Source organism: Macaca mulatta, chromosome 12, assembly GCF_049350105.2.
Source record: "Macaca mulatta isolate MMU2019108-1 chromosome 12, T2T-MMU8v2.0, whole genome shotgun sequence".
NCBI lineage: Eukaryota > Metazoa > Chordata > Mammalia > Primates > Cercopithecidae > Macaca > Macaca mulatta.
In genome coordinates, this window is record NC_133417.1 from 10,605,597 (window position 1) to 10,677,010 (window position 71,414).

The 71,414-nt window shown below is 48.2% G+C and overlaps 1 protein-coding gene and 1 non-coding gene across 2 annotated transcripts; one reads left to right on the plus strand and one right to left on the minus strand.

Moving 5' to 3' along the window:
• Nucleotides 1-3,091: 3,091 nt before the first annotated feature.
• LOC114671548 (U6 spliceosomal RNA) lies at nt 3,092-3,198 on the plus strand. The gene has a single exon (XR_003721590.2). It is a non-coding gene; the product is annotated as a U6 spliceosomal RNA (small nuclear RNA).
• Nucleotides 3,199-9,357: 6,159 nt separating this feature from the next.
• Nucleotides 9,358-54,016, minus strand: GYPC (glycophorin C (Gerbich blood group)). Its single transcript, XM_077956541.1, has 5 exons — nt 53,866-54,016; nt 19,518-19,625; nt 15,785-15,841; nt 12,228-12,284; nt 9,358-10,080 (listed from the first exon to the last, which is right to left on the minus strand). Exons 1-5 carry the CDS (start codon nt 53,912-53,914, stop codon nt 9,884-9,886), a joined length of 468 nt encoding a protein of 155 aa, XP_077812667.1. The 5' UTR covers nt 53,915-54,016; the 3' UTR covers nt 9,358-9,883.
• Nucleotides 54,017-71,414: the final 17,398 nt, after the last annotated feature.

Sequence of the window (71,414 nt, forward strand, 5' to 3'; positions counted from 1 at the left end):
TTTTGGATGAAAGAATACGAACATTTACGAGATTCTTGGCTCACTACCAAATGTACTGTCAGCGAGGTCATGCTCACGTTTCTATTCACCAGCCAGTGCGAGCCTAGTGACTTTGGGTGATTCTTCTAAATGATCTCTGCCCTAATTAATACTTTAAAATGCAATACACACATGTACACTCATATTTACTACACATATATATGCACATACGTGTATACATATATATAAGTGTATACATATATATCTACCTATCTTTATCTATATCTAAATCTATTCTATCTATCTATAGCTACGCCTCTGTAAAGTTGACCCTGGAACAATGTGAGGGTTGGGGGTGCCACCCCCATCCCTACACAGTCAGAAATACATGAATAAGTCTTTTGACTTCCCCAAAACTTAACTACTGATAGACTACTCTTGAGTAGAAGCCTTACCTATAACCTTAATCAATTGTTATATGTATCATAGTATATTCTCATAATAAAGTAAGCTAGAGAAAAGAAAACATTACTAAGAAAATCATAAGGACTGGATGAGGTCCTTAGTGCTTGCGCTTGTAATCCCAGCAACTTGGGAGGCTGAGGTGGGAGGGTGGCTTGAGCCCAGGAGTCCAAGGCTGCAGTGAGGTATGATTCTACAGCCTGGGCAACAGAGAGAGACTATGTCTCAAGAAAATTATAAAGAAAAAAAGAAAATCATAAGGAAGAGAAAATATATTTGATATATTTATCATTCATTAAGTGCAAGTAAATCGTCAGAAAGATCTTCATCTTCACGTTGAGTAGGCTGAGGAGGAGGAGGGGTTGGTCTTGCTTTCTCAGGGGTCTCAGGGGTGGCAGAGTGCAAGAAAATCTGCATATGAGTGCACCTGCGCAGTTCAAATCCGTGTTGTTCAAGGGTCCGCGCTGTATATATACATGTATATACAAATATACATGTATATATTTGTATTTTTTGATCGGTAATGCAGCTGTACATTTTTTTCCTGTTAGAATCATTTTTCAATGGCAGGTGATTAATAGTGGGTGGAATAAACAAGCTACACAACTTCCTTCTACCTCCCTGGGGGGTAGCTGCAGTTAGCTGCCAAGAATTCCAATTCAGCTTTGCTATTTACAATCTCCAGCCTTGTTTTAAAAATCAAACATGTCTGTGAGGGGAAAATCTCTCTCCATATAAACAAACAAACAAAATCTTTCTGATAGTACATTTCAACAGGGTATTGAAAGGAATGAAAAATACTCATGGTAAAGAGCTTTCTTTACTTTTAGGCACCTCTGCATCTCACTACATTGGCTAATTATAAGTTTAAGGAAGAAGAAAGGAACAAGGTTTATCACCCCACCCCCCGGCCTTTTTTGTGTGCTTTTTTTTTTTTTTTTTTTTTGACAGAGTCTCACTGTGTCACTCAGGGTGGAGTGCAATGGCCCAATATTGGCTCCCTGTAACCTCTGCCTACTGGGTTCAAGCAATTCTCCTGCCTCAGCCTCCTGAGTAGCTGGGATTACAGACACGTGCCACCACACCTGGCTAATTTTTGTATTTTTAGTAGAGACAGAGTTTCACTATGTTGGCCAGTTTAGCCTCCAAATTCTGGCCTCAAGTGATCCCCCCACCTTGGCCTCCCAAAGTGCTGGGATTACAGGTGTGAGCCACTGCGCCCGGCCTATCACCCCTTTTTTACTAGTGAGGAACAAAGCTCCAAGAGGAGAGCCACCTGACTCTGCTCCATGTCATCTCCCAGGAGCTTCCTTGTCTTATTCACCTAGTGACTATCAACTGCAAGACACCAACAGATTCATTCAACTGTCAGTGCACATGTGGTGTCCAGTAATTGCACAGGTACCCAGTATTGAATGGATGCCTAGTATTGCTCTGGTATCTAGTATTGCACAAATATCCAGTATTACACAGGTGCCAGTATTGATCAGATGCTGGTATTGCACAACTTTACCCAGTATTACACAGGTACATGTTGCCCAGGTGCAGCCATGCTAATGTTGGACAGCTGTCCGGTATTGCACGGGTACCAGTATTGCTCAGGTGCCCAGTATAGAATAGGTGCTCAGTATTGCAGAGGGGCCAGTACTGCACAGGTATTCTGCATGGCACACGTGTTGATATTGCTCAGATGTTGGTGGTACACAGCTGTCCAGTACTGCTTAGACGCTAGTATTGCACAGGTGCCAGTATTGCCCAGGTGGCTAGTATTCCACAGCTAGTCGGCATTGCACAGGTGCTCAGTATGGAACAGATATTAGCATCGCACAGGTATCCGGTACTTACAACTTACGTGAAGCCTGCTCCCTCTGGCATCTCCATGACCTCATTTCTTAGGAAAATGAGAAAGTGGGACACAAGTCCCATAGTGGATTTTGTGACCTTGTCTGAAACCCTCCTGGGTATTTTGCCTGACTTCTAGCACAGCCTTTTTTTTGGTCTCATGTTCTCGCATGGGCGCAGGATGGCATTCCGAACCGAGAAGGGTGTGTCAGAGCTGAGCTGGGGAAGAGTAGTGGGCTTGGAATCCTCTATGTTTTCTTCCCTCCTGTGTCCCTCCCACCACACACTCCACACACATGCCTCGGCATCCCTTTCTGCTCTCCTGTCTCCAGATGAAGAGGGAAGGTGGTGGACCTTCTCACTATTCTCCCTGCTTCCTCTCCGCCTGGAGGGACGTACTTGGCGGAGAGCTTTCTAATACTCATCCCAAAGAAGAAAACTTGCAGGGTAGAATTTCTGACTCAGGTCAAAAGCCTGGGTGGAATAGCCTTCCCCTGGCCTCCCAGAGGCATAGAGGCCAGGCCTCATGGGGTAGCCCTTCTGAATCCTTTGCTTTCCTTTTCTCTCTGGGATCCTAGTTAGGTATCTTTTGTTGTGGAGGAGCTGCAGATGTGTCTCTGTGATACTTAAAAACTTGGTTTATTCCGTAGAGATTTTAGTTACAAAGGCAGATGGACGGTCTTCATCCACCAACCGAACAGGTCTAGTTTGATCTTTTGCTCTAGGGGCTATTGTGTTCTGTACACAAGGTGTTTCATAACCAATTCAGGGTCATATCAATTCACAATTGCGTTAAAAGAGGATTTTGGTGCTCACTTAGGCAGCACATATGCTAAAATTGGAATGCTACAGAGAAGATTAGCACGGCCCCTGTGCACGGATAACATGCACATTCATGAAGCATTCCATATTTTTATATATATATATATATATATATATATATATATATATATATATATAAAGAGGATTTTGTCTCCATCCTGAGAGATCTCTCATAAGGTGCTTTTCCCTATTCAGGCCTCAGTAATTTCTAGGCTGTCTTTGTCCCCAGAGTACAACTTCTAATTCCTCTCAACATTGGATGCAACGTGATTTGCAAATCTGACCATATCTCCTCCCACTTTCCTCCTGTAAAGGGCTCTTACTACCTTCAGTTACAGCACAGTGGCCAGCCCCCTCATTACCTGGTTCTTTACGGTCTCTGGGTCTGGAGTCATCCTCGGTTACTTCCATACATGCCTGAAGCTGCAGGAAGAACTGCATACTTGCAGGTTCCAATATCACCTCGATTTCTCTGCATTTGTCATCTGCTCACCTAGATAGCTCCTTCAAAACCCGTCTCAGAATTCTCCCTCCAACAATCCTCCCCTGACTTCTCCTCAGTCCATTTGGTCCTCCATGATGGACCCCTTGCAGCTTGAACTATTTTAACACATCTCTTATTGCAGCCAGTATCCTCCAGGGAGCCAGCAAGGCCTTGCTCAGCTCCAAGTCTCTGGCATTGCACCTCCTGTAGTGTCAATGCAGAGAACATTTGTGTCCTGAATGAAAGAATTAGCGGTGTTATCTCTGCCTGGGAGCTGAGGTCTGGATGTCTACCATCCTTTCACCGTAACACCTCCATTTGTTACCTTAAGAAGACAATGTCCATGTACTGTAGCTATGAACGAGATGGTCCTTCCCGGGCCAGGCGCGGTGGCTCACGCCTGTAATCCCAGAACTTTGGGAGGATGAGCTGGGCAAATCACCTGAGGTCAGGAGTTCAAGGCCAGCCTGGCCAACATGGTGAAACCCCTTCTCTACTAAAAATACAAAAAAATTAGCTGGGTGTGGTGGTGGGTGCCTGTAATCCCAGCTACTTGGGAAGCTGAGGCAGGAGAATTGCTTGAATCTGGGAGGCGGAGGTTGCCGTGAACCAAGGTTGCATCATTGCACTCCAGCCTGGGCAATGAGAGCAAAACTCCATCTCAAAAAAAAAAAAAGGTCCTTCCCTAGAGAAAGGAGTGACCTGACTCTGACTTAGGGCATCTTGGTAAGCCCACAGGATGCTTTATCTTGAGAGAGCTGTATATAGAACTTGTTTCTAAGTACTTTTTGAGAGAGAAAAAATGATAATAATTTCAGCTACTTAAAAAATAAAAGGTGGCTAACGTAATGTATTTGGTTCTAAAACGACTAGGAGATCTGCATATCTTAACATCAGCTTTGGAGGTCTATAATGTTGGCAAGAGACCTCTTGATTACAGGATGATCTTAGAATAGAGGCTGGCGAACTCCACCCAACCTTCTTGCCAGGGCTCTAGATTTATGGATCCACCCATGAACCAAGACATGTTCACAGCTGTATGCCTCTATGTGTTCCTGTCATAGCAAACCAATAAAAAATACAAGCCTGCAGTGAGATCTCTCATACACTGGCCAGAGGATGGAGAAGAAAAGTTTTCTACTTTTTTTTTTTTTGAGACGGAGTCTCGTTCTGTCGCCCAGGCTGGAGTGCAGTGGCACAATCTCAACTCACTATGAGCCCTGTTATTTAGTGCATTGCGTTGTTCATTCAACATGTATTTATTGAGTACTCACAGGTACCAGGCATGATGTTAGGCAGTGCCTACCTTGTTAGGAGACAATTCTCCAAGGGTCTCTTGCATTTTTCACGTCTGTTGAGTGAGGCAGGAACTGCACTGTGTTCTCGACTACATTTTCCAGGCTGTTTGTGTATTAAACAGACTCGGAAGACCAAGTAGTAGCTCCATCCAGCGCAAAAGGCAGGCATTTTACTGCCCATTATGAGATTCTGATTTTCTTGGTTCAAGATTTCTCTTCTGGAACTCAACCCACCATATGGATAAACGTCCTCTGAGATCACCCACATCTCCCACGTGTAACTTGGAGATGAGGAGATGTCATTCAAATATGCTGATGTCATACTGCTTGCTGGGCTGTACGTGCCCTTGTCTCTGACCCAGGAATCTCATCTATGTCAGCATCTATGAAACTGGTGTAGGCCAAATTGCTCACTTAAAAGCAGGGCAAAACCTCAGACCCTTCACAGTTCTTGGCAAGCTTATATCCTCATTTAAATTACTATTCAAAACATGAAAATGCGAATATTTTGGCCATCATGTTACTGGTAAGGATCCTGGAGCACGGAAAATTAAGTAACTCTTCCTAGGTCACACAGAGCTAGTTAGTGTCTGAGATAAGATTTTTGTCCAAGTCTGTGCAATTCCAGAGCCACTCTCTTTTCATAACATCGTGCTGACATGCTAAATTGCAAACATTAAAATGCCTGTAGTTCCACTTGTGGCACTGGGCCAGTTAAAATCCTTTTGGCCCCTAAATCATTCCCGTTGCTACGATGATAAAAATATTTAGGTAAGGAATGAAAACAATTGAGCAGCTTCTCTCCAGGGAGGACAAAAAGATAAAATCATGAAGGGGAGTTCCTTCCATTAAAAAAGAAGAGAAAATTCTCTTTAATATTTACGTAACAGTTGGCTCAAAGCCTTGACCTCCTGCTGCCTCTTCTGGGGAATGGATGAGATCCATCTCTCTCCAGGCAGGATGGGCCGAGTCATGTGAAACTCAGACTAAACAATGGGGCAGCTGGAGCAGCGGGTGAGCCCCGGGGTGGGGAGGCCTCCAGCTCTGCGGGCAGGGTCTGAGCCTTGCTAGACCTTTTGAAGCCCCTTTGTGAATTTCCATGGTGCATTTTTAATCTTTTGTCTTGTTTAATTTGATCATTATCTTATCCATATGATAGAGACTGACCTATTCCTTCAGTGACTCTTTATTACCTATGCAACAGAGTCCAAATTTCTTAGCTTGGGACCAAAGCTGCTCTATGGTCAAGCCCTTATATACTGTGTAACTGGCCCAAGCCTCCCTTCCTCTCTAAAGCCTTTCCTAAGTCCATCTCACTCTCCTTAGTGTTTTAGATTGATTTGTATCACTACTCTCTCAGCATCCATAATACTTTAGGGCTTATATACATTTACATGTTTATCTTCTCCCCTAAGCCATGGACCCCTGAAGGCAGAGGCTGCTATATTCAGCTATGTAATTCCAACACTTACATGGTACCTAATAAATGTTTGTGGATTACAGCAGTATACTCAGACACACACACATATATATTACCTATCTGTCTCTGGATCTGAAATTTAATCACTAAATACTCTTAGTTTGGGAACGAGCACTTTGAAGAAGCACAAATCATCTAAGGTTAGTAGGGAAGCTTTGGCTTGATGTAATCTGGATGATCACTTTCCTTTTCATAAGAGTGGCCCGGGTGCAAGTGTCCTGGGTACTGGAAGTGTGGATGAGGAGTGACCGGGCTGGCAGCACTTGCTAGCTCTATAAGCTAATCGTCCCACCAAAAGCAGGTAGGCTCCACTGCATCATCTCTCCCCAGCACGAGGAGGGACCTCTCAACCAGGCCAGCTCTGACTGGGGATGGGGATGCTGGCAGAGGTGCCTGGGCCATCACTGTTCGGGGCCACTGGGTGGCAGAGACCTGGCTGAGGATTCTCTGATCCCAGCACTGGTGAGTCATGCCAGCATTCATGAGTCTTGATGCCACCTGATCTGCTCCTTGGGGAGCTCCTGCTGACTTATCTCAACCTGCTGAAGGGAGGCCAGACAGGCCTGAGTTAAATGGCTCCTCTGCCATTAGCAGCTGTGAGACCTCCAGCAAAGCTCATTGACCCTTCTGAGCCTCAATTTCTACAGATCTAAAGGGAGGATAAGGATATCCACTTGCCAGGATTATTTCGAGGATTAAAGGAGGCTTATGTGCAAAGAAGCTGGGATTTTCTACAGACAGAGCTCTGTGCCTTTCCCTCTTCTTCCAGCCCTTCTCTGCCCCATCCCCTCTCTTCCTTTCCTCTCTTCTTTCTTCCTTCTTAAGTTTTTTTTGACTCTTTGGTATGTGCAAATTTGTGCATTATTTAGCGCAACTAACATTGGTTGCAGGCATGCTGCAGAATGACTTAGTGCATTGCTGGAGGAAGGATCAAAGATTTAAAAACCTGGTCCCTAATCTAAGAGAGCATTATTAATTGCCCACCAGTGTCCACCAGCGTGCACTCTCTGTGTGTATGTGTGTGTGTGTGTGTGTGTGTGTGTGTGCATTATCTCTTGAAGTGGCCCTGCTCTCTGGTGTGGCCATCTGGCCTCTGCAGTTAGCCTGTGACAGCTCCCTCCTTGTGGCATCTGAGCTAGGCCACCTGGGACAACCCAGCTCTGCAACTTCTGTGTCATCACTACTGCTACTGAGCCTGATTCTGGCTGGGTCTGGGGACCCAGTGGACTGGGAATAGACTGTGTTTCAATTGTTTTCCAGGACACTGTGCAGGCAAAAGAGTGAGGATAAAAGGAGGTGAGGAAGGGGAGGTGAGTGGCCAGGGAGTCAAGCTTAGGGTAGACAGCTCCTGGGCCCAGTGAGGGAGAAAGGAATGAGTTACCGTCATCCTTCCCCCACATAGGCACCCGCTGTCTAGGAGGCCTGGAGAGCCCCGGGTTCATCCTCTTCTAGAGACTTTTCACCCCAACGCATGTCTATGTGTAGGTTCTGGTGCCTCCTCTGTGCTCCCCGGACAGTGATCTGTGCTCCCAAACCTGGAAGATACGGGTGCTCAAAAACCTGAAATGGCATTGCCACAGGAAGGGATGTTAGAAACCGTTTACCTGAGTGTTTCCAAAATGTGCTTCGAGGACCACTTGGTCCATGAGCTCCTAGCAGGTATCCTGTGGGCAAATGGGGTCTTTGGGTCAACATGCCTGGGAAAGGTTGTGTGCACTGCTCCCCTCCCACCAGAGCCAGCATCCACACTGGGCCAGTGAAGACGCTGAGGAACCTGCACTGCTTTCACTTTGCACGATACATCGTTTTCTAAACTGACTTGCGCATATTTGTTGGGACTGTTTATTGCCATCTTTGCCACGCTGCTGTTCTGAAGATCATTGTTGGCCATGCAGATACAGTCAAGCCCTTTGTTTCATAGATGAAGGCCTGCGAGCTTGGGTCACCAGGGAAAGTTCTCACTTTTGGACCAGGCTTCTGCCGTCACTGCTTCTGTGAGCTCCCAGCTCATCTCCCCCACCACGGCCCCAGGACTGCCAGCTCCTCTGGCAGGTGGACCTCCCACTGAGCTCACATTCCCCATAATCTTCCCAGGGAGATCTTTGAGAACTTTCTGCCAACCCCCAGGTGGAGATGGTACAGCCTCAAGAAGCCGCAGCCCCAGGGAGTACCTAGGTGACCCCAGCACCTGGCGTGCAGTCTTTAACCTCACAGCTGCTGGTCCTTGGAGTGACAGCTGAGCTGTTGGAAATCTTGGAAAAACTCGCCTGGAAGGGAATGGTTAACCAGTTCATCTCTTTCTGTTACTCTGTTATTTTGAATTATGGCTACTCCTCAGGAAGTGTGCAGAAGTAGTGCAACGTGGAATGTTTGTTTACCGCTGCACGCAGTTGACACTGGAAGAGAGGGAGGTCTGAGCACTTGACCCTCAACGCTTGGAGTCAGGCACAACAGAGGTGCCATTATCAGCAACATTTCCACATAAGGGAGGAGAACACGGAGGCCAGAGGGGTCAACCAAGTTGTTCAAGGTCCTGGGACCAGGAAAGGGGAGCTGGGACCCAAAGCCAGGGAATAGAGCTCTGCACCACGGGGTATCATGGTCACTGTGACTGGAAGGACGAGATTCACTCATATTTTTGGATCAGGTCCATTTGTTCTCATACTGCACCTTGGAAAATCAACACTTCAGCCGGTGCCCTGGCTGCTGGGACAGGCTATTTCTAGAGGGACATTTCACCCTTCCTTTTGTTTCATGCAGCTGGTGCTCCTGTAGGGAAAGGAAAGCTGGTCACTGTCCTTCCTCCCTTGGCAGGCTTGGAGGCCGCCTGTACTGGCTGTGCTTTCTGAGAGCTGGCCCCAACAGGAGCCAGAAATGAACTGTCCAGGCCCCGTCAGAGAACATAACATTGCACAGGTGAAAAGCAAGCCCTGGGTGGTGTTTATCTTTCCCCAGACAACTATAGTAATACTGTTGGACTCTGAATGCTCGGTTACATTTCAAATTTATTTCCAATCGTTTTGAGCTGGATCAATGGGAGACAAAGGTACCTTTTAGCTCCGGCACCTGCTGTTCCCCCCAAATGTCAAGGACTGACATTTGATGCCATTATCCCCAGTCAGCACACAGATGACTTATTTCCTTGCTTCCCCAGCCCCCGGGTACCCCGGCACCCCCTCTCCCTCAACAAGGACTTTCTTGCCAGTGAGCTGATACCGTCCTGCACTACCCAGGGGGCCCCATGTGCCCAGATTTTCTCCCACCTCCGCGAAGCAAAGGGTGACCTCTGGGGTGGCCACCGCCTCCCTGGGTCCCTGGGAGAGGCCTCTTGCAGCGCGAGTCCTCCTCCATTCCTCCCTGGGCAGGTACCTAGTGTTTCCAGGTGCCTATCTCGGGAAGGAGCAAGTGCTGTCTGTCTCTGCCTGGTGGTATCAGTAGGGGTGCTGCTGGGCGATGGGGTATGTTTTTCCCGATGGAGCTGGAGGAGGCATTCAGGGAAGTGAAGTCTGTTGTCCCTCAAATAAAGTACTCCTTTCTGCTATTGTCACCAGCATCTTGGAGGGCAGGGTCGCCCTGCAGGGCTGCATCTGCACTCTCAGCAAACTCCGTGCCCTTGGCCTCATTGGTGTGGTACGTGCCCTTGTGCCGGTACATGTAGTGCAGCAAGACGAAGAGGAGGCAGACTAGGACGATGACCACAACAGCAATCACGACTGCAGGTGGGAAGAGGTGCAAGGGTCAGTCTGAGGCAGAAGCCCTGGGATCTGGGATGGGGGTCAAGACCCACAGGGGTTGTGTGAGGACAGATATGCTGCCACAACCAAAACAGGTGCTCCTTGATTTATGATGGGGGCCAGGTTCCTGTAAGCCCATAATAAGTTAAAAATACTGTAAACGAAAATTACATTTAATACTCCAAACCTACTGAGCATCAAAGCCTGGCCTAGCCTACCTTAAGCAGACTCAGAACACTTACATTAATCTAAAGTTGTGCAAAATCATCTGACCCATATTTTATAATGTAGTGCATCATACTATATATTGCCAGCCTGGGAAATGGTCTAAGTTCAAAATTCAAAGTATGGTTCCTACTGAATGCGTTTGCGTTCATGCCATTGCAAACTCAAGAACTCATAAGTTGAACGATTGTACATCGGAGACAACTGTGCCAAAGCCAGACAGGCCAGTTCATTCCTTCCCCATGCTTCACCAGCCTGTTGTGTGCTGGCCCTGTAACCTGTGCCTTCCTAAAATGATCCTCCTCTCCCCTTCTCTCATCTCCTTCCTTCCCTCCCTCCTCTTTTTCTTCCCCACAATTCTGCTACTAAGCATTCTGCAGACAGTCTAGAATCATACCCCAGGACTGAACTTTGTTTGGATATTTTTAATTATAAAACCAGGAAAGTCCCAGAAAACAGGGCAGAGTTGGTTGCTCTATGTACACTATACAGGGGGAAAAAAGATGAGGCTATTAACTGTGCTTGGGACAGGTTGTGTGGTTTGTGTTTTTCAATGGCCTGATGGCTGCTCCTCACCCTACCCTGCTCCCATTCCCTCCTGGGGAGTGAGGACTGCAGCGAATCTGCAGGAGGAGCAGGACTTGGCCACACAAAGGACTGAAGTGGGAGAGGGTAACGCAGAGGATGGCAAGGTGCTGGCTATGTGTGGGTGGGGGAGCAGTCACCCCTCACTTCTGCTGGGACTCCAGAGGGATGGGGAAGTACAGTGTGAGGCGACTGAGGAGGGGTCAGATCACTCAGGGCCTTGAGAGTGATAGAGCAGCAGTCTCATGGGGCCGGGCTGTTTTGAGTTTGGGCATTTACTTTGAAGCTGCAGAACAGTTCTCTGACTTTTCTTAGAATGCAGGTTTCTTTGGAGGCCTTGGGGAGGGACTGCTGAAGAATATGGAAAGTCTGAAACTGCTCCCAAGTCCCACCTTTATAGAACAATTTCCTAAACTTCCTACTGCCTTCAGGGGTACAATTCTGTCTGCATAATGTTAATAATACCATCTAATTAGCCGGGTGTGGTGGCGGGCACCTGTAGTCCCAGCTACTCAGGAGGCTGAGGCAGGAGAATGGCGTGAATCCAGGAGGCGGAGCTTGCAGTGAGCTGAGATAGCACCACTGCACTCCAGCCTGGGTGACAGACCGAGACTTCATCTCAAGAAAAAAAAAAAAAAGCTCAGTGGTGCAATGAGTTGGAGAATGCCAGGGTACACAGAGTCCAACGGGTGTCTTTGACTGCTTGCTGCTGCTGCTTTTTCTTTCTTTTTAAATTGTAGATGTTTCCTGAGTTATTAATAAGCTGCTGAGAAGTGTGGATCTCAAAGAAGGTCACAGAGCACACAGCACCTCCCAAACTTGGTTGTTCTTGAAACATGGTTTGCAGTCACAGCCATGACCCACGGGGATCCACTTGCTCATGGTTCAAAGCAAGGCAATGGCAGACTCAAGTTTCCTTGAGGATGGAGGGTTGGGGTACATGGACCCAGGGCAGAAAATGATGTGGGATGAGGGAGATGGTGGAGAAGTGTAAGTAGCCTGGTCAGTCTACCCTCATCCCACCTCCACCCTCAACCTCCCTCACCAAAACTGCTGTCTCTCCAGCCCCTGAGTTCCTGTGAGTCAATAGCCCTGAGGAAGGCTGATAAAATATATATACAGATATGTACCATGTACGTATGTATGTATATTTACCCAGGACTAGACTCCTCCATTTCACATACAAAACCACCTCTGAAGGAGAGAAAAAATGGCCACAGCCACCCCTGCCCAAGTCCTTAGGTCAGTTCTACCTGGATGTTTTCACCAAGGCCCCCCACCCTGGCTGCTTGAAGGGCTCTGTGACAACAGCTCACCTGCAATGATGGCAATGTCCGTTGTGGTGAGGGCGTGGGTCACCCCTGGATAAGGCCCTGTGAACAGAGGACAAGAATCTGAGGTCAGACAGGAAGATTCTCCATGCCTAGCAGCACCTTGTCCCAAGCTGCATCCTTTGCTCAGGTGTGAGCAGCTCTGTGAATGGGCCCAAGTAGACAGGAGCAGTGTGGTGCACCCACCGAATCCTAGCAGGGGTGCACAGACCAGGAACCAGGTTCTGCCTGGTCTGGGATGGAACTCAGGGTACTCCAGGCCCATTCGAGTTCTCTGCTGTATGCCTGCACTGAGGGTGGTGCCTCCACCTGGTAGATGCTCAACAGTTATCTGTGGTGTGTATGAAGGCAGGGACTCTTGTTATGTTTACGACAGAATGTTTGTGGAGTATCTGATGCTTACACCAGGGGTCTCAGTCCACTTTGTGTTGCTATAGCGGAATACTTGGGTAATTTATAAAGAAGAGAGGTTTATTTGGCTCACAGTTCTAGTGGCTGGGAAGTCCAAATTGAGCAGCTGCATCTGGTAAGCGCCTCATACTGCTTCTACTCGTGGCAAAAAGCAGAAGGGGAGCAGACATTTGCAAAGGGACCACAGGTGATACAGAAAGCAAGAGAGTTTAAAAAGCTGAATTTGCTTTTATAACAACCTGATCTCAGGTAACTAATCCAGTCTCATGACAGAAAGAACTCCCTTCCTTCCTCAAGGGAGTATAATCTATGCATGAGGGATCTGTCCCTATGACTCAAATATCTCCCACCAGGTCCCACCTCCCATCACTGCCACATTGGGAATCAAATTTCAACGTGAGGCTTTTGCAGGGTCAAACCACATCCAAACCATAGCACCAGGTGTTGCTTTAGTTGTCTTCTATCTACTGTATCATGCAGTCTTCACAGCCATCCTATGAGGTGCCTGGTGTTGTTGGCCCATGTCACAGGAAGAACACCAAGGCTCAGAGATGTGATGTGCCCATGATCACACAGCTCATCCAGTGTCAGGTCAGGACTTAGCCAGTGCTCTTGCCTCTGGAGTACACGTTCTGTCTTGGAGAAGCCCTTCCCAGAGCTCCTGTCTGAGGAGTCGTTCCTGAAGCCCCCTCATAGGTCTTTCTATTGACTCTCCTGTGGGAAGGACCACTGTATGACACTATCCAAGTTACTGTGTGCGTTTTTTCACGGCTTAATGGCCTGGCCAAAGAGGGCTGGGATGTGTAGGACATCGGAGACCTGCATGTTTCCTAGAGCTGCTGCACAGAATGCCGTATGTCTTCTGGGAGATGACTGTGAAGAAGGATTTATTGGATCACAGAAATATCAGTGTTAACATAGGAAATCCCATGTTCCCATTACAATGGCTCTGCATAATAAAACAGAGAAGGATGCTTCATAATAGTCATTTCCACTCAGAAAATCACTTTAATTATAGGGCTGTGAGGTCATTCTCCCCAGTGCAGCTGCCAGATGCCTCTTTCTTATAAGAAACCAGCTGCTGGTGTCAGGAGTCATAGTGGGTGAGGGGAGAACAGACTCCTTGCTAGGGGTCCACAGCAGGAAGCAGGTAGACCTAGGTAGGTGTGAAAGTGGGGAGGAAGGTAAAACAAGGCATCGAGTCAGCAAAGGGACCCAGTGAACACACCAGGAGTCAGGGCCTGGGGAGCCAGGAACCAGGTAGGATGGAGGGTCCCGCATTCAAAGTGCTTCTCAGGAGTAAAACCTGAAGCAGGACCATAGCAACTTCAAGTGGGTGCTGGACTCTATTATACAGTGTAAACAAGTGCAGCCTCCAATTTAGTATCTAGCACCTAGTAGGTACTCAATAAATGTTCACTGAATGCATGAGTAAATGCATGCATATATAAATAAATGGAATTAGTGGTGGGCTTCTAGACTTTTCTAATCACCAAGTACCTCAAAGTTCAGAAAGAAAGAATAACACCTTGCTTAAGTAGGCATAGATGGTTATTGAAGGTCAAATATCCAGAACTGCCCTCAGAAATTTTCCAGCATGTCTTTTGACAGTTTGTCCAACAGAAACAGGGTTAGAAGCGACTGTTACTTCCTCTTCCTTTAAAACAACTAATAATTGCTTACTAGGTGCCAGGTGCTGGTCTCAACATTTAATGCATTTTAACTCAGTCCTTGCAACAGTTGCCAGAACCTTGCTCTGAGCTCCTCCATTCTAAAACCAGGAAAGCTCCAGAAAACAGGGCAGAGCTGGTTGCTCTGTGTACACTATACAGGGGGAAAAGATGAGGCCATTAACTGTGCTTGGGACAGGTTGTGTGGTTTGTGTTTTTCAATGGCCTGATGGCTGCTCCTCACCCTACCCTGCTCCCATTCCCTCCTGGGGAGTGAGGACTGCAGCGAATCTGCAGGAGGAGCAGGACTTGGCCACACAAAGGACTGAAGTGGGAGAGGGTAACGCAGAGGATGGCAAGGTGCTGGCTATGTGTGGGTGGGGGAGCAGTCACCCCTCACTTCTGCTGGGACTCCAGAGGGATGGGGAAGTACAGTGTGAGGCGACTGAGGAGGGGTCAGATCACTCAGGGCCTTGAGAGTGATAGAGCAGCAGTCTCATGGGGCCGGGCTGTTTTGAGTTTGGGCATTTACTTTGAAGCTGCAGAACAAGCCTCTGTCTCTTCTTAGAATGCAGGTTTCTTTGGAGGCCTTGGGGAGGGACTGCTGAAGAATATGGAAAGTCTGAAACTGCTCCCAAGTCCCACCTTTATAGAACAATTTCCTAAACTTCCTACAGCCTTCAGGGGAACACTTGTGTCTGCATAATGTTAATAATACCACCTAAGAAGAAAAATGCTCAGCAGTGCAATGAGTTGGAGAATGCCAGGGTACACAGAGTCCAACAGGTGTCTTTGGTTACTTGCTGCGGCTGCTTTTTCTTTCTTTTTAAATTGTAGATGTTTCCTAGTTATTAATAAGCTGCTGAGAAGTGTGGATCTCAAAGAAGGTCACAGAGCACAGAGCACCTCCCAAACTTGGTTGTTCTCATGACACAGTTTGCAGTCACAGCCATGACCCGTGGGGATCCACTTGCTCACGGTTCAAAGCAAGGCAAAGGCAGGCTCAAGTTTCCTTGAGGATGGAGGGTTGGGGTACATGGACCCAGGGCAGAAAATGATGTGGGATGAGGGAGATGGTGGAGAAGTGTAAGTAGCCTGGTCCGTCTACCCTCATCCCACCTCCACCCTCAACCTCCCTCACCAAAACTGTTGTCTCTCCAGCCCCTGAGTTCCTGTGAGTCAGTAGCCCTGAGGAAGGCTGATAAATATATACACAGATATGTATGATGTACATATGTATGTATATTTACCCAGGGCTAGACTCCTCCATTTCACATTCAAAACCACCTCCTAAGGAGAGAAAAAATGACCACAGCCCCCCCGCCCAAGTCCTTAGGTCAGTTCTCCCTGGATGTTTTCACCAAGGTGCCCCACCCTGGCTGCTTGAAGGGGTCTGTGATGACAGCTCACCTGCAGTGATAGAAGTGTACATTGTGGTGGGGCTCTGCGATGAGACCTCACCTTCAGTGGTGGTGATGTCCATTGTGGTGGAGGCGGAGGTCACCCCTGGATAAGGCCCTGTGAACAGAGGACAAGAATCTGAGGTCAGACAGGAGGACTCTCCATGCCTAGCAGCACCTTGGCCCAAGCTGTATCCTTTGTTCTGGTGTGAGCAGCTCTGTGAATGGGCCCAAGTGGACAGGAGCAGTGTGGTGCAACCAATGACTCTTAGCAGGGGTGCACAGCCCAGGAACCAGGTTCTGGTTGGTCACTGACTGGGATGGAACTGTTTGAACCTGAAGTACCATGTCACTCCAGGCCCATTTGAGTTCTCTGCTGTATGCCTGTACTGAGGGTGGTGGCTCCACCTGGTAGATGCTCAACAGTTATCTGTGGTGTGTATGAAGGCAGGGACTCTTGTTGTGTTTGTGACAGAACATTTGTGGAGTATCTGATGCTTACACCAGGTGTCTGAGTCCATTTTGTGATGCTATATCTGAATTCTTGGGTAATTTATAAAGAAGAGAGGTTTATTTGGCTCACAGTTCTAGTGGCTGGGAAGTCCAAATTGGGCAGCTGCATCTGTTGAGGGCCTCATACTGCTCCCCCTCGTGGCAAAAAGCAGAAGGGGAGCAGACATTTGTAAAGAGACCACAGGTGATATGAAAAGCAAGAGAGTTTAAAAGGTGAATTTGCTTTTATAATAACCTGCTCTCAGGTAACCTATCCAGTCTCCTGACAGAAGGAACTCCCTCCCTCCCTCAAAGGGCTATTAGTCTATGCATGAGGGATTGGCCTCGATGACCCAAATATCTCCCACCAGGTCCCACCTCCCATCACTGCCACATTGGGAATCAAATTTCAACATGAGCTTTTGCAGGGTCAAACCACATCCAAACCATAGCATCAGGTGTTGCTTTAGTTGTCTTCTATCTACTGTATCATGCAGTCTTCACAGCCATCCTATGAGGTGCCTGGTGTTGTTGGCCCATGTCACAGGAAGAACACCAAGGCTCAGAGATGTGATGTGCCCATGATCACACAGCTCATTCAGTGTCAGGTCAGGACTTAGCCAGTGCTCTTGCCTCTGGAGTACACGTTCTCTCTTGGAGAAGCCCTTCCCGGGGCTCCTGTCTGAGGAGTCATTCCTGAAGCCCTCCCTTAGGTCTTTCCATTGACTGTCCTGTGGGAAGGACCAGTCTATGACACTATCCCAGTTACTGTGTGTGTTTTTTCACAGCTTAATGGCCTGGCCAAAGAGGGCTGGGATGTGTAGGACATCGGAGACCTGCATGTTTCCTAGAGTTGCTGCACAGAATGCCTTCTCTCCTCTGGGAGATGACTGTGAAGAAGGATTTGTTGGATCACAGGAATATCAGTGTTAACATAGGAAATCCCATGTTCCCATTACAATGGCTCTGCATAATAAAACAGAGAAGGATGCTTCATAATAGTCATTTCCACTCAGAAAATCACTTTAATTATAGTGTTTTGAGGTCATTCTCCCCAGTGCAGCTGCCTGATACCTCTTCCTTTCCTTTCCTTTCCTTTCCCTTTCCCTTTCCCTTTCCTTTCCTTCTCTCTCTCTCTCTTTCTTTCCCTTCCTTCCTTCCTTCCTTCCTTCCTTCCTTCCTTCCTTCCTTCCTTCCTTCCTTCCTTCCTTCCTGTCTTCTTTTCTTTCTTTCTTTCTTTTTTTTCACTCTCTTATAAGAAAGCAGCTGCTGGTGTCAGGAGTCATAGTGGGTGAGGGGAAAACAGACTTCCCAGCTAGGGGTCCACAGCAGGAAGCAGGTGGGCCAAGCTAGGGGTGTCTGGGACCAACAAGGAGCTTAGAGGTGGGGAAAAAGATAATATAAGGCATCAAGTCAGCATAGGGACCCAGTGAACACACCAGGAGTCAGGGCCTGGGGAGCCAGGAACCAGGTAGGGTGGAGGGTCCAGCATTCACAGTGCTTCTCAGTAGCAAGACCTAAAGCAGGACCATAGCAACTTCAAGTGGGTGCTGGACTTTGTTATACAGTGTGAACAAGTGCAGCCTCCAATTTAGTATCTAGCACCTAGTAGGTACTCAATTCAGTGAACATGAATGCATGAGTAAATGCATGCATATATAAATAAATGGATTTAGTGGTGGGCTGCTAGACTTTTCCAATCACCAAGCACCTCAAAGTTCAGAAAGAAAGAATAACAGTTTGCTTAAGTAGACATGGATGGTTATAGAAGCTCAAATACCCAGAACGGCCCTCAGAAATTTTCCGGGTGAAGACAGCATTTCTTATGACAGTTTGTCCAACAGAATCAGGGTTAGAAGAGACTGTTACTTCCTCTTCCTTTAAAACAACTAATAATTGCTTACTAGGTGCCAGGTGCTGGTCTCAACATTTAATGCATTTTAACTCAGTCCTTGCAACAGTTGCCAGAACCTTGCTCTGAGCTCCTCCATTCTAAAACCAGGAAAGCTCCAGAAAACAGGGCAGAGCTGGTTGCTCTGTGTACACTATACAGGGGGAAAAGATGAGGCCATTAACTGTGCTTGGGACAGGTTGTGTGGTTTGTGTTTTTCAATGGCCTGATGGCTGCTCCTCACCCTACCCTGCTCCCATTCCCTCCTGGGGAGTGAGGACTGCAGCAAATCTGCAGGAGGAGCAGGACTTGGCCACACAAAGGACTGAAGTGGGAGAGGGTAACGCAGAGGATGGCAAGGTGCTGGCTATGTGTGGGTGGGGGAGCAGTCACCCCTCACTTCTGCTGGGACTCCAGAGGGATGGGGAAGTACAGTGTGAGGCGACTGAGGAGGGGTCAGATCACTCAGGGCCTTGAGAGTGATAGAGCAGCAGTCTCATGGGGCCGGGCTGTTATGAGTTTGGGCATTTACTTTGAAGCTGCAGAACAAGCCTCTGTCTCTTCTTAGAATGCAGGTTTCTTTGGAGGCCTTGGGGAGGGACTGCTGAAGAATATGGAAAGTCTGAAACTGCTCCCAAGTCCCACCTTTATAGAACAATTTCCTAAACTTCCTACAGCCTTCAGGGGAACACTTGTGTCTGCATAATGTTAATAATACCACCTAAGAAGAAAAATGCTCAGCAGTGCAATGAGTTGGAGAATGCCAGGGTACACAGAGTCCAACAGGTGTCTTTGGTTACTTGCTGCGGCTGCTTTTTCTTTCTTTTTAAATTGTAGATGTTTCCTAGTTATTAATAAGCTGCTGAGAAGTGTGGATCTCAAAGAAGGTCACAGAGCACAGAGCACCTCCCAAACTTGGTTGTTCTCGTGACACAGTTTGCAGTCACAGCCATGACCCGTGGGGATCCACTTGCTCATGGTTCAAAGCAAGGCAAAGGCAGGCTCAAGTTTCCTTGAGGATGGAGAGTTGGGGTACATGGACCCAGGGCAGAAAATAATGTGGGATGAGGGAGATGGTGGAGAAGTGTAAGTAGCCTGGTCCGTCTACCCTCATCCCACCTCCACCCTCAACCTCCCTCACCAAAACTGCTGTCTCTCCAGCCCCTGAGTTCCTGTGAGTCAATAGCCCTGAGGAAGGCTGATAAATATATACACAGATATGTATGATGTACATATGTATATATATTCACCCAGGGCTAGACTCCTCCATTTCACATTCAAAACCACCTCCTAAGGAGAGGAAAAATGGCCACAGCCACCCCTGCCGAAGTCCTTAGGTCAGTTCTCCCTGGATGTTTTCACCAAGGTGCCCCACCCTGGCTGCTTGACGGGGTCTGTGATGACAGCTCACCTGCAGTGATAGAAGTGTACATTGTGGTGGGGCTGTGCGATGAGAGCTCACTGTCAATGGTGGTAATGTCCATTGTGGTGGAGGCGGAGGTCACCCCTGGATAAGGCCCTATGAACAGAGGACAAGAATCTGAGGTCAGACAGGAGGACTCTCCATGCCTAGCAGCACCTTGGCCCAAGCTGCATCCTTTGTTCAGGTGTGAGCAGCTCTGTGAATGGGTCCAAGTGGACAGGAGCAGTGTGGTGCAACCAATGACTCTTAGCAGGGGTGCACAGCCCAGGAACCAGGTTCTGGTTGGTCACTGACTGGGATGGAACTGTTTGAACCTGAAGTACCATGTCACTCCAGGCCCATTTGAGTTCTCTGCTGTATGCCTGCACTGAGGGTGGTGGCTTCACCTGGTAGATGCTCAACAGTATCTGTGGTGTGTATGAAGGCAGGGACTCTTGTTGTGTTTGTGACAGAAAGTTTGTGGAGTATCTGATGCTTACACCAGGTGTCTGAGTCCATTTTGTGATGCTATATCTGAATTCTTGGGTAATTTATAAAGAAGAGAGGTTTATTTGGCTCACAGTTCTAGTGGCTGGGAAGTCCAAATTGGGCAGCTGCATCTGTTGAGGGCCTCATACTGCTCCCCCTCGTGGCAAAAAGCAGAAGGGGAGCAGACATTTGTAAAGAGACCACAAGGTGATACAGAAAGCAAGAGAGTTTACAAAGGTGAATTTGCTTTTATAATAACTTGCTCTCAGGTAACCTATACAGTCTCGTGACAGAAGGAACTCCTTCCCTCCCTCAAAGGGCTATTAGTCTATGCATGAGGGATTGGCCTCGATGACCCAAATATCTCCCACCAGGTCCCACCTCCCATCACTGCCACATTGGGAATCAAATTTCAACATGAGCTTTTGCAGGGTCAAACCACATCCAAACCACAGCATCAGGTGTTGCTTTAGTTGTCTTCTATCTACTGTATCATGCAGTCTTCACAGCCATCCTATGAGGTGCCTGGTGTTGTTGGCCCATGTCACAGGAAGAACACCAAGGCTCAGAGATGTGATGTGCCCATGATCACACAGCTCATTCAGTGTCAGGTCAGGACTTAGCCAGTGCTCTTGCCTCTGGAGTGGACGTTCTCTCTTGGAGAATCCCTTCCCAGGGCTCCTGTCTGAGAAGTCGTTCCAGAAGCCCTCCCATAGGTCTTTCCATTGACTGTCCTGTGGGAAGGACCAGTCTATGACACTATCCAAGTTACTGAATGCGTTTTTTCACGGCTTAATGGCCTGGCCAAAGAGGGCTGGGATGTGTAGGACATCGGAGACCTGCATGTTTCCTAGAGCTGCTGCACAGAATGCCTTCTCTCCTCTGGGAGATGATTGTGAAGAAGGATTTATTGGATCACAGAAATATCAGTGTTAATATAGGAAATCCCATGTTCCCATTACAATGGCTCTGCATAATAAAACAGAGAAGGATGCTTCATAATAGTCATTTCCACTCAGAAAATCACTTTAATTATAGTGTTTTGAGGTCATTCTCCCCAGTGCAGCTGCCAGATGCCTCTTTCTTATAAGAAACGAGCTGCTGGTGTCAGGAGTCATAGTGGGTAAGGAGAAAACAGACTCCTTGCTAGGGGTCCACAGCAGGAAGCAGGTAGGCCAAGCTAGGGGTGTCCGGGGCCAGCAAGGAGCTTAGAGGTGGGGAAGAAGATAATACAAGGCATCAAGTCAGCAAAGGAACCCAGTGAACTCGCCAGGAGTCATGGCCTGGGGAGCCAGGAACCAGGTAAGGTGGAGGGTCCAGCATTCACAGTGCTTCTCAGTAGCAAGACCTGAAGCAGGACCATAGCAAGTTCAGGTGGGTGCTGGACTTTATTATACAGTGTGAACAAGTGCAGCCTCCAATTTAGTATGTAACAGGTAGTAGGTATCAGTAAATATTTACTGAATGCATGAGTAAATGTATGCATATATAAATGAATGGATTCAGTGGTGGGGTTCTAGACTTTTCCAATCACCAAGCACCTCAAAGTTCAGAAAGAAAGAATAATACCTTGCTTAAGTAGACATGGATGGTTACAGAAGCTCAAATACCCAGAACTGCCCTCAGAAATTTTCCAGGTAAAGACAGCATTTCTTATGACAGTTTGTCCAACAGAATCAGGGTTAGAAGAGACTGTTATTTCCTCTTCCTTTAAAACAAGTAATACTTTCATACTAAGTGCCAGGTTCTGCTCTCAACATTTAATGTATTTTAACTCAGTCCTTCCAACAGTTCCAATCCATAGGAGTTATTATTAGCCCCATTTTACAGATTTGGCAGCTGAGTGCCAGAAAAGTGTTATTCTCCCCGGCTTGCACAGCTACCTTGAGAGTCAGAAGTCAGTGATTTGAAGCCCTGGCAGCTTTGAGTCAGTGTGTTTTGTCTTGTAGTGCACTGCCAAGTGGAGAGCCTTGGTAAGCTGCTCTCCATTTGGCTTGAACGACTTGGGGTGCATTTCTTGGCTTGTTGTTAGGGACCTTGTACCCACATCTGTATACCGGGAGACTATACACACTTTCAGCAGGCCAGCCAGGCTGGGGGATGGGTGGGGCCTGAGACCTCTGGGACATTGCCACTTGGGCCTCCCAATGTGGGCTCCCTCCATGCTCATGCCCACTAAGAAGCATGCTGGGCAGGAAAGTCCCTCAGCTGGAACTACTCCCTCCATGCCCCATGTCCTCCAAGTGTGTGGAGCTTGATTTCCACATGTCTCCCGATGTGACAGACTCCAGGGAAGTGGCACTTCAGCCGGACCAGAGCTGCCCTATAGTAGTAGATCATCGTCAGCATAGAGAGGAAGCTCGAAGCTGTCTGGGAAGGTGCAGATGCTGTGAGACAGTGGTTCTCAAAGCGTAGTCTCTGAACACACAGCATCCTCTGGGAGCCTGTTAGAAATAGAAATTCTCAGGCCCCAGCCCAGACCTGCTGAAGGAAAGCACTAGGACTGGGTCCCAGTAATTACTATAGTAGATTCTGATGCATGCTCTAGGCTGGGAAGTGCTGGTGTAAGGAGGGCTTCCGGAAGCGGTGACATCAGGCTTGGTCCTTTAAGGACAAATAGGACTTTGCTGCACAAAGCATATAAGCCTTCCAGGCAGAGAGCTCAGCATCTAAGGCAGCTCTCCCCACTTCTCAGCTTTCTCCCCAGTGTCTGCTTGCCATCCACGGCTCCAAGGCTCCGGAAGCTTCTGGAGATGGCGGGGTGAGAGTCCCCCTCGGTGCACTCCTTTGCCCTGTGCTCATTCAGCTAGCATCAGTGATATGAGGTCTTTGGAGAAGGCTGGCTGAGTGAGCTCAGGTCCTGCCCAGAAAGTAGGTGGTTGTCTGCATCCAGCTTAAGGGGCCTGGAATGAAAGCCTGCCTCTTGCTGGAGCTGAGGGATGCTTCTGAGGTTGGGATTAGGTTCACGCTGAGCTCAGCAACTAGGATGAGGGTGATCTGCGGGCAGCCTTGGGGGTGCGTTTATGGCAGAATAAGGTGTTAATTACGGCCAAGCTTGGGTCTGGTATCAGAAATAGACAATTACCCAGCACAGCGATTGGACAGACATGAGAGGACCCATTTTTTGGAAAGACCCAAGCATCCTACTTTTTTTCTTCCGAGCCCTCCTCCAGGTTGCAAGGTCCCCTGCTGCCCCCTGCAACACCCCCGCCAGACAGGAAGCTCCACACGTTTGGGCTTGTGTTGCTCACAACTCTATACTCAGCTTTGTACTGGGTGCCTGGCACTGAATGACAACTGCTGAACGTTTGAAAGCCTTCTGGGGAACCACGAACCAACTAAACTGCAGCCTTCACTATGCTCATCTTTGTGGAGCTGGGAATGGGTTTTCATCCAGAGAATTTGCCATTGGCTGCAGTCATCCCTATCAACTCTCTATGTCCTCAGGATGTCAGCTGTCTATTCTCTGGCGGAAGGCAGCCACCCCTGGAGGCAGTGGGGCACACATGCACAACCCTGCAGTGCGGGCAGTGTGCTCTGTGCTTCAGTTGGCAGCTTGAGTGCAGCTATTGGGGTGAAGGACCTCAGCTGCAATGGATTCTTAGGGGGCAGTGGTGTTTTTCCGACGTGGATGGAGAGCAGGGGTCAGGTGCTAGCCCTGAGGATGGAAGTCATGCTCCTTTGTTGCCACCAAGAGCCTCTCTTCTCTTGCATTTTCAGATGACATTGTGCTAAAAAGTTATTTTTTTTCCCGCATGGGCTGGTCTTTACATTTCCGGGCCCAACTCCCATGGCTTCCCTCTGCCATAGGAGTTGAAGGAGTTCCCCACTTCCTGTCTTCCACTGTCCATCTGGTCCAGCAAAGAAAGAAGAATTCAGGCACAGGGTGAGGGCTTGAAGGAGGGGAGTGAGAGTGAGGATGGCTTCAGACTAGAACCCCCAAGTGTTCTGGGAGGAGGAAGATGATCTCAGCCTCAACATCATGACAGGAAATGTAGGTTTTTCATGGGGGACTTGGAGACTTCCTGCAATGACAAACCTTGTTGGTGACAGTGATGCAGCAGCAATGGCAGCGTCGACTGCTTGACAGTTGGCCAGGTGCTGTGCCAGTTACCCAGAGTGTTCAATTGAGAGGAACTTATGGGCCTGGTTAGAAAAGTCAGTTTACCAGGCTGGGTGCAGTGACTCACGCCTGTAATCCCAACTTTGGGAGGCTGAGGTGGGTGGAACACCTTAGGTCAGGAGTTCAAGGCCAGCCTGACCAACATGGTGAAACCCCGTCTCTACTAAAAATACAAAAATTAGTTGGGCATGGGCGGGTGCCTGCAATCCCAGCTACTCTGGAGTCTAAGGCAGGAGAATCACTTGAACCTGGGAGGTCGAGGTTGTAGGGAGCTGAGATCGCAACATTGCATTCCAGCCTGGTCGACAGAGTGAGAATCCCTCTCAAAAAAAAAAAAAGAAAAGTCAATTTACCAAGCACTCTGAAGCAGCAAGGCTTTGTGCAAGTCTGATTTGGGGTTCAAGAGCCGGACAGCTATGGGGGAAGGAAGAGTAACCTTTAGGGGCGTGGAAAGTGCTTCGCAGCTAGCAGTGTGGTTTTTCTTCCTGCTCTGGATTCCTCAGCATCCTTGCACGAGTGAAGTAGAAATCAGATGACAGTTGAAGTATATGAACTAACTTTTCTTTTTGGTAGGAAAGGTCAAATGCATTTACTTGCCCTTGATGGCTGGCTATTATTGCTTCCGCAAAAGATGCAGTGTACAGGCTCTAGGGTCTCAGAGTAAAGTGCCCCCAAGAAACAAATAAATAGCTTATTACCCATCCATCCATTTCTCCTAGAAGCCAGTCGGTGTTGGCTGAGCAGTTAGCATTTATTCAGCCCTAGAGTTGCAGGGAAGAGGAGAACATGGTGTGTGTCCCCAGGAAGCATATGACTTGGCTGGGGAGGTGCAAAAGTCAGATTGCCCACAGTCTCTATGTGATGAAGCATCAAAATGAGCATTGACGAGGTGGTCTGGAGACTTGTGGAGACACAACCGTGAGACTGAGCCCCAGGACTCTAGGATTCTATGGCATTGGGGGTGCTCATAATTGTGCTGGTTCATTCTTTCCTTCAGCAAACCTTTTGTAGCACCTCCTACACTCCAGCCATATGCTCTATCGTTAAGGCCAAGCCCCTGCAGTCAGGAGCACACTGTGTAACCGACAAGGACAGATGCATGTGGGTAAGTTGGGAAAAGGTTGCTCTCTGTTGGAGCCCACAGATCTTCAGTGTCCTCAGGAAAGGCTTCCCGGAAGAGGTGGCCCCAAGTCTGTCCTGAGATGGCGGGTGGGCAATGCCAGTGTGGTAGTGGGCATGGTGGTGGGAGAGATACACGAAGGGAAGGCCGTGATGATAGAGTGGTCAGTAAGTTTCTGGGTTGGGTGGAGAGTCTTCCTGGGCGCCTGACCACCATGGGCTGCAGGGACTTGCTGGATGTATGCTATGAGGTCTTCAATCTGCCTTCACTCTCAGGCATGGCCACCCTTCCTGTCTGTGCAGAAAGCACATGTGCATTCATCTGGTCTTGCAGATGGAATACACAGGTGAGGTTGATGTGAACTTGACCTGCCTGTTCAGAACGTGTCTGAAAGTCTCAAGGTCAATGTGATTGCCCTGAAGGTCCATATGGGTGACCTTACAAACAGTCCCCCAACAATCCCCAGGGCTGCCAAGGTGCTGTGCAATTTAGCTGTACTGCTTTGACACCCTATGTAAGACTATCAGCAGTGCTTTCCTCCTCCTAAACCTTATCCAGTCTTATCTGTGGCTACGGTACCAAAACACCACATGGATGACAGGATTGGACCCATGCAGGCTGCACGGCACCATCTGGATGGAAGTGTGGAGGCCTGCAAAGGTGGGTGTGGAGGAGACGTGGCCTCTCTGCCCCGGAGAAGACAGTCATTCCCATGTCAGTAAACTGGGATGAAGCAGAGGCTCAACACTCAGAAGGCAGAGTCAGCAAAGGACATCTGCTCCTTACGCACATCTTGGAGTCTTGCTGCGGAACTTTTCCTACCTAGCCATTTGCTTTTGGGATGTGCTCCCAGGAGGAGAACTGGAAAGCAAGTGAGGCTGCCGTGACTTAGAACTTGAACTGTCTGGTTCCAGGGTTTTCTCTGTATAGATTCCCTGTTATTCCCCCTGAGCCTTAAAAAAAAATTTAAACACAACCTTACTTCAACACCATAACCAATCTGTCTCAGTTGAGCTACAATATCTAAGTAAAAGGAAAGAGTGTTTTTTCTTCATTGTGAGGAGACAATATGAAAAAGCGGAACCATCGACTCCTAAGTCCAGGATGCTGACAACAGCAGAAATCAGCAAGGCACCCTGAAGGAGGAAGAATCTGGGGATAAAAGCCTGGCTGAGCAAGGTGAAGTTACCCTTGTCCACCACTGGGGAGAGGAACTTGTCAGCTGTGGATGGTGCAGCATTTGTAATTTATCAGGAAAGCAGCAAATATCCTTTTTTTTTTTTTTTTTGAGACAGAATCTCGCTCTGTCACCCAGGCTGGAGTGCAATGGCGCAACCTCCGCCCACCAGGTTCAAGTGGTGGGTTCTCCACTTGAACTCAGCCTCCCGAGTAGCTGGGATTACAGGCACCTGCCACCATGTCTGTCTAATTTTTGTATTTTCAGTAGAGATGGGTTTTTCGCCATGTTGGCCAGGCTGGTCTCAAACTCCTGACTTCACATGATCTGCCCGCCTTGGCCTCCCAAAGTGCTGGGATTACAGGCGTGAGCCACCTCACCTGGTCACAGATATCTTTCTTTACTCATGGCATAGATTGAAGGAAAGCAGAACCACAATTTCCCCAGCCTGACCCCCAGCAGACACACCCTGCTGGAAGATTTCGAGGGAAATCAAATTTGAAAGAGGCAGGAAGAGTGGGGAGGAGGCGATTCTAGTGGCTCTTATGTCTGGGAAGTTCCTGGGGCTCGGTCAGCATCTGGCTGCTGGAGATGGGTAGGGACTGGAGTGGGTGTCTGGGGTCAGCAGGCAACTGAAGAAGCTCAGGCTTAAGACAATGCCCAGATGGCTGAAAGGAGCCTGGAAGCAGAAAGCTGCCGTGAACAGCTGGTGGCTTCAGCACACTAGAAGGGCAGCCCCCGCCATGTAACCTCTGACTTGCCCCTGCATCTGCATCACGCTGAGGGATCTTCACAGCGGAAAGAGAACAGAGTCCTTAAGAGGGAACTGAAGCTGAGGGGAGAAGCGGGACATGCCGTCTGAGAGTGAGTCAGCATCCAGGCTCGCAAGAACCCCACCCTGACAAAGACGGGGACTGGGCACAGTGGAGGACTCTGAGAATCTATTCCTTCTGTCTGTCCTCTGCCTGCCCCCACGCCTGGTGCTGGGTTTGGGGATTTGGGGCCCTTGTGCCAGGGTCTGGTCCATGCATATGCCCTCCTGCTCTATAGCTCCTGAGACTGCAGTCTTTTTGGCCTTGTTGTTGGAAAATTAAGCACGTGTTCCCAGCTGATCCACCTACTAGACCACTGCTGATTGATTTAAGGATAGCTGAGCTCCAGTGAGGCAGCAGGGAAATGCTTCTCCAAAAACAGGTGTTTGGGGCACCAAAATGGCAAAGGAAATGGCTGTGTGCAGATGTTCTGAGGAGCCAGGAAGGCCCGTGTATCCCAATCAGTGTCTGCTTGACTTGCCAGCTCCAAGCTCCACCAGAGGTGGCTGGAGTGCAGAATATCCTGGACACACCAATTTTCAGCCTCAGCTCCATCCAGACACCTCCCTGAGGAGAGTGAGGGTGTGTAATCCTGCACACCGTGCTCCTGGGTTCACCCATCTGCCAGGCTCGGGGCCAGGCATCTGGCCACCCTGCTGTGAAGTCAGCACACTTGCCAGGCATGGCGCAGACAGGTGAGGGAGTGGCACCTCAGTGGCGACACTCATGGCCAGACTATTTTGAGGAATGCTATGTAGCTTTTCTTTTTCTTTCTTTCCCTTTCCCTTTCCCTTTTCCTTTTCCTTTCCTTTTTTTTTTTGGGCGAAGTTTTTGCTCTGTTGCCCAGGTTGGAGTGCAATGGCGCAATCTCATCTCACTGCAAACCACGGTTTCTTCACATGTAAAACCCGGTGGCACAACCATGTAGCCTCCTTGTAAGCTAGTTTGTGGTACACAGTGCCTGACATAGGTCAAGCTATTTGAACATTAATTATTCTGATCGTCAATATGTCAAAATGGGATTCCTAGAAACAAGTACCTTCAATACTCTGGTATACTATTTGGCATATGTATCACCCTGAGAATCAAGCGATCCACTTCTAGGAATTGATCCTAGAGAAACAATCTGGATCAGGAACAAAAGTCTGGGCTCAGGAAAGTAGATTGCAATGCAGTCTAAAATGAAAAATTAAAGAGAGAGAACAATCTAAATGTTCCATATTTGGGCATTGGTTATGTAAATTACGATACCTGCATATGACCCAGTATTATGCAGTTAGGGAAGGGGTGCACGTAAACTTAGTGACCGGAGGAAATGCTTAGGGTATGATGTTAAGTGAAGAAAACAAGATCCTCTAAATAGAAATGATGAGAAATATTCCACAAAAGTCTTAAGACAAAGGAATGAAAGGAAATACACGTCAAACGTTAAGTACTGGCTTTTAAGTAGTAGATGGGTTAGGAGTGGTTTAGTTTTCTTCTAATATATGGCTGTCTGTGTTTTCCAAAAGTCATCTACAAAAAACATGTGTTACTTTTACAGTGAAGAAATGGGGATGGATCTTCAGAACTGGTTATTGTCTTGCAGAATCGTCAAAGTCGCCGACTAGAAGGTCTGTCAAGGTCCTTTCCCGCCGCCCTGACCTGCCTGCCTTGCTCCAGGTTCCTGCTGGGTGCCTGCACCTGCTTGGCAGTGTCTCCTGCGAGCTGGCATCAGGCTGTGGTTGGATAGCAGGACCATGGCCACCTTCTCTGAATGGCCCTCTGAGTCTTGTGTCCACACATCATTTGCCTAATCTGGTCAGGACATGCTCCAAGTAGCCGTTTTCATTTCCAAGAAAGACATGCATGTTGTGGAAAAGGAGTGCATTCAGTGACCACAGCTCCTCCCACCCTTTCCCTGGGCTGCAATTGCAGGTTGAGAAATGTGGGCTGTGGCTTCAGTCCCTGGTTCACTCCCAGTCCCTTGCTTCTGCAGGTGGAAATGAAGGGAAGTTCTGACCTCTCAGGGAGCAGGTCAGAGGCTGGGCATTTGGAGTCACAGCGCTGCTGGCCACAGACTTTGCTTCTCGAGCTGCCTGAGTTTGTTATTGGTGTGCTATTCAGCTGTCCTTTCAGGGATCACCAGTGTGAACAGTTTCTTAGAGGCACTGGAAAGATTCCTCTCACTTCCTACGCTCATTGAGAGTCCCCTGCCAGGATTATCTGAGGGGAGGCTCTGGGTTTTCCCTTGGATTTTGGCCTCATGGAGGGAAACCCTACACTGAAGTGTGGAGACTCAGTTTCTCCTCTTGGCCTCATCTTTTTCCATCTCCTCTGACAATTCCTGTGGCCATCTTCAACCTCTTCATCCTTATCCACATCATTGGCTTCCTTTTCCAAGATATAATGAATCTTTCCTTCATCAACAATTTGGCTCCACCGTTTTGTTTCCGTATTTGTAAAGAAATGTGAGGTTTGGCTCCTGCACACAATGATCACTCTGGACCCCCCACTGGAGTTTTAGATGTACACTGAATGATTAATACTGTGGTTTTGGAACCTGAGTTGCATGGGGTGAAAGTGAGGAAACACCTTAAAGAGGTAAAAATCATTCTTAGCTTACCCGACTGTACAAAAACAGGCCACAGGTTGCATTTAGCCCATGGGCTGTAGTTTGCTGAACAACCTGTTCATATCACCATTAAGATGCTTTCTCTGTCTCTGCACTAATTTTTTTTTCAGATGGATTTTCACTCTTGTTGCCCAGGCTGGAGTGCAGTGGCACGATCTTGGCTCACTGCAACCTCTGCCTCCCGGATTCAAGCGATTCTCCTCCCTCAGCCTCCTGAGTAGTTGAGATCACAGGCATGCGCCACCACACCCAGCTAATTTTGTATTTTTAGAGATGGGGTTTCTCCATGTTGGTCAGGCTAGTCTCAAACACCCGACCTCAGGTGATCCACCCGCCTCAGCCTCCCAAAGCGCTGGGATTACAGGTGTCAGCCACCAGGACCGGCTGACTCTGCACTAATTTTTGAGCTCCTGTGTTTTTTTTTTTTTTTTTTTTTTTTTGCTCTAGCATCTGAATGAATGAGTGATGTTGCTTAAAATATTCTCTGACATGTCCTGGCTGATCCTTCTCTCATTTTTTTTTCTTTCTCTACACACCTGCTTCTCAGATGCCGGATAAAAAACCTCCCTAAGATTCTCTAAGTCACTCAATAGTCACTCCATAGATATACACTATGCTTCCAATGACATCAATGACATCAATGACTGTCATTTATTAAGTTCCTGGTGCAGCAGACCTTTGTATAGTCCTGGAGACACAGAGGTGAAGCTGGCATCCTCTGTGTGTGAGCCTGTGTGGGCCCGTGTGTGCTCACACATGTGATCTGGGTTCAGACCAGTTGGCCCCTGTGCAGCTTGGAGTCACATTTGGGTGCCCTTCGAGGTCCCTGCTCCCCAGAGAGATGCTGCGTGCTAATCTTTACCACTTCTCTGGAGGACTTAATTCATTTAAAAAATCACATAATTGCATTTTCAGCATAATTAGGTACTTAATTACATGACTAAATGTCCTCAATCGGGCTGCATGTGTAAACAATGATGATTTAGTTAGGTACGCTTTGTTATTGGGTTTCCAGAAGGCTCATCAGTTGGTGAACAGGATGTGGAAAGTGTTTTTCTCCTTCCTCCACCGGGTTTGACAGGCAGGAGCAGCAGAGCCCGTGTGGGGAGTGGGCAGGACCACAGGGGCGGCAGGAGGCAGGAGGGAACATTCTGCTGCCTGGAAGCTCAGTTCAAACATCCAGGAGGATTGGCTCCAAGGAGGAGGTTCGTGGCTACATCCCAAGGCAGATGGCCGCGCTTGCCCAGGAGACGTGCTCAGGAAGGGGAGGCCAAAGTGGCCCAGAGACAAGAGGACCCACGGTTTATGGGCGCAACGGGTGGAGATGGGGTGGCGAAGAATGCTGGAAGGAAGGAAAAGTGCAGGAGCAGGATGCAGGGGGCCGCTTCTCCTCATTCCCTGGAAGCCTTCTTCTCCTCTCTAGCCAGGGAGGGCTCCGTGAGAACTCAAGGCTTCAGGAAAGGCCACTGCTTTCTCCCTACTCAGGCCAGCCAGAGGCACACTGGCTCAGTGGGATGGGGAGGGAGCCTGCAGCAGAGGGCGGTGACGTGACCAGGCTTGCAGGAGAGGATGCCTGTGAAAGTCGTGGGGAGTGTATACACTGTACATCTTAGCCATTGCCGTTGGTGATGCCGTGATTTGTCTTTTATGTCAGACTCGTATTTGAAAGCCTGTTGGAAAGACGGGGGGCATTTTCTTTCTTTCTTTTTTTTTGTTTGAGACAGAGTCTTGATCGGTGGCCCAGGCTGGAGTGCAGTGGCTCCCTCTTGGCTCACTGCAAGCTCCGCCTCCCGGGTTCAAGCCATTCTCCTGCCTCAGCCTCCCGAGTAGCTGGCACTACAGGCGCCCGCCATCACGCCCGGCTAGTTTTTTTGTATTTTTGATAGAGACGGGTTTTCACTGCGTTAGCCAGGACGGTCTCCATCTCCTGACCTCATGATCCGCCCACCTTGACCTCCCAAAGTGCTGGGATTACAGGCGTGAACCACTGCACCCGGCCGACGGGGGGCATTTTCATCTGAATATTGGGCAGCTATGTTTGGGGCGGTGGTGAAGACAAATGCACACCAACAAATGGCTCTTTCCAAAACGCATCTTAAAAGTGCTTTAAGGGTGCATCCTGATAGGTGGCATAGGGAGCATGGGTTTTGGTGCCAGAGATTTGGCAGTAAGTCCTGTGCTCCGTGTTCCGACTCCAAGCACCCCTCCCAGACCCATGCGTGCTCATCCCTAGTGAAAGATTACGGCAGGTAACACACACAAATCACCGAGTGTGGCTATCGGGGCGTTGCAGGGCACATGGGAGTTATTCTGATTGTCCTCATATATTTAAGGATGAATATACACACGAACACACACATACACACTCACATACACACAGACTCACACAAAGACTCACACTCATATACGACACACTCACATACACATACACACTCAGACTCACTCACATGCTCACACACACACACATTTACTCATTCTAACACTCTAACATACACACTCTCTTACTATCACACACATTCTCACACACACACTCACACTAACACACACACTCTCACATGCACTCATACACTCATACACATACACTCTTACAACACTCTCCCACATATGCACACATATACACACATACAGACTCACACAAAGACTCACACTCATATACATACACACTCACACATACACACTCAGACTCACACACTCACATGCTCACACACACACACATTCACTCATTCTAACACTCTAACATACACACTCTCTTACTATCACACACATTCTCACACACACACTCACACTAACACACTCACACACTCTCACATGCACTCATACACTCATACACATACACTCTTACAACACTCTCCCACATATGCACACACAGGCACACACACGCACACACACGCACACACACACAGCCTCGGGGGACAGAAGCCTAGACTTGCTCTATGGGAAGGTATGGTGTGGGAGCCTGGCTTCAGGGGCCAGTTCCTGTGACTGGGGCAGGCAGGGAGCACTTTCTCTCCTGGAGCAGCTGGGTACCCTGAGCGCTTCCAGCTGTGCTGTGAACCCTCCTTTGTCCTCCAATCCTGTCTTCTGGGTATCAGGGCAGGAAAGGAGCTTCGGGAAGTTACCAGTTCAATTTCATTTTGCTTCTGAAACAGAGCCAGGAAGCCACTTGCCCTGGCTCAAGCGCCCATCCTGTCTTTTCTATGTGCTTAGGGAGAAAAAGCCATCTCCCTTCACTATCCCTGCCCCACCACCCCTCAGCCCCATCTTCCCACTGTGTTTCTAGCAGATGAAAATCCTCTAAAATACATCTCAATCCATCACCCTGGCAAGCTCTTGCTCCATCTTCCCAGCCCCCTGTCCAGGTCTTGTGATTTATATTTGCTCAACATTAATCTTTTAAAAGCAAAGAAGCCATAAACACATACATAACTCTGCCCCCTGTCAGAAGAAATCCCATGACACAAATCAACTGCCATCTAAATTAGATGTTTCTTTCATAGAAAGTGATAAATGCGCTGGAGACTAATCAAAGAAAAGTCAACTAACTTAGACTTTGTTTCACTTCAGGGTTTTGTAGGTGATGTGGTTGAAGTTGGACAATCAGTTCATGACTAATGACCAACAGGAATGCGTGAATTGGCCCAGTTCTGATGTTTTGATGCTTCCAATGTAAACAGGAGGCTTTGTTCATCATTTCTCATCAGGGTTCTTAGCACTTCAAAAGCAAGTTTGAAAGCTAACACTTAATCTTAGGAGAAGAAGGGTAAGTGCAAACACAATCTATTCTTCTGTCAGACTGGTGTGCTAATTTCCTTGATAAAGGCAAGAAGTCTTTGCTTAAGCAAACTAAGTAACAGAGTGAAAGCAGTTACCCAAAAAGACATGAGGCAGCTACAGGGGTGGATCTGTTTCTTCAATCAGGATTAGAGGCTCCTAGAGAAGCCAGGTTGTCTAATCAGGATTAGAGGCTCCTAGAGAAGCCAGGTTGTATGGAGGGCTCATGGCACAACTGCAAGAAGCCAGGTTGTATAGATTTCAAAATTGTATCATTTTCAAGTATAGATGATTTCATAATGAAACAAATGCATTAATTTTTTTTTTTACACTTTTAATGTAACTATTTCAGAGTTGTTTTGGGAAGTATAAAAGCTGTGGTTTTAGGAGGGAATAAATGAAAGAATATAAATGGCTAAACCCAGTACATATCATTAGCTTATTTTTATCTTTTTCTTTTCCCCGTCTTATTACTTCTTCCACCATCACTACTATGGTGAATATCACTAATACAATCTTATTAGTCACCTGCTTGGGTGAGGAATGAGCAATGAAGGATCCTAAAGACCAGGCTAAGAAGTCTGGGTTTTCTTGGGTAGTGACAAACAGCCACGACAGGTGATGAGGTCATAGAGGAGGGAATTCTCTAGATAGTTTTGAAGCAGGGCAGGGATGGAAAGGAGAGCCCATTGTTTAGAATAGCACTTAGAAGCTACTGAGAAAGAATCAGGATGACACAATGAGAGGCTCACAGGAGTGAATGATGGACAGAGGCAAGGGTCTGGATGTGAGGCAGGAGCTGTAGGAGAGGCTGGTGGTCTGAGAATTTGGGGTTTAGGCAGGAGTGTGAGTAGAAGCGAATGAAGGGAACGTCAGTGTGATGGGAGATGTAGGAGAGTTATGAATAATCATTTATTATTCTATGTTTCTACATGCCTGGTTATTGAATCACTTCCACAATTACAGTAAAGAATTCAAAATTAAGATGGGTCTCAGATTCCACAGTTACATACAAAATAGATTTCTGTTCATTGTGGGAGGAATCCATGAGATGGATGCAAAGGATGGGAAGGGAACCAGGGAAAGCCCCTTGGAGGATGTTTCTGATGAGAAAGGGTCCGTCCACCCTGGGCTTTGTGGCGGGGCCTGGCAGGGCTGCAGCAGGTGGGCACGCTCAGCAGGCACCCCTTGCCCTGGGTGCTCAGCTCTGGCTGCACCTTGGAATCATCTGGGACCCTTTCAGAAACACCCATGTTCAGGTCCTTTTCTATTACAGCTGCCAGACGTAATACAAGAAGCCAGTGAAATTTGACTTTCAGATAAACAATGAAAATTATCTGAATATAAGTACATCCCAAGTGTTGCATGACAGCTCCACTGCGGGTCAGGCCTTTGTTTGAACTCACCAAATGTGTTGGGGGGTTAACAGGAACAGAAGCTGAGGAGAAAAGTTAACTTCTGAAGGTAAAATGTGCTGTCTCGAACAGGGTGTGTGTGTGTGGCGGGGGTGGGATTTGGAGGGATGAACCCCTCCAGTCCCAGGAAGGAGCAAGGTGCTTGGGCTTTAGGCACCAGCAGACCTGGCTTCCAACCCGACCACACCACATTATACCTTAAAGGAACAAAACACTTAAAAAAAGCTTCCATCTTCTCTGAGGCTCAGTGCTGTCACATGGGAGCAGTAGTGTCTGCCTTACAGAGAATTCTGAGCATATGCAAAATCCTGTCACACCTGTGGGAGGCACCAGCTCCCACCACCACGTTCAGGGCCCAAGGGCCTCTCTAGTGCCCTTTCTTCACCCGTGGCCTTGCCAAGCCTGTATCCCCTCTGGTTTCCAAACAGGTCCTGTTGCCTATGGCCACCAGAAGCCTGCCTTGCTTTGGTATCTCAGAAAGTAAAGAAGTTTTCTGGGTCTCACTGCTCCCATTTCTGAGAGGTTGGGGCCTGGGGATGGGTCTGAGGGAGCAGCTGGTGAGCGGCTGGCCCAGGCCCACTTTATCAGCAGCAGGCCACCCAGCGCAGGCCCACCGGGTCCCCCTGCAGCTGCCTGATAAGAGGCTCAGTTCTGCTGCTTCTCCCGCTCGGAGGCTTATCAGAGGCAGGCTTGGGTGGAGGAGCCATTTCCATCAGCTTGAATAAGAGGAGGGAAAAACTGCCCTTGGAAGAAATGTTACAATACAATGCCCAGGCACACTCAGATGCAGCCACCGAGCTGCCTGACTGTGAGACCGGGCTCTGTGTCCTGATGTTGCAGACAGGAGGCAGGTGTCTCACTTTCTATTCAGAGACAGGTTTTCTTAGGACAAGGTGCCACAGGCATCCCTGCTCTGGAACCACTTGGGAGCCCTCAGGCCGCACAGGGTCCAAGCTTAGCAGACTCGAGGTTAAATCCAAGAGGCCGACCCTCCTAGACTGAAGAGGTGTCATTTAAGTCTCCTAACAGTGTTTCTGTGCCCATGTGCGTGTGTGTGTGTGTAAGAGTGTGTGTATGTGTGTACATGTGTGCATCTCATGGAGAGGATCTGGAGGTGCTTAAGCATGAAACCATTTGTCTGCTTAAAATTATGGTACCTAAAGCACCTGGTTGAACCGAGAAGAGGAGTTGGCACAGTCTGCCTGCCCATGAGTCTGTGGGGGACAGAGGTTGTGGAAAACACCTGAATTCTAGTTGCGGCTCTGCCATTTGCTATTGCTGTGGCTTTAGGACTGTTATTTCACACCTTTCCGATCTCATTTATTTAGGAACACTCACGATACCAAGTTGTTTTAGGACCCCAGACCTTGTCTTTTAAACAAGGGTGTAATGACACTCTTCTCCGGAGAGCACACTGGCAGCTCGCCTGGCACAGGAAGGGCTCAGTGAACGTGATCACCTTCTCCACCCCCACCCGCCACGGTCCCAGGCTGTGGTGAGGACAGAGGGATAAGAAATGTGGATGTGTTTTGGTGTGCATGAGCGATTCCAAGTGGAGACAGCAGATGCCCAGGGGCCAACTTCCAAGACGTTAGGTGAAGAGAGAAGCGCGGGAATCAGGAGTCAACAGAGCAACTGGATTCTTGTCCTGGCATCGTATTACTTGAGGACAGGAGGCACACAGAAAAAGCCCGTGTGCTTGGGTTGGAGGGGCTTCGCTCACTAGACCTCCCTGGACCGTTCATTACATTAAGCAGATGAAAAGCACCTCCCAATACCCTTCTGGGTCTTACGATCCTGACCTCGAGTGTGACTTGCCTTCTGGGTGAGTTACATTAGTCTGCACCTCTGAGGTGGGTGAGGCTAAGACTGAGGTGGTAGAATACTGGGTTCTAGCCTGAGCTGTGTGAGCCCGAGCTGCTCTCTCTGCCTCTCTGTTTTCAGAGAGGAGAAGGAGTCCATGTATCTGGGCTGTGCTTTCATTGTGCCAGGGAAGTGTGGGTGGGTCTGAGTGTGGTTCCTGGCCTTCCTCCCCCAGGTTAGGTGGCAGCTTGGACCTAGAAGCAGCGGGTCGAGACCTCCCGTATCCACATCCTTTCACGGTTCTGTTCTCTGTCCACTGCTGGGTCAGCCCTTCCACCCCAAGGGGAGAAGGTCATTGCTCTGTGCTCTCTCCCGGGCTGATGCCTCTAGGGCTTGCACTGACCCAGAGCTGCGGGTGAGGGGCCCATGCATATTCTCCCTGCTCCCTAAGGGTCCTGTGTACTCTGTGGACTGCAGGTGCTGAGGGGACAGGGGACCCACACTCACACTCACTCCCTGCAGGGCCAGGCACCCAAAAGATACAACTGACAATTTCAGACAGGCTCTGAAAACTAGCCTCTGTGTGTGTGTGTGTGTGTGTGTATGTATGTGCGTAAGCGTGTGTATGTGTGTAAGTGCATATGTGTGTCGCGTGTAAGCATGTATGTGTAAGCATGTATGTATGTGTGTAAGTATGTGTGTTTGTGTAAGCATGTATGTGCGTGTGTGTATGTAAGTGTGCGTGTATGTGTAAGCGTGTATGTGCAAGCATGTGTCTGTGTAAGTACATGTGTGTTGCATGTAAGCATACGTAAGCATGTATGCGCATGTGTGTATGTGTGCACATGTGTGTAAGCATGTATGTGCGTGTGTGTATGTGTGTAAGTGTGCGTGTATGCATAAGCGTGTGTGTAAGCATGTACATGAGTGTAAGTGTGTGTGTAAGTGTGCGTGTGTGTATGTGTAAGCGTGTATGTGTGTAAGCGTGTGTGTGTGTGTGTACACAGATGCATATGCAAATTGGGCACTCTGTGAACCCCCCATTTCAGGGACTGCAGGAGGGCTCACTATCCTCTTCCTCCTTCCCAGCTCCCACCTCATGTCACAGGTTGCCCAGGCCTTCCTCTCAGGCCCCTGTTAGAGCTCAGGTGAGATGCAGAAGGGCACCTCTTCAGAGTCACGAGACCTCTGGAGGGGGCTCGAAGGCTCCAAGACTTAGAGGGGATGGTGGACTTCTGGATGCTGTAACAGGTGCCAGGAGGTGGTCCCCTCATCTCTCTGTCACCTCACCTGTCTACCTGCCTCTCTCAGTTACCTTTTCCCTCCTTCCTCCCCCAGCCACCTGGCCCTGGATGTGTCTCGGTCAGATCAGGCCTGCAGCTGCCTCAGGACCCTCGCACTTGCTGTGCTGTGCTGTGCTGCCTGTCATGCTTCTCTCAGATGACCGCATGTCTGGATCACGCACTTTTTTCAGGGCTTTCTCAAACATTGCCCCCCTTAGTGAAGCCTTCCATGGCCACCCTATAAGATGGCACCCCTCACCTCTCACCTTCCATCTCCCTTCCCGGCTTCACTGTCCATCTGATGTACTGAACATTCTACCCACACATCCACTCCACCAGAGCGTGAGCTCCTCCTGGGATTCTGCCGGTTTGTTCACTGTCTTATTCCCAGGGCTTTGGCCGGGGCCTGACGCACGGCTGGTGCTCAGTGACCATTTGTGGCATGTGAGCTCCCAGGCCACAGGTGTGCTGGGGCAGTTGGCAGAAGTGTGGACTCCAGGGGACCACGGCTGAGCTCAGGAGCCACCAGGTTATAACTGGACGAATGTGGACACACATCGACCCTCGAGGCTCCATCTCCAAATCTGAATGACGGACTCCTGGTACGGAGAGCTTTCAATGAGGAAGCATGCAAGTGCACGGCTGACACCTGCCCATGCGTGGAGAGGTTGCTCCCCTGCGCCTGTGCCTGCGATAATGTGCTGTTGTCTGAACTTGGGTGTTAGCTGGTTGTCCCTAGCTGTGGGGCTCAGGGAAGCCTGCCTCGCACGCTTGCACCTGCTCTGGCTCTCCCTCCTGCACCTGCCCAGTGAGGTGGGGATTTTCTGCAGCGCAGATGCAAAGCCCCAAGTGCTTGTATTTCCAGAGGAGGTTGGAGGAGGGCAGGAGAGAGGGGAAGACTACGAGAGCGCCTCCTGCCTGCTGGCAGCCTGGGCAGTGGCAGGTCAGGGAACGGGAGCTGGTGCTCTTCTCGTGGGCCCAGGTGAGTGGGCCCCAGCCTGAGTGGGCCTCCCTGGCTGCTGCCTGCTCCCTGACCTCGGGGTGGATTTTTCTTCCGTGGTTTCCCATCCATTCATGGGGTTGAGGTGCAACGGGCTCAGGTGGGCCCAGGCCTAGAAGTTGTGCTATCAGAGAGTCTCTTGTTGGTTCAAGTCAGGAGTCTATAAAAGGCTGGACGGTAAATAGTTTAGGCTTGGGGGCTACCGGTCTCTATGGCAAAGATTCAATGCTGCTGTTGTAGCAGGGAAGCAGTGCGTGACACTCGGTAAATGATAGGTGCTGTTGTACCCCAAGAAAGCCTCATGTGTGCAGACGGGGGCGGCTGGATTTGGCGGTGGGTCTCAGTTTGCAGTCCTCCCGTGTACGTCTCCCTGTCCCTGAGTCTCACGGGTTCCTCGCTGGTTAACAGTTACTGAGTGTGTGCCCCGTGGTAGGCCTGGGCCGTCATCCACAGCCTCTCATGCAAGGTGCCTGTGGGGACTAAGCCACCAAGAGGCTGAGCTGTGCCTGTGGTTCAGACTGGTCCTCTCGAGGCCCGTGACCCATGCGGTATCTTGCTTCTTGTCAGAGCGCAGGCACATCCCTGCTCCCTCAGCCCCTTCTAGGGATTACAGAAGTGCCTGTGAGGACACAGGCATTGCTGGGGAAGCAGAGACCAAAGGGGATGAAACCAGTACCCCAAGGCCACCCTCACTGGCTCATGGCAGGGCCGAGACAGCAATGGGGAGGTGAGGTGGGTGGCTCTGCTGGGCTCCTTGTGCCCCTCTGTGAGTGTACTGGTTGGCAAGGCGCTGCACAGTGAGACTTCTCCAGGCAATCCTGAGCCCCAGGGTGGAATGGGGGTGTCCCAGAAAGGCCCCATGCAAGTGAGTCCTGGCTAAACTGAGGGCTTGGTCCAGGGATGCTGGAGCAGCTCTGGGCAGTGGCATGCTGCAGCACAAGACGCCCTGAGTGGGAACTGTGGTCTCAGAAGGAAATACCAAGAACTTGACAGAGAGAACCTGTTTCTCCTTGGGGAGGGCCTCACATGCAGGGAATTCAAAGGAGAACCGTCTTTGAGAACTACTGGGGCTCTCGGGGCAGGAGGCAGGGCAGTGGGAGGCCAGTCTTTCATCCTTTCATCCACCAGACAGTTCAGCCTCTGTTCCCACAGCCCTGGGTCGAGGAAGACGAGATGTGGCCAGAAACTCAGATAATTGTGCCTCTGAGATGTTGCAACCTCAGAGAAGGCTTTTACCAAAGCACCACTCTGGAAACAGAGGGGAAAAGGACCATGAAGAGAGTTAGGCAGAGGACAAAAGCCTCCAGGAAATAATAATAATAAGGCTCAGAAGTGCCCATGAGCAGGAAACACTAGCTCATCGGAACTTGGAAGGAATACCGTGGATTTCATCCGCCTGTGACCGCCACGTCCTGAAAGAGGCATTTTGACTTCCTCTAGCATTGTTGGTTTTCTCAGTGAGTGACAAGCTTCATTTCACTCAAATAAATTGTTTAAAAATAGCCTGTCCCAAAAGGGTTTTTCAACTGCTCCAGGATTCTGAAATAAGAAATGACCCAGGGCGAATTACCAAAGCCTGATATAAATAAATGTACTCGACAGCCTGCTTGAACCAACTTTCTGTCACTCCTCCTGGGAAGGGATACTCTGTTCTTCCTTGAAACTCCCCAGTTTCTGCACATATGAGGGGTGGTGCTGTGCAGGGGTTAAGAGATAGCCTAGGGGTTGGAACCTCTGGGCTTGAATCACAACCCTGCCACTCACAGACATGTCCTGTACCCTGAGGATGGGGCACAGCCTGGAGCACCCACTCGCAGCACAGGACCATGACCAGGGACAAAAGTCTCCAGGCAACACTGTGCACGTAGCGAGCTCTGGACATTAGCACTGTTCTTCCTGCTGTGTAGCCCTGCAACTTGTCTTTACCAACTCATTCTCCAGAGTTAGAGCATCCTCGGCAGTCAGCGTTGATCACTCACAACTTGTCTCTTCAAGCACAAGATTTTAATTCAACAAGCTGAGACTATGTCTAGCTAGGTCAAAAATTTACTATCATTTCCTATTAGCTAGAAAAGCACCCATTTACGTAGGGGGAAGTATACTCCTTGAAGTTATTCTCTAAATAGCTAGGTAGCTATTTAGCCATTCAGCAACTAATCACAGTAAGTCGTAGGCAATTCGATCTGAAACCTGAATTCGTGTGATAAGAAATTTCTTACCGGGAAGACTGGATACTTTTTATTCCTGTCTTGATGTGAACCTTGCTGCCCCAAGAAGCCCAGCAATGTTTCGAGGGCAGCCATCTCATCTCACACCTTTGTCCCCTCTCAGTTCTGAGGACTGATGGCGGGGTAAACCCACCATAACCTTAGGAGTTTCCCACGATGGTGGAACCAGGGATGTATAAAGGGATTAGTAATTACTTGTGGATGAATTGCTCTCGCAATCAAATTTTGTATCCAGTCTCTTTTTTAACATTTCAGGTTTTCTTTCTGGAGTTTGAGCGTAGAGCTTCTGAAGTTTGATAAGCATTTTTCTCATGGAATTAATTGGTAAAGTGATAAACAGCTGTGTGTGCGTTGTAGTGGGCCGCAGGCAAATATTTAACCACAATGAGAGCATTTTACAACTGCATGGGGTAGGGATGTCTGCTATGGAGGGATCACCTGAGATCCAGGCCTCAGAGTGTCCTCCTTGAGAGCAAATAGTGGCTGAGCATCAGTTAACTGCTCTGGCTCTGGAAAGCACCAGGCAGGAGCCTTCAAACTTGTCTCGGGAGTGAGCCATCACAAGGGGCCCTGGGGGTGTGGTCACCAAGCCTGACTCGTTACTCAGCTGGGTCAGATGGACTTTTATCTCTTATGTATTTCTAGACTTCATGTAAGAATTAATTTTATAAAATTACCACTGCTGCAAAAAGAAGTCAAAACCAAAAATATTGCAATAGAGATTTGTAGTTGTGGCACTCTTCTGTGTGTATGTGACTTTTAGGGTGGGGATCCCAGGCGAGGAGCCCCTTCTTTTGAAAGTTCTTTGAGGTGAAGTCCACTTCATCTCACAGCAGCCTGGCACTGCTCTGCTACCTGTGCCTGAGCCAGGTGTAGCAAGCAGTCTGCTGCGCCTTGTGTCTCTAACCAGCATTTTGACTTGCTCTGTTTTCTGACGCTCCTGGATCTCCCCTTCCTAACTAGGCTGAAGCCCCTTTGAAGATATGGTCTTTGTCCCTTTATGTCTCCTGTGCGGCACCTTGCACACAGTAGGGACTCCCTGGATTAAAATCAAATGCCTCAGATTGGACTGGGATGATCTGAACGGTGGGGCTCGTGACTGGATTCACTATAAGTGGATGAAGAGCTCAAGGCTCGGGGCTCAGGTCACCTGCTACACCATAGGCCCCTGCAGACTTGGAACTTAGAGAAGGACTCCACAGGCCAGGTGCAGTGGCTCAAGCCTGTAATCCCAGCACCTTGGGAGGCCAAGGTGGGCAGATCACCTGAGGTCGGGAGTTTGAAACCAGCCTGACTAACGTGGAGAAACCCCGTCTCTACTAAAAATATAAAATGAGCCAGGCGTGGTGGCACCTGCCTGTATTCCCAGCTACTCGGGAGGCTGAGGCAGGAGAATCCCTTGAATCTAGGAGGCGGAGGTTGTGGTGAGCCGAGATCATGCCATTGCACTCCAGCCTGGGCAATAAGAGCGAGACTCCATTTCAAAAAAAAAAAAAAGAAAAAGAAAAAGAAAAAAAAAGAAAGGACTCTGGATCATGTGATAGGCAATGCATGTAGGAGTCATATCTGGAAACTGACCCAAATATTTAACTACTGGGGTATAATTGGGGAAGGTTGTTTCTGTTTTCTTTACTGATAGACTCAGGAGGGATTCATCGCAGGAGGGTATGGGAGACTTAGTGCTGAACCTAAACCAAAAATAAGCAAAACAGCCTTGCTGAATTCTCTAAATCCATGTATCTCTAAATCCTCTGTCTGCTAGGTGGGGTCTGATGGCTACAATGACCTTGAGTGACAAGCAGACAGAAGAGGCTATGAGAGGATAGGCTACATGGCAGATGCTCTGCACTGAGCAAAGAAATGGGAACAGAGTCCTAAAAATAGTGGAGTAGAAAAAGTTTCCAAAGCATGGAGTACCTCACACCCAAGGCCAAAAGATGCTGTAGGCAGCAGTTCTTACATTTGTTTCTAGTTATCTTTGGGAAGTCAGCAGGATCCATGGACCAAATCCTTGTCAGCCCTGTCCCAAACCAGATCCCCAAGGGTCTGCCTCAGGTCTGGGGCTGATACCTGCCTGCTGCTAAGAAATGCGAGGAGGTGTGTAGGAAGAAATGTGTGTGTGCTTGTGTGCGTGCGTGCGTGCGTGCGTGTGTGTGTGTGTGTGTGTGTAGGGAGGGAGGGGACGGGGGCAGGAGAATGGAAGGCCAACATCACAGTTTCTTACTTCCAATGATTCTTCAGCCTCAGACCCTCCCACTTAAGAATGATGAATGAGTTTCTGTGGCCTGAACAGTATACTCGCAAAAGAGTCAGGGACCAGGGACTGGTCCAGTCTGGCTCCCTTTATTGCAGCCTGGTTGTGTAAATGTTCTGTCAAATCACTGAACTTTCCTGAGATCTGCTTTATTTACCTGCGAGAAAGGGAGACTAGTATCTCTCAAATGAAGAGAGGAAACAGATTTGAAAGTGCCTAGCAAAGTGTAACAGAAATTGCAGTCATGCAGTGACAGTGGTCCTCCAGCTGGCTTGTTGTATTTTAACACAGAACAAAGTTGCCAGCCCACGGGTGGTTCCGCGGTGGAGGCATTCCAGGAATTGGCCAAGAGTTGGTGGGGACATTATTCTCTCCCAGTGCCCCTGTAGTGACCTCGGGAGGCAGCTGCCCACTGCTTCCCCGGGGGAAGAGTGGGTTGGCCGGGGCTGGCAGGACAGTCACAACCCAGCTCTTGTGTACCACTCTGAGCACTGCATTCGCAGCTGCTGGGCCACAGGTGGATGCCTGCAGACGGCAGAGGGAACACAAGTGGTTCCGCGTGTAGGGGGAGCAAAGAAAGGCCTTTTCTTCAGAGACCAGGAGAGTGACCTCAGGGCTGTAAGGAGCTGAGCAGAAGGGCAAGGGGTCATAGGCAGCCCCCTCCCAGCAGGGCAGGCTGCAGAGTCCTAGAGCTGGAGGAGGACACACCTGGCTTCCAGGAGAGAGCATGTCAATGATGCACAGGGAAGCACTGGGGAAATCACCTCTTTGAACCTCACTTTGTATCTTCCTATACTGGAATTAATAATATCTGCATCTGTGCCATGCCTTCAGCATTAAAGGAGGCACTGTGTGTGTCACATGTCCTCAGTAGGTGTGGTGCAGGGCAGGGTGGGCGCTCGCCAGGGTGTACACAGCCCCAGGTGCCGGTGCTGAGTCTGCTGTAGTGCTTTGCCCTGCATTGGCATCCCTTGGGCCCCCATCTGAGGTGATCAATGCACCCAGAGGCTCTCCAGGGCTCCCCTCTGGACCCCTCACAGGGTGGCCTCTTTACACTGACGTCCTCCAGTCTTATCTGTGCCCTAATCTCCCTCTGAGCTGCAACTGGGTGATCACCTATCTGTCCCATGAATCAGTGGTTCCCTCTTACCTATGGGGGATGCTTTCCAGGACCCCCAGTGGATCCCTGAAACCAGATATACCACCGAACCTTACATACATGATAGTTTTCCTATGTGCGAATAAGTACGATAAAGTTTATTTTATAAATTGGACACAGTAAGATATTAACAACAATAATGAATAATGAAGTAAAACAATTGTAACAATCTACTGTATAAAAGTTATAAGAACTAGTCTTTCTCTCTCTCTCTGTTTCGAAGTATCTTACTGTACTGTACCTCAGGTAACTGAAAGCTCAGATCAGGGCAAGAGACTGTATCTCAAAGTCACCCCCTTCCCCAGAGAGATTCTTCCTACATCCTTCCTCTTGATCTTGTTCCTACAATTCTACAGTGAACATGAATTGCTTCTGCAAAATGAAATAGGCCAAAGACAACTTATTTTTAAACTTGCAAGTGAAGAGTAGCCTAATCTTCTGACTTAAAAGGACACAAGAGTAAGAGAAAGATAGAGAAAGAGAGAGGGGGAAAGAGAGAGAGAGAGAGAGAGAGAGAAAGACAGCAAGTAGTGCATGCCCTAAGCCTCCCTAGCATCTGCTCCAGCTGTGTTCGTGAAGTCCCACAGGGAGAGGTAGAGGCTGACCCTGCAGCTGTCCAGCCCAGGGAGCCCTGCGGTGACAGACAGGACTGCTAGGGAACCAGGACTGCCAGTGCAGAGGAGGATCAGAGCCCCGGGAGCCAGGGGCAGATTCAGGCAGGGAGAGCAGAGGCAGTGGGCTCCGGCCCCTCAGCCTCCAATGGGCTGAGCTCAGGTCACAGGTGTCTTCCACAGGCCAAGGTGCTTTACTTTATGGATCCCTTCTCCTCCCAAATATGAGAAATCATATTTCATGGCTGCACTGGTATAAAGGCAAACGTACTATTTGATCTTAAAGGTTCATTTCCTTCCTTCTGATTTGAAAGAAGCTCTAACACTGTTGTGGGCCTCTGGAAGCCTTGTGGGCTCTGAGCACTGCGTCCGGGGGTCAGGCCCTGGCTGAGCCTTCCAGAGACCCTGCGTGTAGAGGGGGAAGAGAAGGGGGTGCGAGGGGCTAGCAGGTTCTCTGGAAGTCACATCTACTTGTGAGTTTCGGTATCATCACATGCAAACTGGAGATTAAAATACCTCCCCGGGGCTGCCAGAGGGCTAAGTGAGATGGCGTCTGTGGAGTGGAGCCTCATGTCTACGCTGCGAGACAGGGCTACAGTCACCAGAGGAGGAAGATGGCTCAGGATCGTGTAGAGAATCAGTGAAAAAGAAAAAAAAAAAAAAAGACTATGAAAATTTTTTAAAAAGGGAATACTCAGGATTTTCAGCCATAACTGAAATTAATTTCACTAAAATGAGAAGTTTTGCAGAAGTTGAAGGAAGGGGACACAGGTGACCAGTCCATCCAGGGCATGATCAAGCAAGGCCTGGCTCCCCTCCCAGGAGTTTGGGACCTGGAAAGGCTGGAAAAGCCTGAGAAGGAGCTTTCTCCAGAGAGAGACGGAGAGAGACAGAGACAGAGACAGAGAGAGAGACAGAGAGACAGACAGAGAAGCCAGAACCTTAGAGAGACCCAGCTCCAAGCCCGTTCAAAGGGAAGCATGAAGGAAAAAGGAGAAATGACTGCCCAAAGAAGACATTGAAAGGTAGAGCGCGTGAGGGCCAGGCGAGCTGCGGGAAGGAGGCCCCCTTCACCCCGAGCGGAGGGGGCACTGGCAGGCAGGGGAGAGGTTGGGGGCTGAGCTGAGAGGAGCTTAGAGTACACCAGGGTCAGGGCCTCGCCCAGGGCAGGGAGAGGCTGCAGTAAATGCTGGGGTCCAGGGCCCTCTCTGCAGAAGCTGCTTGCCTACATGGATGGACCTTCGCATCCCTCCATCCATCTGCTGACTCATTCACTCATTCCTTCACTCATAGGGTGCTTTCAAAGAGCCTAGTCTTCTCCCTGGAGAACCGGACGGTCCAGGTATGAGTGGCTGAGGGACTGCTGCCCAGATAAGTTGGGGGTGAAGATGACCTCTCTCCAGGGTGATGTGAGGAAGTGGAGCTCCGGAAGGTAAGAGGCTTGCTCCCCGTCACACAGCTGGTGTGTGTGTGGCCAAGAGCAGGGCCTGCTTGTGCTTTCTGGGCTGTCTCCACCGCAGTGCTGACTTTTGGATAAAAACACGAAGGAGGACAGGTGCAGTGGTTCACGCCTGTAATCCCAGCACTTTGGGAGGCCAAGGCGGGCAGATCAGGAGGTCAGGAGATCGAGACAATCCTGGCCAGCAAGGTGAAACCCCATCTCTACTAAAAATACAAAAATTAGATGGGTGTGGTGGCAGGCGCCTGCAATCCCCACTACTCGGGAGGCTGAGACAGGAGAATTGCTTGAACCAGGGAGTCAGAGTTTGCAATGAGCCAAGATCGCGCCACTGCACTGCAGCCTGGTGACAGGACAAGATTCCATTTCAAAAGAAAAACAAAAACAATAAAAACTACGAAGGAGCAGCATCAGGAGCGAGAGGGCCTTGCCCTGGTCTCTGTGGGACCACGCAGATGCAGATGGCCCCCTGTCATTGGGTATGATTTTCAGTGGCAAAAGGGCAAACAGAGAGGAGTCTGGGAAGCAAGGAGGGAGCAGGGCAGCAGGGAGGAAGCTGGCGTTTAAGCACACATGCAAGCACTCAGTGAGCGGAAGCAATGAAGCACAATTATAAGCACATACCAGGCACTACACTAGGATGTTTATCTATGAGAATACACTGAATCCTCCGAACAAAGCCCTGAGGTAGAGACTATTATTAGCGCCGTTGACAGGTTCAGGACTAGCTATAGAATTTGCAGAGCCCAGTGCAAAATAAAAATATGAGGCCCCTTGTTTGAAAGAGAAGAATTTGAAGATGGCAGTGGCAGAGCGTTAAACCAAGGAAGTGCAGGACCCTGCTGGGCGGGTCCCATCCCCGTGAAGCCATCCCTGTCCCAGACGATGGACCAGCAACTTGTCCCAGGTCACAGCTGGCTCATAGTGGATCCAGACCCAAAACCTCGTCCTCAGATTTCAAGGCTAACCCTTTATCACTAGCAAATTGACACAAAGTCTATTTGAACTAAAGGTTTAAAAAAAAATACAGAAGGGGAACCTGAACTTGAAACTCTGAGCATTGCTGAGGCCTGTGTGTAGGTTTTAGCAAGAGCATTGGAGAGTTTCTCGAGTGAAAGTGGATTTCACATCCAGTGGGACCTTGTTGCCCGGTGAATACAGGAGAAGGGCTCGGCTGGGTCCCACACCAGAGGCATCATTGTTTTATCAGGTTTTGATCTGGCAACCCCATAATTTCCCCCCTTTTAAGACTCTGCTGAGAATACATGTGCCCATCAGCTGCTGACAAAATGTGAAGATTTTCCATTTCAGAGTTCAAGGAGAAAGAGTGGCAGCGCTGGGCTGGGTCAGCTGGAGGCCCTGTGCTTGAGGCCCTTGTAAAAATGTCCGCTGCATGTGGGAGCAGCGGGTGTGAGGTGCCCTGGCAGTGGCTCTCCGCGAGGATGTGTCAGTCAAGACCATCATGTGCAAAGTGCAGATAAACAGCGCCATCAGGGTGTGCCAGGGATGCAGGGAGATAAGCAAGGTCACCCTGTCCAGGGCTGGCTCTACATGCTCCAAAATGGCGCTTCCTCCTCTGAGCCCTGGAAAGGGTCAGTGTTGTGCCTGCTGGGCCCCAAGCAGTGTGTGACCACAGTGTTTTGGCAATAAGAGAAGGGGCATCTGGTAGGCTGGGCACAGTGGCTCACACCTATAATCCCAGCACTTTGGGAGGCCGAGGCAGGTGGATCACCTGAGGTCAGGAGTTCGAGACCAGCCTGACCAACATGAAACCCTGTCTATACTAAAAATACAAACTTAGCCAGGCATGGTGGCACATGCCTGTAATCCCAGCTACTCGGGAGGCGGAGGCAGGAGAATCGCATGAAACCAGGAGATGGAGGTTGCGGTGAGATTGCGCCATTGCACTCCAGCCTGGGCAACAAGAGCGAAGCTCAATCTCAAAAAAAAAAAAGAAAAGAAAAGAAAAGAGAAAGTACATCTGGTTTTCACATGCGTAAGTGGAAGCAAGAGAGACTAGAATGCAATTCCATAGAGAGTTCTGAAGGAGGGGTGGTGACACCAGCAGAACGGGAGAGGGAGCAGGGACCACACAGCCAGGTAGGTCAGCAGCAAACCTTGCTCTGCCCCCATCTGCAGCTGGGGGACGCCAGGCGAGGCAGGCACCCCTCACCAAGCCCAGTGCTCACTTGTGAAGGGGTGAGAACTGCACAGGCTCTCCAGGGGCTGGATAAGTCATGCCAGGACCTGCCTGACCCTCGCCTTGCCCAAGAAGGAACCCAGTGTCGGTGGGCCAGGCTCTGCCTGCACATGGGAAACCGGCTCATACCAGTTTCTGCCATCGGTTGAGATTTTGTATAGGAACATTGTTCTGGAAGAATGTGGAAAAATGAAAATGTATAGTAACTAAGGACAGGAGCCGGCATTCTCTCAGAAGTTCAGATTATGTAAGGATTTGAAGAAAACTCCAGGCCAAGATGAGAGGGGAGGTGGGTAGGGGGAGGGAGTGGATATGAAAATGAACTCCAGCTGGGTGAGAAGGTGGGAAGGACTAGGTGGGATTCCTGGGGCCCAGCAACTGTGCCTTTAGAATTTATTTGGGGTTGACTCCTGTCCATTTCAACTTAGTATTTACTGGCCTCCAAGTCCATGCCAAGTTCTACACCAGGAACTCCTGAGTGAAGGCTTTTAAAGGCTCTTTTGGTATTGGAATGGTGGCAGTCCTGGGAGCAGGGACCTTGGGTCATCCCTGCAATCATCCACCCGCCTCAAAGTGGCTCAGCAAACAGCTCTATGTGACAGGCCCTGAGTGGGGGACAGGCAGGGTCACAGAGCCCCTGGAGAGGTCAGAATCCTGAGAAGAGGGCAGACTCAGGAATCTGTCAGGGCTTCAAACTGTGCCCACGGCCATGGTGGGTGGTTTTCTAGGCTTGGGAAACTGGGTCCTAGCAGACCAGCAGGTGAGTGTGCACCAGGCCCGCAGTGTGTTGAGGGGTCTAACCTGAGCAGTTGTAAGGGGTGCGACTGGAAAGGCAGCAGGCCTGGGACGGTGCGTGAGGGAGGGCTTGAGGGCCACCCTGAGCCAGCTGCTGAGGCAGGCAAGGACAGCAGCAGCCCAGCGCAGGCCAGGCCTGACCACAGAAAGCAGAGCATGGGCACAACGGTGGATTGGGGTGGGACACAGGCCCGGCTGAGGAGCTGGGGGTGGCAGGCAGGTCCTGAGTGTCTGTGCATGCAGTTCCTCGGTGTGCAGATCCACAGCAGCATGCCCTGCCTGGCGCATACAAGCTGCGGGCCCACATACCCTGCAACTCTCCCCTTGGGTTGGCCTCAGTTGCCTGTGGGGTCTGGCAACTGTGTTTCACCCGAAAATCTCTACAAAAAATACAAAAATTAGCCGGGTGTGGTGGTGCATGCCTGCAGTCCCAGCTACTTGGGGGTTGAGGCAGACAATCTCTTCAACGCAGGTAGTGGAGGGTGCAATGATCCGAGACGCCCCACTGCAGTCCAGCCTGAATGACAGAGCACGAGCCTCTGTCTCCAAAAAAAAAAAAAAAAAAAAAAGGAAAGGAAAGAAAAATGCCTATCATAGCAGGTGTGCAGGGGAGACCCAGGCAAGGCCCTTACCAGGGCTTGGCATCTAAGTTTGTTGTTATTTTATCAAAAGCTAAAAACAACAGCTGTCTGGAGGGTCACTCCTGAAATTACCAGCATCCTCAGGCCAGGTTTGCGCCAATAAATTCCGTTTTCCGTTAACAAAAGCCACCGTCCAAGCCTCTGCCACTGGGCGCAGGTCCAGGCCCTTCTGCTGTTGCTCATCAGGTGACTCTGGGGAAGCAGCTGTTATTCCCACTCGCAGATGGGAAAACTGAGGTGCTGGGGTATTTCCTGTCTCTCCCAAAGCTGGTGAACATTGGAGGGCCGTCAAACCCAGGGCTGACTCCACAACACGGATGTTGCTTGGGCCTCTGCTCTGCCTCTTACTCATCATGTGATGAGGACATGCCCTTTCACTTCTGGGGCACGTTTCCTCACGGGGGTGGGGTGCTGACAGGAAACGGACAAAGGCATCAACCGACACTTCCCAGAAAAGTAATGCAGCCTCTTATGGAAGTAAGAAAACATGCTCCGTCTCACTTAATTACAGAGGCTCATTCCAAAGTGACAGCATTTTTTTTTTTAACCCCTCAGTTTGGCTAAGATAAAAAAGTGCAGTGTGAGTGAGGATGCAGGGAAATAGTGAAATAGTGACTTTCACAGGCTATTTGTGAGCATGAGAAACCAGTGTGAACTTTAGGAGGGTAGTTTCTTAAGATCGACTAATATTTTAAATGGATATATACTTTGTCCCAGAAATCAAATGCTGAGGTGGGAGAATTTATCCCAACAGTTTACAGACACAAGCACGTAAAATCCTCCTTACGCATTGTCACAGGAGTACTGTATGTGGTTTAAAAAATTAAATGAAGTCTGCATACAGCCTAAATGCCCATCAGCAGAGGAACTGGTTAAAGAAAAAAACAAGGTATAACCTTTCAGAGATATTCTGAGGGAAAAAGCAAGATGACATTAAATATATAAAATAAGTTTTTATTATGTCAAATAAGAAATATTTGTATCAGCAAATTTACTTCTAGAAGGATTATCCTCAATAAATACAGTAATTGCCATTGAGGTAGGGAGAAAGGTGTCTTTTTCCTATTTTTAACCCTTCATTCACTGTTAACTTTACTGTTTGGTTTTGTGTTTAGAGCGTGCTGTTGGCCCACTGTGTGTGCTCAGTTACTGGAAGATGTTTTGGCTGTGGCCTCACAGGCACTTGAGGCATAGATGTATATACAGGTCTGCCACCCGAAGAGGCAAACTGACTTGGCTTGGCCCAACCTCTCACCCCTGTGGAGGGAGGGGACCTCTTCCTACTCATTGCAGACGAGTTCACTTGTTCCCACCACAAGCGCAGAATGCCTTGTACTTCCCACCCCTTTGCTCCCCAGGGAGCTCTGCAAGTCCCCAGAAATACTTGCCCAACCACTGGCACCCTTGGAAAGGTCCAGCTGCTGACCACCAGCGCCCTGCGACTCCCAGTGCCCGTGACATCTGGAGGAACTGAGCAATGGCTGAGGTGGAATTTCATTTGGCACTTAATGCAATCCTCTGCTTCTGCCAGAGGCGGTGTATTCTATATAAAGCTGCCAAACCTGACCATCTTCTCACTGAGCCTTGACCTCTTCCATCCAAGGGCAAGGCCACGGATCGCTGTGCATGACTCCCGCGCAGTAAATGTGGCATTGGGACCTAGCCCAGCTGAGCTGAGCAAAGCAGGCCTGCCTGGCGGAAGTGGGTCCTCTCCACTCTAACCTCTGGCTCTGATGAGCAGCGGCTACATAAACTGAGACAGGATATAGACACATCCTGCCTGAGTTAGCAGCAAGAAATAGCCGCCCCCCTTCCGCCCCCCCCACCCCCTGCCGTTCTCGCACAGCAGGGATCCTGCCATAAATCAGTCCGAAGTCTAAAGCGGAATGGCTTGCAAGCAAGGGCTGCGCAGCTGTTTGTCTCCCAAGGCAAGTGTTGAAGGTCTGAAATCTGAGTCCTGGAGAACTGCTTGGGCGGCTGGGCTGGGCTGGGCACGGGGGCGGAGGTCAGGCAAGCCCATCCTCTTCAGACATGGGAATGCCTATCAGCCTCACCTCCTCAGTGCCTGAATTGGAATAATGACAGTGGCTTCTGTCCCTTTAACCCAGGACCCGCCATATACACACACACAAACACGTGCTCAAGTTACACACACACGTAAACTCCGGGAACCACAGTCTCATGGACAATGATATAAACATGCCCAGCACGGATCCAGCACTTATGATGTGTCAGTCTCCGTGCCGGGACATTGATACGGACTTCTTACTGCTGGATGAGGAATCTCCTGTTATTATTCCTACTTTGCAGATGAGGAAACTGGAGCTAAGAGAGGCTGCCTTGTTTAGAGGCAGTGCAGTGATCCCAGTGCAGACTGAGGGGCCTCGCTCTCAAGTACCATTTATGCCCGCGCACTCCCAGGCCGACCCAAGCACAACCACGGGCACACGGAGTGCCGTGTACACACGTAGACCGAAGCTACGCTCCTCCATGCCAAGCTCCAGGCTCGGGCAGGGTGGGGTTGAGGCCTCACAACCCCCTGGATTTCAAAGACTTTGAGTTGGTGTCTCCAATACCCATATCATCATCATATCAATAAGGTAACATTATCACATGATAGGCTCAGGCTATCTCCTCTCTGACAGACTCTAAGAATAAGACCCAGGCAGGGTGGGGGATAAGAGGGATATGCATTAGGTTTTTAGGTACAATAAAATGGTAGTTATTATTGCAAAAGTAACAGCAGAGGAAGAGCGCAGAGAGAGGCCCAGCAATGTTTCCAACCACCTACAAAGACTTTCATCGCATATGATTTCCTGTCAGCAAGAAAACGTAATGGTTTAAAAGAGAAAGAAAACAAACAGCGAGGAATTACAAATCCCCAAAGGATCCAGGCCGCAGGATTTCCCCGCATCTGTGTGCCTTTGCAGCGCCCAGAGGAGCGAGCAAGTCCCTGGGCAAGGCTGGAGTTGCCTGGAGTTCACCAGAGCCTGCCCGGTCGGCCCCTGGCTAGGGAGCAGCACAGACGCAACTTGTGATGTGGACTCTTCCCTAACTGTTCTTTAGGGGGACAGTGCTGGCCCCACACATTTCCCATGCCCCGCACAAAGAAACAGAGAGCGGGCGACACGCCCTGGGCGGGCGGGCTGGCGGCCTCTCCAGCTCGGGGCGCGTGGAGGCTGCGCGTCGCCGTCCGGGACGCGGGACAGGGACTCCGCGCAGCCCAGGCGCCGGGGAACCGGGGCTGGAGTCGGGGATCTGAGCCCAGCGGGCGCCTCCTCCGCCTGGAGGCCGGGCAAGGACCAGGACACCCGGGAGTCCGTGACCGCGGCTCGGCCCCTGGCTGCTGCGGGCCGCGGCCTCCAGTGGGTCCCCAGGACCCCTCCCCACGGCGGGTACTCACCGAGGCTGAGTGGCCGCGCCGTGCCGTTGGGGCTGCTCGTCCTGGGCATCAGCCCGGGCAGAGACCGCGGGGAAGGGCCGGACCGGGCCGGGCCGGGGGAGGGTCGCGCTCCCGGGCTACTGACCCTCAACGGCGAGAGGAAGCGGCACCTGGGTCACACTCCTCCCGCGCGGGCCGAGGGGAGGGGCTCTGGCCCGGAGATAGGCAGACTTCATTTTTTTTCTGCAGACTTGGCTGGTAGGGTTTCCACCCTTTTTTTTTTTTTTTTTTTTTTGAACACACACCCGCCCACTTCTGAACTCTTCTTTGCTCCAACTTTCCTGCGCAAGAACCACGCTTTTCTAACCGTTTCTCTTTCCATCTGCCACTACCGGATACAGAGGTTGTGGTTGAGAATTCCCCCTGGAGTGCAGGGAGAACTTGCCAATGTGACTTGCTGGCCTGGCCCAGCACTGTCGGGAATGGTGACCAAATAGGGCAGACCTGTGTTGAAATCTTGGCTGGCTGCGCGGCCGCTGGATAGCTGGGCGGCCTCTCTGAGCTAGCCACGGGGCATTTGTCCCTGGAGAGAGTCCCTGTCTTCTTGGCCTTTGGGGGCCCTGTACCCATGGATGGGGTGTTGAGCAAAGATCGTTCCAAAACAGGAAGAATTGCTGGACAAGGGTTGTGATTTGTTCCCATTGCTTTTGTCTGAAGCTGCCAGACACAGTGCAGTTTGTGAATTCGCTCTACTTTTGCCATGAAAACCTCCACAAGGATTTCGTTACATATCTTGGTTGGTTAAATGCAGTCAACTGGCACCACCTACAAAAAAGTGTATCATAGCATTATCTGCCCCTTCTGCCCAGAGACAAGGGCAGGGAACTTGAGGCCCTTGTTTTAAATCCCCGCCCAGGGGAACACCCTGTGCTTCTCCTGTGTGATATCTGAACCGTCCTGTGCTGCTTTTCTTTTTTTTTTTTTTTAATTGTACTTTAAGTTCTAGGGTACATGTGCACAACGTGCAGGTTTGTTACATATACATACATGTGCCATGTTGGTGTGCTGCACCCATTAACTCGTCGTTTACATTAGGTATATCTCCTAATGCTATCCCTCCCCCTCCCGCCACCCCACCACAGGCCCAGGTGTGTGATGTTCCGCTTCTTGTGTTCAAGTGATCTCATTGTTCAGTTGCCACCTGTGAGTGAGAACATGCGGTGTTTGGTTTTCTGTTCTTGTGTTAGTTTGCTGAGAATGATGGTTTCCAGCTGCATCCATGTCCCTACAAAGGACATGAACTCATCCTTTTTTATGGCTGCATAGTATTCCATGATGTGTATGTGCCACCTTTTCTTAATCCAGTCTGTCATTGATGGTTATTTGGGTTGGTTCCAAGTCTTTGCTATTGTGAATAGTGCCGCAATAAACATATGTACTTTATAGTTCCCCAAGCACTTTCGTGACGCCCTCGTCTCCCCTACCTTCTGCCATTAAGGCCTGTCCTGCACAATCCAGAGAGCCAGGCCAGTTGTCTGTACAATGTATGGGCGGTGCCTTTGGGGCTGTCATCTCATTGAATACAATGAGAGGCTGAGCCCTGGAGATGTGCAACACAGAGGCTTTGCTCACCTCTACCTGGGCTGCACAAACTCCAGGCCTTCTTGACGCAGTGGGAAAGCACTTATGATTCACTTTAGTTAGATCATGAAGAAGCCCCGATGCTGACAGATCTTTAGTCCAACTGCCATGTGCAGCACAGCCATGTTGAATTGAAATAAACTCCTCACCGAATGCCCTGAGTCTTGATTTCCTCATCTATAAAATGGAGGCAAGAACACCTGCATTCCAGGGTTTTACAGAGGCAGTGATTGTAGAATCACAGTGGGAACAGAAAAGGCATTTAATAAACAGAAACAAGCAATGATTAATTCATTTATTTTTATTTTTTATTTTCTGAGACGGAGTTTTTGCTCTTGTTGCCCAGGCTGGAGTGCAATGGCACGATCTCGGCTCACCACAACCTCCGCCTCCTGGGTTCAAGCAATTTTCCTGCCTCAACCTCCCAAGTACCTGGGATTACAAGCCTGTGCCTCCACGCCTGGCTAATTTTGTATTTTTAGTAGAGACAGGGTTTCTCCATGTTGGTCAGACTGGTCTCGAACTCCCGACCTCAGGTGATCCGCCCGCCTTGGCCTTCCAAAGTGCTGGGATTATAGGCGTGAGCCACCGCGCCCATGATTAACAGTTTAACTTTTTTTTTTTTTTTTTGGTAATACATACGTTTATGTCTAGGTGGAACAGTAGTCCGCCTCCCCTGTCCTGAGAGAAAATAACTTTAATTATCTGAAATGCAGCTGGAAAGTTGGAAAGAAGCAGAAAGTCCTGCCAGGTAACAAAGAATAAGTCATTAGGTCATTGCAGCACACTTAGAGACTTTTACAGACTCATTTAGAACCTACTGGCCTTAGACATAATCATAAGCGATTTCCTTAATTTCTTAGGGTAGGATGGGTTGAAGGTATCAAAATGTTCCAGAGAATTCCTTACAGAAAAGAAGCCAAAAAAATTAATAAACTGACTAAACAGCGAAAATTGAAAGCCCCACAAACTGCAGAGGTCAGATACAAGAACGAAGTAGCATTTGTTACAGAACTAAAACAATCTCAGCTCCAGCCATCACTGGAGGATGTGACAGTTCCTTGTGCTATTAAAGAGCCAGGGCTTTGGAACTCAATCTGGGTTAGTTACTCTCCTGCCTACTAGTTGTGTAACCTTCAGCATTTTACTTTCTTTCTCTGAGCCTCAATTTTCTCATCCTGGAAATTGGAGCAATCTGCAAAGTTAGGCTGTTGTGAGTAATATATTCGATATTAATGGGGTAATTACAATGAAAGTACACTGGAGTTACGTAAAGATACTGGCCCCCTTCCTCCTCTAACACATACTTTGTTTATAGTAAGGACCCCAGGTCATTTGAAAAAGAAAGTAAATAGTGTTTTCATAGTGTGTAGCAAATTATCTAGCAGGGAAACATTTGATATATTTTGGAAAATTTAACTATGAAAGTGTCTAATGTTAAATAAATGACTGTTATTTTAAGAAGGGAAAATAATCATATAAAAAATTTAATTATATGACAACAGTCTGACGTTAAGTCAAGAAATGCATCATTAGTGTGTCTTCATGTGTTGGATATTTATTCATGAAGTTAAAAAAACTCAGCTATATCTTGCAACAAAAAACCAGTTCTTATCTTGTCTAGTTCCCATAAATACTCTTAAACAGAGTATTGCCAAGAGTCCATTGTAAAGATGAGAACCCAGAGGTTCAGAGCAGTGACAAGAACTTGCTCTGCAGTGCAGGCGGGATTGACGGTTCTAGCTGTGTCTTCATTGACTGTACTGTGGCTGATACAAGCTGCAGAGCCCTCCAAGGTGTGAGATGGTGTGATCCAGTCCTGGGAGGTGAATTTTCTCTTCGTCTTCAGGGAAGAAACTGCTCATGGGAAACTGCCCTACAAATCTTCAGTGCTAGTTCCTTATTGGGAGCAGGGTTGGAGGTCCCCTGGTGCTGTTGCTGTCTCCTGGGTGAACCCTTACAGACAGTGGTGGGTAGATGTTACTTGAGCCCTTTAATGAAAGGTTTTGCCCCTCATCACAGTAACACATTCTTTTAGTGCAAAAAGAAAAAAAAATAAATAGAGAAAAAGCCAAAAAGATACCTAAACCCTAAGAATTGCTGGCAATCTCTAGCACATTAAAGCTATTTACCTTTAGTCTTTTTTATGCATTTATGAATATTTGCTTTATATTCTTGAGATTTTACTGAATGTGGGATTTCAAGTGCTGAGCTTTTACTACCAAACATTATGTCACGAGCATTTTCTCATATAAAAGTAGAAAAGCTCTTTAACTCATTTTAATTACTAGGTTGTTTCCTTTTCTTTGCTAGTTGAATAGTGCTGTGATAAACCATATGAACTTAAATATCTGGATTTCATAAATTTTTCCTTAGTGTATATTCCGACAAGCAGAATTACTCAAAGGTTAGAAGTGTATTTAAAGCTTTTGATACATTCATAAGTTGTGGCTGTAACCTTTACTTTCTTTCCAATCAAGAGTACCAGTGTTTATCTCAGAGTCTCTTGCCAGAACTAAACAGTAACTTTAAAATCATAGTTAATTCTGTAGATAAGCAACATATGTAGTTATTTGTGTTAGCATTTTCTTTGATTACCAGAGAGGCCGAATATGCAGTCACATGCTTATTTATAAATCGCAGGTTCTTCTAGGTGACTATTTTATTCACACTGTTTCCTCATTTGGAGGTGTGATAGTTAATACTGAATGTCAACTTGACTGGATTGAAGGATACAAAATATTAATCCTGGGTATGTCTGTGAGGGTGTTGCCAAAAGAGATTATTAACATTTGGGTCAGTGGGCTGGGGAAGGTAATCCACCTTAATCTGGTGGGCACCATCTAATCAGCCTCCATCTAATCAGCAGGCAGAAAAACGTGAAAACAAGGAATGGATCTGGCCTCCCAGCCTACATCTTTCTCCCGAAAGACAGACTTTCTGCCCTCGAACGTCAGACTCCAAGTTCTTCAGTTTGGGGACTTGGACTGGCTCTCCTTCCTCCTCAACTTGCAGACAGCCTATTGTGGGACCTTGTGATCATGTAAGGTAATGCTTAATAAGCTCCACTATATATACACACACACACACACACACATATATATACACATATATATACACATATATATAAAAGTCATATATATACATATATACAAGTATATATATACAAGTATATATATATACATACATACACACACATATAAGTCATATATATACATATATACAAGTATATATATACACATATATACACACACACACACACATATATATATATATATATATATAGAGAGAGAGAGAGAGAGAGAGAGAGATCCTATTAGTTCTGTCCCTCTAAGAGAACCTTGACTAATACAAATTTTGGTACCAGGAGTGGTTCTAGAGGAACAGAATATTAAGGATGGAGTTCTTTCATTGGTTTGGGGGTTTCTGGAGTTGGCTGCTTAAGATGATTAGACCCCAAAATGCGAAGGACTCTATTTTTAATAGCATGGAGAACACTGAGAGTCCTTGGCATGAACTGTTTAGAGAGTTATGCAAAATAAATGCATTTGACACTCCTGACTCACTGCTCGTAAAAGGCAAGGAGTTTAGTGACTCTATACATAATACCTTTCATCATATGTGGAGAAACAAGGAAAATAATGAAGCTGGTTGGTTGCTCCTAAGTTCAGGGACAACGTGATGAAAGAAAATGATGAACTCAGGATTCTGTCACCTGGTTTCAGAAGCAGATACTGAGTCTCAAATCTGCTAATATTGCCCTGAGTGAGAGTCTTAACTTCTGTGGAGAAAGAACTGAAATTGTGGAAACATAGACACAAGCTCTTATCACACTAGTGGCTGACCTGCAACGAAAGATACATGCACAGCCTCACCAGGTGTCTACTGTTAGAGTGAGGGCATTGATTGGAAAAGAATGGTACCCTGCAACTTGGAATGGGGACATGTGGGAGGACCCTGATGAAGCTGGGGACACTGAATTAGTAATCTCTGATGAACCTTTTTTGCCAGAAGGGACAGCTTCCCCATCCCCAGTAGTGGCAACATCCCCTCTCCCACCCATGCTACTATCAGCCTTTCCACCTTTGTCTGAAGAGAGAAATCCTATGCTATCTGAGGCAACAGTGATTGTCTCCCTTGAGACAGTTGCCAGGCAAAATAACGTTAATTCTCCTCAGAAGCCACCCCCAACATCTCTGTTTGCTTCTAGGCCTGTAACTAAACTAAAGTCTTGGTGGGCCCCTGGAGGTCAAGTTCTGAGTGTGACCCATGCGGAGGTACGCTACATTCGAAAAGAACTGCTTGAGTTCTTTAATTTATGTAAACTGCAATCTGGAGAACAGGCATGGGAATGGAAATTAAGGGTATGGGATAATGGTGGAAGGAATATAAGAGTCGAATCAGGCTGAATTTATTGATTTGGGCCCACTAAGTAGGGACTTTGCATTTAATATTGAAGCTTGGGGAGTTAAAAAAAAGTTCGAATAGTTTATTGACTTGGTTAGCTGAACTATGGATTAAAAGATGGCCCACTGTGAGTGAGCTGGAAATGCCTGATTTCCCTTGGTTTAATTTAGAGGAAGGGATCCAAAGGCTTAGGGAGATTGCGATGGCAAAGTGGATTAGTCACTTTAGACCTGCTCATCTCAACTGGGAGGGTTTCAAAGATATACTCTTGACCAATTCCTTGAGAAATAGATTTTTGAGGGCAGCACCTGCGTCTTTGAAGAGCTCTGTATTGCTCTTCTCTGTATGTCAGATCTAACTGTAGGAACCACAGTCACTCAGCTACAAAATTTAAATACAATGGGAATAATTGGATCCCGAGGTGGCAGGGGCCAAGTGGCAGCACTCAACTGTCAAAGGCAAGATGGCCATAGCTACTGTAATGGACAGCAGAAACAAAGCGACAATAAGAATAGTCTGAATTGTGTAGAGCTCTGGCATTGTCTAAATAATCATGGTGTTCCTAGAAGTGCAATTGATAGGAAGCCTACTGCATTCCTACTTAAATTATACAAACAGAAAATTTCTAGGTCAAATGGACAAAATACTAATTTGAATTATGAAACGAGAGAATCACGATCCCTCAATCAGTTTTCAGACTTGAGCCAGTTTACAGACCCAGAACCCCTTGAATGAAGGGGAGGCCGGGTCCCCTTGATGAAGGACCCCACTACATTACTGACAATTTATGCAATGAATTTTTCTCCCATCCTTTCCCAAGGAGACCTCTAGCCTTTTACCAGGGTGACTGTGCACTGGGGAAAGGGAAATGATCAGACATTTCAGGGACTACTAAACACTGGCTCTGAGCTGATGTTGATTCCAGGGGACCCAAACTGTCATTGTGGTTCTCCAGTTAAAGTAGGAGGTTATGGAGGTCAGGTAATTAATGGGGTTTTAGCTCAGATTTGACTTACAGTGGGCCCAGTGAGTCCCTGGACTCATCCCTGGTCATTTTCTCTGTGCCAGATTGCAGAATTGGTATAGACATATTTAGCAGCTGGCAGAACCCCCACATTGGCTACCTGACTGGTAGGGTGAGGGCTATTATTGTGGGAAAGGCCAAATGGAAGCCATTAGAGCTGCCACTACCTAGAAAAATAGCAAATCAAAAAAGAATACCACATCCCTGCAGGGATTGTGGAGATTAGTGCCACCATCAAGGACTTAAAAGACGCAGGGGTGGTGATTCCCACAACATCCTCATTCAACTCTCCCATTTGGCCTGTGCAGAAGACAGATGGATCTTGGAGAATGACAGTGGATTATCGTATGCTTAACCAAGTGGTGACTCCAATTGCAGCTGCTCTACCAGATGTGGTTTCATTGCTTGAGTAAGTTAACACGTCTCCTGGTACCTGGTATGCAGCCATTGACTTGGCAAATGCCTTTTTCTCCATTCCTGTCCATAAGGCCCACCTAAGGCAATTTGCCTTCAGCTGTTAAGGCCAGCAATATACCTTTACTATCCTACATCGGGGTATATCAACTCTCCGGCTTTGTGTCATAATATTATTCAGAGATACCTTGATCACTTTTTGCTTCTGCAAGATATCACACTGGTCCATTACATTTATGACATTATGCTGATTGGATCCAGTGAGCAAGAAGTAGCGAACACACAGGACTTATTGGTAAGACATTTGTGTGCCAAAGGATGGGAAATAAATTTGACTAAAATTCAGGGAACTTCTACCTCAGTAAAATTTCTTGGAGTCCAGTGGTGTGGGACCTGTCAAGATATTCCTTCTTAGATAAAGGATAAGTTGCTGCATTTAGCCCCTCCTACAACCAAGAAAGAGGCACAACATCTAGTGGGCCTCTTTGGATTTTGGAGGCAACACATTCCTTATTTGGGTGTGTTACTCTGGCCCATTTATTAAGTGACCTGAAAGGCTGCCAGTTTTGAGTGGGGTCCAGAACGGAGAAGGCTCTGCAACAGGTCCAGGCTGCTGTGCAAGCTGCTCTGCCACTTGTGCTATATGACCCAGCAGATCCAATGGTGCTTGAGATGTTAGCCTTTGGGAAGCTCCATAGGTAAATCACAGTGGAAACCTCTAGGATTTTGGATCAAGGCCCTGCCATCTCCTGCAGATAGCTACTCTCCTTTTGAGAGACAGCACTTGGCCTGTTACTGGGCTTTGGTGGAAACTGAGCATTTGACCATGGGTTATTGAGTCACCATGTGACCTGAGCTGCCTGCCATGAACTAAGTGATTTCTGACCCATCTAGCTATAAAGTGGGTCATGCACAGCAGCATTCCATCATCAAATGGAAGTGATATATACCTGATCAGGTTCGAGGAGGTCCTGAAGGCACAAGTGAGTTACATGAGGAAGTGGCTCAAATGTCCATGGTCTCCTCTACTGCCACCCTGCCTTCTCTCCCCCAGCCTGCACTGATAGCCTCATAAGGAGTTCCCTAGGATCAGGTGACAGAGGAAGAGAAGACTAAGGCCTGGTTCACAGATGGTTCTGCACGATATGTAGGCACCACCCAAAAGTGGAGAGCTGTATAGCACTACAGCCCCTTTCTAGGACATCCTTGAAGGACAACAATGAAGGGAAATCTTCCCAGTGGGCAGAACTTCAAGCAGTACACCTGGTTGTGCACTTTGCATGAAACGAAAAATAGTCAGATGTGTGATTACATACTGATTCGTGGGCTGTAGCCAACAGTTTGACTGGATGGTCAGGAATTTGGAAGAAACATGACTGGAAAATTGGTGACAAAGAAATTTGGAGAAGAGGTAAGGGAATGGACCTCTCTGAGTGGTCAAAAACTGTGAAGATATTTGTATCCCATGTGAGTGCTCACCAACGGGTGACCTTAGCAGAGGAGAAGTTTAATAATCAAGTGGATAGGATGACTCGTTTTGTGGACTCCACTCAGCCTCTTTCCCCAGCCATCCCTGTCATTGCCCAATGGGCCCTTGAACAAACTGGCCATGGTGACAGGGATGGAAGTTAAGCATGGGTTCAGCAACGTGGACTTCCACTCACCAAGGCTGACATGACTACAGCCACTGCTGGTGCCCAATTTGCCAGTAGCAGAGACGAACATTGAGCCCTCCATATGGCACCATTCCTTGGGGTGACTAGCCAGTTACCTGGTAGCAGGTTGATTATATTGCACCTCTTCCCATCATGGAAAGGATAGAGATTTGTCCTCACTGGAATAGATACTTACTGTGGATATGGGTTAGCCTATCCTGAATGCAATGCTTCTGCCAAGACTACCACCTGTGGACTCACAGAATGCCATATCCACCATCATGGTATTCCACACAGCATTGACTCTGACCAAGGCACTCTTTTTACAGCTAAAAAAGTGTAGCAGTGGGCTCATTCTCATGGAATTCACTGGTCTTACCATGTTCCCCATCATCCTGAAGCAGCTGGATTGATAGAATGGTAGAATGGCCTTCTGAAGTCACAATTACAATGCCAACTAGGTGACAATACTTGGCAGGGCTGGGGCAAAGTTCTCCAGAAGGCCATGTATGCTCTGCATTGGCGTCCAATATATGGTACTATTTCTCCCATAACCAAGATTCACGGGTCCAGGAATCAAGGGGTGGAAGTGGAAATGGCACCACTTACCATCGCCCCTCAAAATTTTTGCTTCCTGTTCCCATGACATTACGTTCTGCTGCTAGAGGTCTTAGTTCCAGAGGGAGGAACAGTGCCACCAGGAGACACAAGAATGATTCCATTAAACTGGAAGTTAAGATCGCACCTGGACACTTTGGGATCCTCCTACCTTTAAGTCAACAGGCTAAGAAGGGAGTTACCGTGTTGGCTGGGGTGATTGACCCGGACTACCAAGATGAAATCAGTCTACTCCTCCACAACGGAGGTATGGGAGAGTGTGCATGAATACAGGAGATCTATTAGGGTGTCTTAGTATTACCATGCCCTGTGATTAAGATCAATGGGAAACTACAACAGCTCAATTCAGGCAGGACTACGGATGTCCCAGACCCCTCAGGAAAGGTTTGGGTCACTCCACTAGCAAAAACAACATGACCTGCTGTGGTGCTTGCTGAAGGCAAAGGGAATACAGAATAGGTAGTAGAAGAAGGTAGTCATCAATACCAGCTACGACCACATGACCAGCTGCAGAAACAGGACTGTAATTGTCAGGAATATTTCCTCATTCTTTTGCTAAAAACATATTTGTGTTTGTATACACTTGTACTAAGAAAATACATTCATTTTATTTCCTTTTATCATGTGACATAAGATTTATTGACTTCATATCAACATTTAAGTATTGTTAATTTTATGTAAGAGCATTTGGGTTGGGGATTGGTGCATTTTCGGTTGTATGAAGGATAGTTGTATTATGTTAGATGTAAATATGACCTCATTATTGTCTTTATTTGGAGATTGTGTATGATCTCAGAAGATGTGTATGCATTCAAATGGACTAGGGGTGAACTTATGATGGTTAATACTGAGTATCAACTTGATTGGATTGATGCATAAAAAGTATTAATTCTGGGTGTGTCTGTGTGGGTGTTCCAAAAGAGATTAACATTTGAGTCAGTGGGCTGGGGAAAGCAGATCCACCCTTAATCTGGTGGACAAAATCTAATCAGCTCCCAGTGAATGTAAAGCAGGCAGAAAAATGTAAAAAGGAGAGATGGGCCTAACCTCCCAGCCTACATCTTTCATCCATGCTGGATGCCTCCGGCCCTCGAACATCAGACTCCAAGTTCTTCAGTTTTGGGACTGGCTCTCCTTGCTCCTCAGCTTGCAGACAGCCTATTGTGGGACCTTGCGATCATATAAGTTAATACTTAATAAACTTTGCTCTCTCCTCTCTCTCTCTCTCTCTCTCTCTCTCTCTCTCTCTCTCTCTCTCTATATATATATATATATATATATATATGTATATATATATATATACATACATACACATTCATTCTACTAGTTCTGTCCCTCTAAGAGAACCCTGACTAATACAGAAGGAGTGGCAATTTTTTTTTTAATTTATATGAACTTTTTATATGCAAAAGAAAACATCACCTTTTAATGTGTATTGCACATATCTTCTCTTTTGGCCTTTTTCTGGTTCTTTTCAATTAACACAGAAACATAGTTTGATTTACATGATTGGTAAGTTGGTAGCTTTTAAGAAAACCCAAGTCCAGCTATGCACATTTTATGATGGATGTGGACAAGAAGGAGAAGTTTATTTTGTTCATGCTGCCATAGGCTCCTTCTAAAGAGGTGGACAGTAGGAGGTGGGGACCATCGAGGGTGGGGACAGAGAGACAGCCTTGTATCTGATCTAGACACAGAGAGGTTAGTGGCCACTGTCACGCGTGTCCGTGTGAAGAGACGACCAAACAGGCTTTATGTGAGCAACAAGGCTGTTTATTTCACCTGGGTGCAGGCGAGCTGAGTCTGAAAAGAGAGTCAGCAAAGCGTGGTGGGTTTATCATTAGTTCTACAGGTTTTGGGATAGGCGGTGGAGTTAGGAGCAATGTTTTGCGGGCAGGGGGTGGATCTCACAAAGTACATTCTCAAGGGTGGGGAGAATTACAAAGAACCTTCTTAAGGGTGGGGGAGATTACAAAGAACCTTCTTAAGGGTGGGGGAGATTACAAAGTACATTGATCAGTTAGGCTGGGGCAGAAACAAATCACAATGGTGGAATGTCATCAGTTAAGGCTATTTTCACTTCTTTTGTGGATCTTCAATTGCTTCAGGCCATCTGGATGTATACGTGCAGGTCACTGGGGATATGATGGCTTAGCTTGGGCTCAGAGGCCTGACAGTCACAAGCTCCCAGCCTTGACTGGTCATCTATCCTCCTCTTTCTCAGCAGAATGTTCTTTCTGAGAATTCATTAATGGAGTGGTTTGAAGGCTCAGAGGAGTGCCTCCACGCAAGGGAGGAGACCTTATCATGCCTGCTCAGACTGAGCTGATAGATCCTCTTTCTTTTAGAAGTTGCTAAAGGTTGGCTCTCACCATGCAAGGTAGATAGATGGGAAACCACTGTAGGGGCCAAGAGAAAACTCCCTTGCGCTCTGAAGGTTCACTGAAAAGTTAACTCGCAAAGGGCAGATTAGCTGGAGAAAAGGTCTACAAGTTTATTTTAACATGCATAGCATAGGAGCATTGTAGAATAATTACCCAATTAACCAATGAGGTACTTCTATATCCTTTTTCTTAGGAGAAGGAGAAATGGGGAAGTGTATTGGTCCATTCTCACATTGCTATAAAGAACTACCTGAGACTGGATCGTTTCTAAAGAAAAGAGCCTTCATTGACTCACAGTTCTGCAGCCTGTACAGGAAGCATGACTGGGGCTTACAGTCATGGCAGAAGGGGAAGCAGGAATGTCTTGCATGACTGGAGAAGGAGGAAGAGAGAGAAAGGGGAGGTGCTACACACTTTTAAACAACCAGAACTTGTGAGAACTGTATCACAAGAACAGAAAGCGGGAAGTCCACCTCCATGATTCAGTCACTTCCTACCAGGGCACTCATCCGACATTGGGGATTACAATTCGACATCTGATTTGGGTGGAGACACAAATCCAACCTCTGTGATTCAGTCACTTCCTACCAGGGCACTCATCCGACAGTGGGGATTACAATTCGATATGTGATTTGGGTGGAGACACAAATCCAAACCGTATTAGGAAGTTTGGGTAATTTTAGGAGAGTAGTAAGTGATTTTTAGAGAAATTCAATGGGCTTGAAGAACATACAATGACCTGTCACAAACTGTTGCCCCTGCAGAACAGATCATGGTTTGTGACAAAAGTCTGCCCAGGAGTGTTGATAGACTTCAGTCTTTCTTCCTGCCATGTGAGTTCAGTTAATGAAAGCTCAGGGAAGGGACCAGGGATCATTGCTTTCTTCTTAGGAAGGTTCAGACTTTAGACAGATTAAGGAACTTCAGAGAACAACTTCATCCTGGGCTTTGGGAGAGACAGAGGAGTAAGAGACAGGGGTGTTGGTGGGGAGGTCGGAAAGGGGAAGGCCAGACAGACTTTGAGGCTTCTTCAGTTCAGCCTGTCAAAGGGTCATATTTTGAGGTATCGATTTCTGAGCCCCAACAGCACCCAAGCATTGTGTCCTCGAGGCTGTGGGAGCTGTAGTCTACTCCCCTGACTTACAGCAGCACCTCATTCAAGGGTAGATCTTTCAGCATCCAGAATGGCCCCCTTCTGGAAGCTTCCTAATGGGCATCTCTAAGAGAACAGGAACAGCATAAAAACCCAATGGGAACACTGGGTGGTCTGGGGTGGGCTGAGACGATGCATAGGCCAGCCTCAACTGCTGGTGTGCGGCAGTTGAGAAAAGCTGGGAAGCTTCAGACTACGGGCAAAAAAAAGAAAAGAAAGAAAGAAAGAAAGAGCCCAGAGAAATGTGAGGCAGAGCTTGAATTTCTAGCAAAAAAGGAGACAACATATAGCAACCTGGGTGGTTCAGATGCTCTAGGAAGTGCGTATTTTTCCCTAAAAATGCATCGCAGCAGGCACAGGATTGTAGGACCCATTTCCTGAGCATATGGGTAGTATTAACTGTCACAGCTAATTGTCACAATAGATGGTGCTTTGTTTTTGTTTGTTTTCCTGTTCGCTCTTCATTTTACAGAAGCTGGGGACCAGAGGGGTGACTCAGTGCCTGAGCTGGAATTCCATCCAGGGCTGTCGCCTTCTAAAGCCCTGCCATGGCAGTGCTGCCAGCTCACTCTCCTTGGGCACCTTCCCACCTCTCACACCCCTGTGTCCCTGTGGACTCTTGGTGCCACGGCACAGCTGGATGGGGGTGATTCATGCTGGACACCTGAGACACAAGGAGAGGAGGCAGGGAGCTGCTGAAAGAGGTTCAGTTAAAAACTTCCAACAATGAGGGAGTGAGTTACCAACTTTCAGGAAGCCTTGTTTGGGTCCCAGCCCTTTTCCCTTTAGGTATAAGTTATTGGTATGACACTGAACTAACATATTGCATCTCCAGCTGCTCCCTGCTGAGCTCTGGAGCCCACTAAGGCATGAAAGCAGCTCCTCCTTAGGCCTTTGTTGTGGCTTTTTTCTCTTTTTGGCCAACAGGAGAGAGGAATTTGGCAATTATGCAGATGGGGTCTCTCAGAATCCAGCCCTGTGAAGAATAGGTGAAAAGTCTATCTGGGCATGGTGCCCTGAGTAGTCGTCTGGACATGGTATCCTGGGTGTGGAGACTTAGTTTCCTTCTCTGGGGAAGAATTCACCTTCTTTTGTTAATGTAGATACCAGCGAGGGGATTCATGACAATTGAATTTCTTTTGGAGAAACTTCCCAAGGAAAACTTCAGAGAAAGCCCCTCCACGTGCTTTGGGAGAGAAAGAGGATCCAGAGGCAGGGGGCAGGGGGACAGTCAAAGAGACCTTGGTCTGAGACTGCTCCTTAGTACAAAGCACTCAGCATGCCCCAGTACCACACTTTGGGGTATTATTTTCTGAGCCCCAACAGCGACCAAGAAGGGGGAACAGAATGGTAATTATGTTTGCCACAATTTTGCTATAAGGTTTGCACAGGTGACCTCACTCAGTTTCCAGAACGGTCTCACAAGCAAGGACAGAGCAGGATTTAGAATGTGGCAGATGTGGCCTCTCGTTCCTGGTTCACCTCCTGCCGCTTTGCTGAGTGACTTTGCCCCCAAGTAGGTTAATGACATCTGTGTCTGATATGCTCTGAAGGGTTGGGGCAGGCTCCCCTGGGAGGTTTGCAGCTTCATTAATGGTGATAAAGACAAAGGCTTCATAACGCTGTAGAAAAAACTAGAAAATACCATGTGAAATAAACGCACATGTGTGGATTAGCTGTGCCATGACCACATCCAGATATAACTACTTCCACCCACAGGTGGGAATGGTCATACCAAGGCCATGGGACATGGGTGACTATTTATTTTCTTAACTTTTTTTTTTTTTTTCTCATTTATAAGTTCCTTCAAGTATTTGGCTCAAGTTTGTAGATTTAGCATGTTTTGTACTCTCTCCCTCTTGAGAGCCCATTCCGATTATATAAGGAATACTGGAAGAAATAAGCTTGCGAGGTGCACAGGGGTTCCTCCATCCACTTACAAGATTTTTGGGAATTCCTGGCTGCTGGATGGGCTCTGGGAGTGTGCTGAGAGGGAGGCAACAGAGGGCTGGGGACTGCAGCCCAGAGGAAGTCCAGAGGAGGGGTGTGTGTCCATGTGGGGTGTGGGGGTCTAAGACTGCTAGAGCCACAGGGGTCTGGGCTCAGAGATGGCTGGTTGGAGGGTAGGGGTCGGAACCGGGGGTGAAGACAAGGGTTGAAGATCTCTGCTTGCAGCGGGAGCATATGTATCCTCCCCACTTCCCCACCTCTGGGTACAAAATGTCAGGCAGGCCACAGAAGTTTATCCACAGGGACAAAAAAAGCTTGGATGTCTCTAAGAAATTGTAAGAAAGCCACTAATGTGGGAAGTGAATGCCTCCTGATGTAGTTTGGATGTGTGCCTTGCCCACATCTCATAATGAAACATAATCCCCAATGTTGAAGGCGGGGCCTGGGGGGAGGTGACTGGATTATAGAGTGGGTTTCTCATGAATGGTTTAGCACCATTGCTCTTGGCCCTGTCCTCATGATAGTGAGTGAGTCTCCTGAGATCCGATTCTTCAGAAGTGTGGGGCACCTTCCTATTCTCTTTCTCACTCCTGCTTTATTTATTTTGTTTATTTATTTTTTGAGACAGAGTCTCGCTCTGTCACCCAGGCTGGAGTGCAGTGGCACGATCTCAGCTCACTGCAACCTCTGCCTCCCAGGTTCAAGCGATTCTTCTGCCTCAGCCTGCCAAGTAGCTGGGATTACAGATGTGTGCCACCACACCTGGCTAATTTTTGTGTTTTTAATAGAGATGGGATTTCCCCATTTTGGCCAGGCTGGTCTTGAACTCCTGACTTCAAGTGATCTGCCCACCTCGGCCTCAGAAAGTGCTGGAATTACAGGCTTGAGCCATCACGACTGACTTTGCTCCTGCTTTTGCCATGTGAAGTGCCTGCTCCCACCTCGCATTCTGCCATAATTGGAAGCTTCCTGAGGCCTCTCTAGAGGCTGAACAGATGTCGGTGCTATCCTTTCTGTATAGCCTGCAGAACTGTGAGCCAATTAAACCTTGTTTCTTTATAAATTACCCAGTCTTGGGTGATTCTTTTTTTTTTTTTAAGTTGTAACTAATCTTTTTATTTATTTATTTATTTTCATTATTATACTTTAAGTTCTAGGGGTGATTCTTTATAGCAATGCACAGCCAAACATACCTCTTCTCCCTAGGATTTGAGACCATGGCCTGTCAGGCAGCCCCCCCTGCTGCTTCCCTAAAGAGAGACCACACAGTCTGGAAACACAGCTCTCTCAGCCCACACTCTCACTCAGCAGAGAGGCAGATCAGGAGGCAGATGGATTCAGATAATTGAAGAGGAAACTTGTAATCACCCTTTAGAACAATCAGTCAGGGCTGGGCGTGGTGGCTCACACCTGTAATCCCAGCACTTTGGGAGGCTGAGGTGGATGGATCACAAGATCAGGAGATGGAGACCATCCTGGCTAACATGGTGAAATCCCATCTCTACTAAAAACACAAAAAATTAGCCATATGTGGTGGCACACGCCTGTAGTCCCAGCTACTTCGGAGGCTGAGGCAGGAGAATCGCTTAAACCCAGGAGGTGGAGGTTGCAGCAAGCTGAGATTGTGCCACTGCACTCCAGCCTGGGCAACAGAGCAAGACTCCGTTAAAAAAAAAAAAAGAAAGAATAATCAGTCTGGTGTTTCATGTTTAAATGTTGATAGACAATTGTATGTAACAACCAAGTCGTGTACACAAGTTAGCACATGGAAGAAAAAGGACAAGTTGAACAAAAGAAAAATCTCACCTCAGCTAAAAAAGACAGAAATAATTTAAGAAGAGAACTTAAAGCAAACAAATAATGCAGAACTTTAATACACTCAGAGGTCTGAGAAAATACTAAAACCGTAAAATGAGAGTAGAATGCTATGAAAAGGGTAAAACAAACAATAAGAGGAAATTCTTGAAAATGAACAATATAATGACAGAAATACACATTCAGTTAAAGAATTGATTAGCTAGGTGTGATGATGCATGCCTGTGGTCCCAGCTACTTGGGAGGCTGAGGTGGAGAATCACCAGAGCCCGGGAGGTCAAGGCCTCGGTGAGCCATGACTGTGCCACTGTGCTCCAGCCTGGGTGACAGGGCAAGACTCTTGTCTCAAAAATAAAAGTCAAAGTATAAAAAAATTGGAAATTAAAGCTAAAGAAAATCTTCTAGACTAAGAAAAACAAGAGAAAATAATAGAGAAAAAAGATAATATAAGGACCTCCAAGTAATATGAATTTCCCAAATTCATATTATATATCTACAGTTATATATAT

Coding starts and splice junctions, on each gene's coding strand:
- GYPC (XM_077956541.1), bottom strand. CDS start 53,914: ATGCCCAGGACGAGCAGCCCCAACGGCACGGCGCGGCCACTCAGCCTC. Junction 19,626..53,865: donor GGCGCGGCCACTCAGCCTCG/GTGAGTACCCGC, acceptor CTCTGTTCATAG/GGCCTTATCCAGGGGTGACC. Junction 10,081..12,227: donor GGACATTGCCATCATTGCAG/GTGAGCTGTTGT, acceptor TCCCACCTGCAG/TCGTGATTGCTGTTGTGGTC.